Below are 72,089 nucleotides of genomic sequence, written 5' to 3'. Positions count from 1 at the left end.
AAGCACACAACCACCTGTAATATCGACAATTGCTATCTCCATTTCAAGAAAGACCCCCCCACACACACAATCCCTCTTTCCCGCTGCATACATCTTGACTAATGAGGCTGGAGGGGCAGTAATGGAGCAGCATCTAATCAATGTGCCCCAGTGCTGGAAGATGTACGAATTACCGATCGCAAAATATTAGTCACAATTTGTGACCAGTATTTTTTTACCCACTAAATAATTTAACGAACCAACCTATGTACTAACATGTCAGTTTGTAAAATTCTTAATTGTATTGGGTCTCAACTACCTCAAGAATATTATCAATTGGAGGGTTTTACAAGGATGGTGGCCAGCTGGGGCTCAGCAGACCACCAATCAACCTTTTATTGCTAAATGCAGCCCATTTACCTTAAAGTGAAAAGGGCTGCCTTTTTAAAAACAAACGGTTGTTTGAGAGTTAGCAGTGGTCTCCTGGACCACTGCCCATTCAGAAACCTTTTTTTAAAATAAAAAAGGGAAAGGTGTGCCCCTTTTATGAATGGGGTGCCACCTCCTATGAGGTATTGGTAATTTCTCAATGTTTTCCAGTCAGATTTCAGTGAGACTTCAAGCGAAGACACTCAAATATAAATTTATTATTTCAAATCGTTTTTATTTCAAATCAGGAACAAAACAAGTACAAGACAATACAGTACAATAAGGATCAAAGAGGTAAAAAAGGATATTACAACGATTCCACATATTCAAGGCCTGAACAGGCAAAGTATAAAAGAAGGAAAGTGGTGGGTGAATCATTTACTCATAAGTGACGTGGACAAACCTAAATAAACAAAAAAGAGACATCAGCAGTGGACATATTTTGACATACTAATCATACATACATGAATACAATTGGAGTTGCGAGACCATCAGGAAGCGCGTTTACGGTACAATCATTAATTCGGGGGATTGCTGTTTGGGACAGGATGATTAGAGGATAGGTCATTACTCTAAGGGGGATCAAACGAAAAGGAGGAAGCATCCAGGGCCCTCCAAAGCTTTTTATGGGAGAAGCGGTTCGTTGAGGTGTGTAGCACAGGGTTATCTGCGCCTCTTAGGAAGGACAGCCAATCTTGCCACATTTTGAATGTCACCTCCGAGGGGTTCTTCCATTTACACAAAACCACCTTGCATGCCAAGGTGAGGAGGAGATCAAGGAGTTGACGATCGACTGGATTGGCCAGACGTGGCTCTTGCACCCCCAATAGAACATACGCAAACTCTCTTGGTGGATTGAAGCCAAAGATGTGCGTAATACATTCAAATATTCTGTTCCAGTAGCCCTTCAGTAAGATGCAGTTAAATAACATGTGAGCCAAGTCCCCCACCCCTGCATCACAGTTCCAGCAAGTTGGCGATTCCCTCAGATTCGTCTTAAAGAGTCTTTCAGGAGTCCAATACGCTCTGTTAATTAACATGAATTTAGTCTGTGAGAGGATAGGGGAAATCTTGTTTCTAAATGCAGTGGTGTGTATTATCTCCCAATCAAATGTCATACCTGTCGTGTTCGATTCTGTTTCCCATTTCATCTCATTTTTCCTGTTAGTTTTCTGCGGAAGTGGGAGGAGCATTTTATAGACCTTTGAGACGAAATGCCCAGATTTATAGATGCGTGGAGCAGAGTCCCACAACCATGGCACAGATGAGGACAAGGAGCGTGCAGAGAGTATTGCCTTTAGCTTCAGAAAGTCGTAAAAATCTAAAGGTGTAAGGGCATGTTTGGCTTGTAGGGACGAGAATGGGAGGGGCTCAGACCCTTCAAAGAGATCACTTGCTAAGTTGATACCCTTCGTGGACCAGTGTGCCCACCGCAGCGGTGTACCGTTGATTTTCAGTAGTGGGTTGTACCAGAGAGCCATTGATGTGGATTTTTTGATCTTTAGGCCTTTGTGGTTTACATGGTCAAGTTTCAGGAGAGCCCTCCTTGTATTCAACAGAATATATTTGGAATGGGGTATATGTGTAAGGTCCATGGTGAGCAGGGCCACGAGAGGGATGCTGTCCAATATCGCTGTTTCAATGTCTATCCACAACGGAGTATATTCTGAATCTTTGATTAACCATAAGGCACCTTGTTTACATAAGAACGCTGTTTGGTAGTGTCTGAAGTTCGGGAGGCCCAGGCCGCCTTTCTCTTTAGCTAGTTGTAGCTTCTTCATTGATATCCTTGGCTTCTTCCCTTGCCACAGAAACGTGCCAAACAGCTTCTCCACCTTGTTGACAAAGTCATCAGAAAAAGTCATTGGGAGCATGCATGCTATATAATTAACTAAGGGGGTTACCATCATCTTCAGGGTTTCAGCCCTGCCCCACCAGGAAAGATATTTTGGGGACCACCCATCTAGAAGCTTATGTATTTTGTTTAACACTGATTTTTCATTAGTGCGGATTGTGGAGATTAGATCGCTATCAAAATCTAACCCCAGGTATTTAAAGCAGCCCGGCTGCCATGTGAGTCCCGAATCTCCTATCATGTCCTTAGTCCCCAGATTATTGAGCGATTTGACTTCTGTCTTGTCTTTGTTTAGTTTGTATCCGGATACTTTAGAGAATTCATCAATCGTCTTGAGTAGGGCCGGTATTGCTTCGTTCGCTTTCTCTGAAACTACCAATACATCGTCTGCATATGCTGTTAACTTTATGACACAGTCATTGAAGGGGATCCCAGCTATATTTTCGTTATGTCTAATCTGATATAGGAAAGGCTCGATCGCCAACACGAATAGTGACGGGGAGAGGGGACAACCTTGTCTTGTGCCTTGGTGTAGTCGAAAAGGTGACGAGAGCGACCCACCCGCCCTGACCTTCGCTACTGGACAGTGATAAAGGGACATGATCATCTTTATGAGTAATGGGCCTAGGTTAAATTTATGGAGCACAGCCTCCAGAAACCTCCAGTCTACCTTATCGAATGCTTTTTCAGCATCTAGTGTTACTGCTGCTGTGGGGGTAGATAGTAGTTTCGCTTTCTCTAATACATGTGCTAGTGTCCTGGTGTTGTCACTAGACAACCTGTTTTTCATGAATCCCGCCTGGGAAGAATGTATGAGTTTTGGTAGTATTTTCTGGAGACGTGCCGCCAGGATGGATGCAAATAATTTACAGTCAAGGTTTATGAGAGAAATGGGCCTATAGTTTTTAGTTAGGGTGGGGTCTTTCCCTTCTTTCGGGATAACTGCAATTGTGGCCTCTGAGAGGGTGCCCTTAGCTTCGCCTGTTTCGCTTATTTCCTCGAACATGTTGAGCAGGGGCTGTGCGACTGACATGGAAAAGCATTTATAAAATTTTGCGGAAAAGCCGTCCGGACCCGGGGCTTTACCACACTTTAGAGATTTAATGGCAGACTGGACTTCCGCTAGCAAGATCGGGCCGTTTATGTCTGTTTGTTCTTCCTCAGACAAGGAAGGGAGATTGCAGTTATTCAAATATTCATTAATCTTTTGGTTTTCCACTTCTGCATTCTCGGAGTAGAGTTTCTCGTAAAATTCCTTAAAGAGGTCTGTAATTTTGGCTGGGTCAGAGTGGGAAACACCCAAGTTATCAGCTATGGAGTTTATAGTGTTTTTTTGTATTTTAAATTTGAGATATGCAGCCAGACTTTTACCTGCTTTGTTTGATTCGCACAGTTTGAACCGTTTTCTCCTATCGAGCCAGACCCCTGCCCTTTCACTTACAATTTTATTATATTCGTATTTTTTATTGGCTAGCTTATTTAGTAACTCAGTTTTTCTGCTCTGCAAGTACTTAGCCTCCAGATTTGAAATTTCTTTTTCTAGCTCCTCTAATTTCCCATTATGATTCTTGTTCATGGCAGATTTAATTTTGATAATTACACCCCTCAGAGTACTTTTAAGCGCCTCCCACCTAGTTAAGTCGGAGGTATCCCCTCTAGCGTTGTGTACCAGATATTCATTGATAGCGGATTGAATAGTCGCTCGGTGTTGTTCGTGTTCAAGAACCTCATCATTGAGCCGCCATGTTGACTGACGGGTAGACGGTTTTATGTCTGAGATGGTGAGAGTAATGCATGAGTGATCGGACACAAGTCTTGGTTCTATTGTGGTTTCTAGTATTCTGGGTGTAGCGTTCTGTGTGATAAACAGATAGTCAATCCGTGAGAATGAGTCATGGGGCGAGGAGTAAAATGAGTAGTCCCTGTCAACCGGGTTTTGTAGGCGCCAGGAATCTACCAGGTGAAATTGCTGACATAAATTTTTGAAGGCCCTATGAGATTTATTACTACGAAAGGGACAACGCGAATCTCTGTCCAGTGTTGGGTCAAGTGGCAGATTAAAATCCCCCGCCAGGATGTGGACTGCCAAGTCCGGGATTTTTTCGATTTCTTTTGTAAGGTCCGACCAAAACTTTAAGTCACATGTGTTCGGTGCGTATATGTTTGTAATATAGAATTCCGTCCCATCCTTCAGAAGTTTTGCTGAGACCCATCTCCCCTTCGTGTCAGATGTAGATGAAAGAAGGTCAATGTTAGATTTTTTGGAGATCAGAGTAGCTACACCATTCTTCTTCCCAGTCGGGTCTGAGCCCGTGACTTCCCTGAAAAATCTATTCCTAAGAGTATATAACTGTTTAGCCTCCAATTTCGTTTCTTGGAGCAATGCTATATCTGCCTTTTGCCTGCGTAGGTAGTCTAAGATCTTTTGGCGTTTTACTGGATTGTTAAGACCTTTGACATTAAGGGAGATTATCTTCAGTTTCCCCATCTGATGCACCCCCAGAGGTGTGTTAATCACTGACGAGGATGTAGTCATTATTAGAGTGTATTACCGTCAGTATCCCAGGGTTGTAAATTTACACCCTGTGCTTTGTTCCCATCCTCCTTTGTGTACCTGTTCCCTATAATGGCAGTTCGAGTATCAAGTATTCTGGCTGTGGGCATAACCTCCAGCGCAAGACATGCTAGTGTACAATCCCTCTTTGTAACATTGTAAGAGAAGTGCGCATTGACTGACGACGAAATGCAACCACTGCTGAAAATTATAACATTAATGAAAACATTAATTAAAACCAAAATATACACAACCCCACATACACCCCAGCCCCAAACCCTAGGCCCCCCACCCCCCCCTCCCCAAAAGCAACTTGTAGGTATGGCGACTCGAGAAAAATAACAACAGCATTATCTTCCCGTGGGTAATAATACACTTACAGGAGTTGGAACTGGAATTCTATACCATAACAAATTATCACGAATTATCACAGCAGGTGTGACCATGACAGAACATGAACAAGCTAATACTAGCCCTTCTAGCAGTTACATGGCTAGTCTAACGTAATTAGAGGCTAACTCGGTTTTGGAGAACATGTAATGTAACATCATGTAGCGTAATCAGAGTTTTTGCATTAGACTCTGTGTAATAGAAGGCAATGGATGTCTAAACATACCTGATCTGCATGCAAGGTGTTGTTATTGACATGCCTGTAGCCATGACAACAGCAATAGCATAACCGTGACGATGACATCAGTATACAAATTCAAGGATTCTGGAGGAAGAATAACAATATTATAACAATATTTAGCCCCTCCATCATGTATACATCCGAGACTGTTCCTCAGTGTAATAGTGTCTAGTAGTATGTGGATCTTAGGACCCAAGCAGATATTCGATGGGGACCTGATCAGCTCAGCTTTAGAGTCTGTTACTTGCAGGTTCCCTTAAATCGTGTATGTCGCAGATGGAGGCAGCCAAAACTGGCAAACAGTCGATAATGAACGCAGCTTTAGGCAAAAAGATTGTCAGAGATATGCGTACATGGAGCATGGTTATAATAAAACAAAGGATACTCAGCGTTGGGCCGGAGGTGAAGCAGAGGCCGAGGCAGACGCAGATGCCGTCGCAGGAGTAGTCGTTGAAGCTGTAGCTGTTGCGGAGGCAGACGCTGAAGAGGGAGGCTGGGTATTACCATCATTTGTATTCTCATCAGTTGGGCCATTCGTGTCCATGTCTTGGATATCTTGGTTGCCCAGGAGTCTTTTGAGTTTTAGTGGGTCTGTGAAGATCTGTGTGGATCCATGCAGAGACACTCGGTATTTGGAAGGGCCAACGAATCCATATTGGTAACCTCTCGTTTGAAGCTGTGGACGAAGGGCCAGGAACGCCTTCCGTAGTTCGACTGTCTCCTTACTATAATCTTGCGAGATGTAGATTTTTGAGTTCTTCCACAGGATGTGGTTACACTTCCGGATAAATGACAGTATCAGCTCCACGTGCTGATATCTCAACGGTTTGCAAACGATAGGTCTAGGGCCCCTCTGGTTTTTCATTATTCTGCCTGGGACCCGGTGGGCTCTATCAAACTCTAGCGGTTGATGGAAGGTGATGTTCGTGGCCTGTGTGAACCAGTTTTCTAAAAACTGTACGCAGGAGGTGTAGGCCTCTTCCGATCCCTCCGGAATTCCGAAAATTCGGAGGTTCCCCCTTCGGTTCCTATCCTCCAACTCAGACAGTCTTCTCGTGGTTTGATCTGAGACTAAAGACAATCGTTTGAGGGCACCGCATGTTGTGGTCTGAGCATCCTCTATTTGGCTAATCCTTGACTCGGCTTCAGCCAACCGTATGTTTGTGTCTCTTATGTCCTGTCTGATGGCTACGACCTCATCTCTGGTTGATCTTGCTAGATCTCTCACCTCGTCTAATCTGCTCAGTATCATATCAATTGCGTCCCCTTTTTCTTGTCTGCCTTTAAGAGGACTTGATTGTTCAGCCTTGAGTCGCTTGAGACTCTTCGAGTGTTCCTTGTCCCCCATGGCGCAGCTGAAGATGGGACCGTCTGATTAAAGGATAATACTGCCAGTTGTAGTTGTAGTTAGTACGTTAGCATGTTTTCCACTGCTAGTGCATTCACTATGTCTCTCTTTTAAGCCATCTAGTTTCAGTTACAGCTGATTTAGATGCGATGCCTTTCTTCGAAACAGGTTTCACTGCGCGACCAATCTCTTCTTTATCTAGACGCTGCTGGCTGCACTGGTTGCATTAACGCGGTAGTAGTAAGGAATTGCTTTTTAGCTGCATTACCTGCGTTATCTGCATTGGTAGTTATTCTCACAAATGTAGTTATTCCCACTGTGATTCTTACTTCACTTTAGTGCCAAATGCATAATGTGTCCATTGCATAAACGTTTACCACTGCAGAAACGTCCTCCACATCACTCAAGGACAGACCTGCACTAGTTGGAAGTTTAGAGAGGAAAAGGAAAGGCAAATAGGAGTATTGGTTGGCCGGGAGGCAGGATTAGCGAACTGTGTGCTAAAAAACAGTAAATTATACAGAGAGGATGAGATGTTGAAAAGTGGGGAAGATGAAAGTTTAGGTTATTGGAATAAAATGTTTTACTATGCAAAGCCTTGCCTAGATCTGCTATTGACCTGGATGTAGTTTGCACAGTTGCCTGGTTTTCTATGCTTACATTCTGGCTGAATTTTCATCTGCAAACTGCTCTCCATTTTGGTTCTGATTGTTCTTCTGCTCCACTACAGTCTCCTTCAAACCTGACTCGCAATCCACAAAGTCTGAAACAGCTTTTGCCTTTTTAGGCAACATGACAGAGCGGTTTTTTAAGCAATGTTCTGGGAGAAGTCCTTTTGAAACAATTGTAGGTACCATTCTGTTATATTCTAAGTATTACATTTATATGTAATCAGCCTAGGTCCTCTTAACTGTTCAGCCAGAGTGAGAGATGGTAACTGAATGTTGGTGTGACTATGATGAATGGAATGCCAGGGTGCCTGTGTGGATGAGTGGAGACAGTTGGAAATGGGCTGAACAGCTAGGCAGACTGCTCCTGGCGGGGCAATGAACATGGCAAGTACCTAACTAGAGCTGGATGGACAGAGATTGATACTACCCTGACATGGAACCAATAAAGAAGACTTGAAATATACAACATGGTTTCCAGTGTCTCTATGTGCAGGGCACAACACATCCAGTAAAAGTGTATATGGCATTTTCTTGTGAGTTAGCATTAAAACCCTTTTTCTCTAACTCTGAGATTAGTTGGTTGCTGACTTTTTTAAATGTGACAACTTAAAAGTGGTGCAAAATCCTGATTTTCACTTGAAAGTCTACATGCAAAAAAAGTACCAGGTTGTGTTCGTAGTATTTGTGGAAACTGTGTGAAATGCACAAGAGAAGTATTTGCAACTTTGCCCACCCCTGGTTTAAAGGAGTTGTGTAGTGGTACAAAAAGAGTGAATGGGTGGAGATGCAGGATTGGTTCTAGACTGAAGTGTTGCAAAGTCAACCTGTGTGCCCCTTGCACCCCCATTTGCTGCTGACTGGTACTGGTGGTAACTGACTCCGACTGTCACTGGGCTCTGTCTAAACAGGTCCAGGGCCAATAATTTGTTGAAAACACACACATACATTAGGGTACACTATATCTTAGGGTACACTTACAATTGGCATGACCTACCCTATACGTCCCTAGTAGATAATAGGGTAGGGGGATAAAAACTCCCTGTAAGCCTCCTAGCATTTAACAGGGCTTGGCAGTTTAGAGGCCAGCAGCCGTTTTTGCACTTGCATGTGTGCACTGCTGAGAGCCTAAGGTCATTTTAAATGCAGCCCTGTGTTGCAGCACTGCCCAAACTTGATTTTTTGTGGTAGGGGGACTTACAAAGTGATACACTGCAATATATCGACATTTCAGGACCCCTAAGGTTCCCCTAAGTGTCCCAGGGGGTGGGGGTCATGTAACTATAAGCAGGGCCTTCTTAAAATATGTTTTATAAACCCTAGTGATGGAGAAATTGCCCATTTATTTTTCCCCATTGTAAATTGCTAGCCCCATAAGATAACATTGCAATAGTTTATGAGCACATACCTATCGCTAGGAATTAAACACAAATACAATTCAAGGACTTAGAAGAATTATATTGATAAATCCAATAATATGCCATTGTTGTATTTATCCTAAAGTACAAAGAAAAGAAGTTATAAGACTTTCTTTTCTGTAAGCCAAAATTCAGAATTTCTGCCTTCTTCCCTGATAGGTCAGAGTAAACATGATTAGCCAGGCTGCTTTGATGCAGTGATAAGTGGCTCACCCAAGGAGAGGCTATCTGGTGGAGAGAGCTCTGTTACACAGGAATGCCAAAGCAAGAGGAGGGGACATAAAGCATGAAGCTTCAAAGGGGGATGAGAGAGGCAGTGAGTGCCACGTCCATCTGCCCACCAGCCCCTCTGACCCAGCCAGCAGGAATTTGCAGATGGCAGGGGGAGGTGAGCTGTGGAAATGAGCCATACTGGAAGTTGGTTTAACTGGTTTTTGCTCCCCTGCTTAGATTTCAGTCATACTGGATTTTGGTGGAATAGTGCTTTCTGGCAGAAGATTAAGCTACCCTTTGAAGGAAGTGGTACTGCCAAGAGATGTTGCCCTGCACCTCATTGAACAGGAGTGCTCTCCTGCTTGACCCCAGAGAACACTGAATATATCTGTGAGATTAGAAGAGCCTCTCAGATTTGCTGCAAGAAACTAAGAGAAAAGGCTTGCCAAGCTGGAACCTTGATTTGTACCATCAGGTCCTGCATTCAGACTGACTTTGCCTGCTGTATTATCTGGAATTACAGCCCTTTGGATTTACCTTGCTTGTAGAGGAATAAAGAAAGGACTCCATAAGGGAACCGACTAAGCATGGGCGGAAAATCCGTTCCGCTCGCGGATTTCGCAGATTTTCGGTAAATTCGCAATCCACCAGATTCGCGAATTTCCCGCAAAATCCGCAAACGGAAATCCGCGAACGGGGATTGGGTCAAAAGTTCAAGCTGACTTTCGTAACTCTTTTAGAATGGCGCGAGCAAGCTGCCAGAGCCATTCTAAAATAGTTACAAAAGTCAGCTTCAACAGGATGCTCTAATAGATAAAGTAAAGCAGGTGCTGCTCAAATTCAGTTACACAATCATTAATCACCCCCAAACTTGGGGTGATTAATGATTGTGTAACTTAATTTGACCTTTAACTGGAGCACCTGCTTTACTTTATCTATTAGTGCTTCCTGTTGAAGCTATTTCTAGCTACTTTAGAATGGCGCTGGCAGCTTGCCGGCGCCATTCTAAGTGGGGCTGAGGACAGAAGGGGACAAAAGTGGGACAGAGGGCAGATAGGGACAAAAAATGAGTGGGGCAGAGGGCAGAAGGGCACAGAAACAAGTGGTACAGAGGGCAGATGGGCATAAAAAACAAGAGGCTGGCAGTGATTAATCAGGCAAAAAAAAAACCCCGCGAAAATGCAAAGCGCCTCACGAACACCCGCGAACACGCAAAGCGCCTCACGAACACCCGCGAACACACAAAAATAAAAAAATCTGCAAATTCACGCGAAGTCACAAATTTTGCAGATTGCCAATTTGCAAATCCGCAAATTCGCGAATTGCCAATTCGCAAAATTCGCCCATGCTTAGAACCGACTCAACCAAAAGCCAAGCCAGCCACCCTCAACCGCAAGCCAGCCTGACCTGCTGGTTCGTTCCTTTGAAAAACTCCGGAGGTCCGACTTCCAGAGTCGAGGGCCGAGAATCATTCCGGAGGGCATCTTACCTGCGGGCGGACGCTGGTTCCTGTAGCTCCTGGGCTCCTGACGCTGTAGTCTCGCCGCTGACGCCTTCCACCTTGCGGCTTGAGACTACAGCTCCCAGGGTGCTTTGCGGCCACTTCCGGCTTCCGGCCACAGCGCGCCCGGAGGCGCTATTTGAACTGGACACTTCCTCTGTGGAGCGGGGGCCGAGAATCATTCCGGAGGGCATCTTACCTGCGGGCGGACGCTGGTTCCTGTAGCTCCTGGGCTCCTGACGCTGTAGTCTCGCCGCTGACGCCTTCCACCTTGCGGCTTGAGACTACAGCTCCCAGGGTGCTTTGCGGCCACTTCCGGCTTCCGGCCACAGCGCGCCCGGAGGCGCTATTTGAACTGGACACTTCCTCTGTGGAGCGGGGGCCGAGAATCATTCCGGAGGGCATCTTACCTGCGGGCGGACGCTGGTTCCTGTAGCTCCTGGGCTCCTGACGCTGTAGTCTCGCCGCAGACGCCTTCCACCTTGCGGCTTGAGACTACAGCTCCCAGGGTGCTTTGCGGCCACTTCCGGCTTCCGGCCACAGCGCGCCCGGAGGCGCTATTTGAACTAGACACTCCCTCCGCGTCGCGGGACACGCGCGGGTAGCGCCGGGCGAAGGGCGGGCCCTCTGTGGCCCTCAGAGGCCTGAGGAGTCTGGTCTGGGCCAGAAACGCTGCTCGGACCGGGTAGGCCCCATTTGTGCGTTGATTCATGGTAGTAACTGTGACAATTTTATTAATGTGCCTATAATTTGTATGGTTCTGCATTTGTATTGTTTTATCTTTTTATAGTGCGTTTATCTTTTTCTAGAAGCTCAATGTCAAAGGCTAAATCAGGCAACATGCCACTGGGACAGAGTGCCATTGAAAACTATATGGTGAAAAAGGTTGCCCAGATAAATAGCGATCGTCGTGCCTCATTAGGGAAAGGAGATACCACAGTATGTATACAGGATGATCCCCTGGTTGTTGCACAAGACACAGAGGCTATTAATAGGGCTACTTTGTCTAATTCGGAAATGCCCTCTCTGAGGGCACCTGACCCGCCACCAGCCAGCCCATCAACCTGCATGCTGACACTAACACCAACACCCAACTCTATAAATGTTGTGGCGATGGTACATTCTGGAGAGAGGGAGCATCCCGATATAAATAGTGAAGCGAGTGAGGGGGTATCCCCTAAGAAGCGGCCATTTAGGCAGTGTAGAAAGACGGCACTACGTAAAGGGGGCCAACCAACTAGCAATTTAGCGGAAGCAAACCCTACCCACACCATTGATAACAACTGGGCAGCAGCTAACAATCCCTTTGTGTTTACGGGAGCTGATTTGGGCCCCCCCAAGCAGAATGCCAGTGTTAATATTAACATTGAGCAGTTTACTGCCTTAATCACTAATATGGAGACCAGCCTGGGGAGGAAGATAGAGGAGGCTCTCAAACCACTAGTGGAAAAAATTGATTCCCTTGTAAAGGAAGTAGACAGGCTTGGGGGGCTTGTCTCCGCACAGCAAAAGGCTGCTGGAGACACCAGTACTATACTAAAAGGAACAAGGTCCACCCAAGCTGAGCAAGGGGAAAGTGTGCCTGCAGCAGTCTATCCGGCAGGAGCACAGACTACCCTAGGGAATAGACCACACCGGCCAACACCTGTCAGTCCCCCCCAACCTCAAGCAGGAAACCCGCAGCCATGTGTAGGCTCACTTCCAACTACAGGTAACATGATAGACCCTAGACCTGACAGAAGAAATCGCTATTTAAATCTTCCCCCGGATTGTGCGCCTTTTGTGGTGGTCCTAACAAATGTCCCTGCAGTTGGCACCCATCCTGCATCTCCATATGGTGAGACACATGACTCACTAAAAAACAAGACAGTCTCATGGCTAAATAAGAACTGCGGTTTCCCTGTCGGTTATTCAGATCAGATAACGCTAGTTAGAAGGGTAAACTGGGTGGGGCCCTCTAAGAAAGTGGGTAATGGGGATTGCATTGTGGCTAATTTTAGACACCCCCAACATGTGGCAACCGTACTCCTGAGAGCTGCATCCTTGGTATACAATGAGGGTAGTATCTGTGTACGTCCACTAGGCTATTTTTATGCTCACCTTTGCACGGCTCCCCCACATTTGACCAGGCCAACACCTCGGTTTGAGACCCTGACCCCGAATACTGGGAATAATGGGATGCAATTTACATATAATGTAGTTAATTCTGGCGGGCCAGGCTTCCCAACTAACCGAGGGAACAGATTTGATCTCGGAGGGCAATGCCAGGGGGCTTATAACGTCAACACACATAACAGATACGAACTTCTGTCCGGTCTTGATATGTGTGACTGACATAAAGTACCTGTGGGTAAGGATGGATTAAATGTAGCTGATCCAACATGCAATATTGACTCTACCAACCCACAGGAGCCCAATAAACGTGTGAATATTGTATCTTGGAACGTTGCGGGTCTAGTAACAAAAATGGCAGATGAAAAATGGGTCTCCTTTATTAAACAATTTAAGGTTATCTGCCTTCAAGAGACATGGGATGTGGAGTGTGAAACGTTTTTAGAAGGCTACAAAGCGTTTTCTGTGCCAGCCACTCCATCCAATAGAGGAAGACCAAAGGGAGGATTGGTGATCTTTGTCTCTGTTTTGATAACCGCAAGTATCCTCAATATTAATGTACAACGCTCATGTGCCCAGGGTATTGTTTTGTCTGCCAAAAGCAATAGGGTTGGACTGGTCAATTTTTACAATGCTACTAATACCACCCCAGCTTTTAATGATCTAACTGTCCTAGATGAATATATTAATGTCTCCATGAAGAAACACAGCCTTAATCTAATGGTCATGGGAGATTTCAACGTGCACCTCTGTGGTGATCCCCTTAGGAAGTGTATAAGGGATTTATACTGCGATAGAGCAGATGGGCTACACTTTGCACATACAGCAGAGGGTGAATTATGTAATTCCATGATGAACGACGTAGTTTTAACAATGGGCATGGAAATTAGAGATCCCAGTAAAAGCTTTGACACTCCGACTTTTAAGGGGCATGGTAGAGGCACCTTTATAGACCACATGCTATTTTCGGAGGCTCTGTTGCCTTTCTTAGAATCCTTTGATATTACCAAAAGTGAGTTCAGTGATCACAACCCCCTTGTGGTCTGTCTCAGGGGTTTTGGACTCTCAGATGTTATGCCCTCACGTCTTGAAGGCAATCTGACAACCACTGAGGGGAGGCGGCGTTTAAAGTGGTCAACCATTACCCCAGACCTTCTGTATAAAACAATAGAGGAATCCTGTACAGATGAAATTGTTAATTGTACAGGGACAGATCCAGTGGGGGTGCTTAATGCCTTTCAAGCTTTGGCGGGGAAAGTGTCAGGGTTACTCACAAAACCATTTAAGGGAAATTTAGAGAAGTGCGGGCCAAGGTGGTTTAACAAAGAGTGTTCAAAAGCTGCACGTAATTTGAAGGCAGCATTGGCAGTTGTACCGCGGAACCAGGAGGAAATCCGACTCTGCCGCAAAGTATATAAATCCTCCCTTAAAACTCATAAGGAGACTTTGCGGGTGGAGGCCTGGAATGACCTCTTAGATCCCGAGACCTTAAATAGTAGCACGAAATTCTGGCAGTTAGTAAAAAAACCATTTCTGTCAGAACAACCGGGGGATGGGCTGGAATGTTGTATAATGAAAGAGGATTGGTACCGTCACTTTGAATCATTGTACTTTACAGCCGATCCTGGCAGTGGTGTGAGTTCTCCTAGTGAATCTAATGGAGTACTCAGGTTTGAGTGTGGCGAAGTGTTTGAAGCCATAGAAGGTCTAACATCTAATAAAGCCCCCGGCCCAGATGGCATCCCCCCTGATTTATTTAAGTCTAGACCACACTTCTGGGCTCCTATCTTGCAGGCGGTTTTCAATGCTGCTGCAGTGATAGGATGTCCAGTGACTTGGGGGGTGTCAACCATTGTTCCGGTTTTCAAAAAGGGTGACAGGGGCAGCCCAATGTGCTACCGCCCAATCTCCCTAATTGATTCGAAGGTTAAAGTCATCGGGAGAGTTCTGTTGAGAAGAATCACCAGCTGGGCAACCGCAAACAATGTCATGTCCGCATCTCAATATGGATTTTGTGAGGGCAGATCCACGATAACTCAGTGTCTTAATTTATTCCTCATACTCAGCAAGTACACGGTGGCCCAGAAGGGTACGATCCACCTCGCCTTCATGGACCTGTCGTCAGCCTTCGACTGTGTTAACAGGGGGAGGCTGTGGCAGTACATGAGGGCGAGGGGAGTCGACACTGGGATTGTTGACTTCCTGGTGGATATGCATCATCAAACTAGTGCCAATGTAAGATATTCATCTAATGGGGACACCACTGACAAGTTTTTGATAAATAAAGGAGTACGCCAGGGATGTATCCTTGCCCCTTTTCTTTTTAATTTTTATATTAACGATTTGGATGCAGCTCTACAATCCATACAGGCTGACTGCCCTAGAGTAGGCAGAAGGGGCATACCGGTGCTGTTATACGCGGATGACGCGGTTTTAATCTCGCGCACGGAGAAGGGGCTTCAGGCTCTTTTAACTGCTTTTAATGTTTTTATGTCTGATAGGGACCTAATGGTCAATAATTCCAAGTCCTATATAATGCAGGTTGGCCAACGCCCAAGAAAGAACTATGTATTCAAGCTTGATGACAGTCCCATTCCGGTCACAGAGACTTTTTCCTATCTGGGTGTGCTTTTTGACTCGAAGTTAAGTTGGGCCCCTCATCTGGTGAAGAAGAAGAATGATATGCTGAGGGTTAATGGAACTATCCTAAATCTCGCTAAAAAAATAGGTAAGAAACCGTTAACTGCAATGATCAAGTTATATAATGCCAAGTCTGTAGCAACGGCGGTATATGGCAGTGAGCTGTGGGGTTATGTGTCCAATACCCAATTACAGGTGATCGAAAACACCTTCTTTAAACGGTTACTATGTGTCCCTGCGAGCACCCCGAACCTTGTTGTGCATGAGGAGCTAGGGACTCCGTTTTTATGCGATAACCTAGCATTGAAGCCACTGATCTGCTGGGTTTCACTGTGGCTTAACAAGGAGATACCACTCACTCATCAGATTGTACGGGATGTAACATCTCAGGATAACTGTATGCGCATCCCATGGCTAAAATATTTGAAATCTTGTTTTGAAATGCTGGGGTGCCCCAAACTGTTCTCCCATACGAGTGGCATTGTGAAAGGGGACATAACAGCGGTCAAAAGAGCCTATCTAAAGTTTAAATTGGCGGATAGAGAAAGTGTGGAAATGCTGAAACCAAGTGTCAGAAAGTTTATCATGCTAAAGTCGTGTGGGGGAATGGAGCCCTACCTGGCCTGTGCCTTTAGCTCACATGAAAAGTTCCTGCTGACTAGGTTCAGATTTAACACTTTTCAGCAGTTATTAATAAGACCCAAATCAGACATTTTTAGCAAACATGTAGCTCCCTGTGGCTGCGACGGGAAGTCTCCTCAGGATATGCTACATTTTATATTTTTATGCAGGTTTTATGATTATCCCAGACGCTACTTTCTTGTTGACTTGCTGAGAACATTGGATTTTAAACAAATTAGACCTGCCCTTATTTATTTGCAGCTTTTGCACCAGGATTGTGTACTCCATATTCTGTCGTTTTTAAAGCTTGCACTGAGAATAAGAACCTGCTTAGACCTATGATCTTTGTTAAGCAATATTGCACTATATCAGGACCAGATGGGCACTTTTTTTCTTAACTAACATTTATGATGATTTTTAATGATATCTGTGAAGAACGTTTTAACAATGTATTGATGTGAAATCTGATAATGTAATCATTGTATGTACTTTTTATGGTTTGAAATATTAACCGAAATAAAGTCTCATTTGATTTGATTTGATTTGACTAAGCATGGGCGGAAAATCCGTTCCGCTCGCGGATTTCGCAGATTTTCGGTAAATTCGCAATCCACCAGATTCGCGAATTTCCCGCAAAATCCGCAAACGGAAATCCGCGAACGGGGATTGGGTCAAAAGTTCAAGCTGACTTTCGTAACTCTTTTAGAATGGCGCGAGCAAGCTGCCAGAGCCATTCTAAAATAGTTACAAAAGTCAGCTTCAACAGGATGCTCTAATAGATAAAGTAAAGCAGGTGCTGCTCAAATTCAGTTACACAATCATTAATCACCCCCAAACTTGGGGTGATTAATGATTGTGTAACTTAATTTGACCTTTAACTGGAGCACCTGCTTTACTTTATCTATTAGTGCTTCCTGTTGAAGCTATTTCTAGCTACTTTAGAATGGCGCTGGCAGCTTGCCGGCGCCATTCTAAGTGGGGCTGAGGACAGAAGGGGACAAAAGTGGGACAGAGGGCAGATAGGGACAAAAAATGAGTGGGGCAGAGGGCAGAAGGGCACAGAAACAAGTGGTACAGAGGGCAGATGGGCATAAAAAACAAGAGGCTGGCAGTGATTAATCAGGCAAAAAAAAAACCCCGCGAAAATGCAAAGCGCCTCACGAACACCCGCGAACACGCAAAGCGCCTCACGAACACCCGCGAACACACAAAAATAAAAAAATCTGCAAATTCACGCGAAGTCACAAATTTTGCAGATTGCCAATTTGCAAATCCGCAAATTTGCGAATTGCCAATTCGCAAAATTCGCCCATGCTTAGAACCGACTCAACCAAAAGCCAAGCCAGCCACCCTCAACCGCAAGCCAGCCTGACCTGCTGGTTCGTTCCTTTGAAAAACTCCGGAGGTCCGACTTCCAGAGTTTGACCGAGAGCTGTCTGAAAGGCAAACTGGCGAACCCTCACTGAATACGTACTTGTGATGAGCATCGAGGGACCCCAGCAGAAAAAGTTCCAGAAAAGTTTCTAAGTCCAAAGGTAACATTTTGACCAAGGCCTACAACAGCGGAATCTGAGCAGGGCTCTATCGTGGTTGGCCTGAACTTTGTTCGATCAAGCGTAACTAGATGTCCCAGAGTGGTGCTATAGGTTTCTAAGTGTTGTATAGTGTTAAATCTTAAAAATCCATATCTCAGTTTCCCTACAATTGGGCATTTGTTATTTTGGTTTCATTTTAAAGGTATAAATTAGTTCCTCTTTGTATAAATTGTGGTGGTAAGTTTATTGTGTGTTGTGTCTATTTACTGAATTGGTGGTTTTAAATGCTTTACATACCTGTCTCCTAAGTTAAGCCTGCCTGCTTGCAGCCAGGCTACCCAGGGATGAGCATGGGAATAATTCATTGGGACCTGTACTGAGCCCTAGACTGTGTTAGTTGCCTTATTGCCAGTGGTAGATGCATATATATCATTACTAATAACCCACTTTACAACATGAAGGCTGTTCAGACTCTGTGATGCTTTAAAATGAGTCAGAAGTATAAACTAAATGGTAAGATAAGACTGGGAAAATGCAAGAGATGCGTAAAAGGTAAAGTGGTAGCTTTGTTGAAGAGAAAGCAAAAAGTTGTGTTTTAGAGGCGAAGAAGATAGGGTAACCCCAGGCGGCAAAGCAAGCAAGGAATGTGTGCAAACATATTTTCTTACATCACTGAAGAACTGTGTGAAGGCTGCATGATAGAGAGGAATGTTAGTTTAGGAGGAGACTAGGATTTTTATCTGATACTTGTTCTTTGTGGAGATAGGCTGGGCATTAATACAGGGGAAATGAAAGGAGAAGTTTGGTCTGATAGAAACCCAAACAGAAATTATGTTTGAAACAAAATGTAAAGGGGAGGTAGCAGCAGCAGCTGCCACTTGGAGGCGCCAGTCCTATGCATCTGTTTAGATTTAGATATTTAATAAGTTAGTGTGTTAGAAAATGGGATCAGATATGGTCAATAAACAATGGGAACACATATTACAATAAACACATGAAGCAGAAATCCTAGCTTTAAATATATGAAACTCAGTTTTGTACATTGCACATACTTGTCCCTGACCAGATTAGACAAATGACCCCCCTCGATATACCCTGGCTTGATGCCAGACCGAAATGGTTGTCTTTTTCCACCCGGTGTGGGATTGCCCCCACATTAATGCATACTGGGCAGCAATACTAGGCATACTGACATAAAAATATTAAAAGAATTCCAATACAAATAAGCTAATTTCTAAAGAAAAAGACTGTGAAAAACAGCTAAATTAGCAGTGCTAAAATTAACATTTACATTCCTAGTGATTGACAACACACAGAAGAACTCAAAATAATTTGATAACCATAAAACAGTGAAAACACTGGCCTTTTTTTAACTGGCATTGTACTAATCGGTATTCAGACAGACTATCGAGTTGAGAACATAGACATATGCAAATATCGAGTTGGGAATAAGGTGATACAGAAATAACAACAGCAGGAATATTGTTGTCAAAAATATCAAATTGAAGGTGAGAAACATCGTTTTTTTAAATATAAAAATAATTAATATTGTTTGCAAAAATATAGTTGTCTAAAATAATGATTTTTTAATTAGTGTTATGCATTTTAGTTTATATTTTAAATGTATGTGATGTATGTTTTTTGTATAAGTATTTTTTAAGTTTCTTAATATATGTGTTCCATTTTTAGTAGTTAGCAATTTTATTTTAATTAAAGTTTGCGCTTTTTAGTTCATTAGTGGGTTGTGGGTTTATAGAGGAAGAGGGTGAAAAGTAATTTATTTATAATAAATTAATGATTATTTTTTATTTATTACTATTTATTTAATTGAGATTTTATAGTGCTAATTGTGGGAAGTAATGTATTTGTAATTAATTATTAATTGGTTGTTAATTAATATTAGTTAATTGATAATTAATTATGGTAATTGTGTAATTTTGTTTAGGTGCAAGTACTGGGGTTTTTAGGGGTAAAGGTTGAGAAGTCATTTGTTTTATTAATTAATAATTAGTTGTTAATTTATATTAATTCATTGATTGAATATTAATTATGAAATTTACGTAATTAATTTTAGGTGCAGGTTGTGGGTTTATAGGGGTAAAGGGTGGGAAGTCATTTATGTTTCATTAATTAATAATTAGTTGTTAATTTAAATTGATTAATTGATTGTAAATTAATTATGGAAATTGCGTAATCAATTTTAGCTGCAGGTTGTGGGGTTTATACGGGTAAAGGGTGGGAAGTAATTTATGTTTATTTAGTTAATAATTAGTTGATCATTAATATTAATGAATTCATTTATATTTAATTAGGGTAACCGTTTATCTGGCACATGCATCAACGTAGGCTTTTGCGATTCCTAAGTAGGGTTTTTTAGGGAATCGCTATTTAGGAATCGCAAAAGCCTATGCATGTAGGAATCGCTATAAAAATAGCGATTCCTAAACATTCCTTAATTGCTAGTCGCAATTAAGGAATGCTGTCCCATTCATTCCTATGAGCCTGTAGGCCCATAGGAATGAAGTGGAGATTACATGAGCAATTTGCGAGTACCAGTAGGTACTCGCAAATTGCTCATGCAATTTCAAGGGTGCAAGGGTGTCAACATGACACCCTGTTGCACCGTTGAAATTGATCTCTGCACATATGTTGCACACACATATGCCCTAAGGGCATGTGTGTGTGCAACATGAAACTTTGAAAAATGCACAAAAGTGCATTTTTCAAACTTTTAGCAAATTACCATGAAGTTCCACTTCATGGTAATTTGCTACTCCTATTAGCGAAATCGCTAGTTTTTTAACTTTCATGCATTGCATTTAAGGAATCTCAATTTGGGATTCCTTTAATGCAATCGCAATTTAAGGAATCGCAATTTAGAGATTCCTTAAATTGCGATTTTTACATTTGGGATGATGCATTCCAAATGCAAAAATACCGGTGGCAAAGGGGCGGATTCTTTGAATCGGCCCGTTTGCGACCGGTATTTGGTTTGATGCATGGGGCCCTATATGTTTTTGTGTATGGGTTTTACTTTGATAGGGGTAAAGGGTGGGGAGTAAATACATTTTACTAACTTTATAATTAGTTGTTTAATAGGAATAATGTTTTCATTGAAAATAATTTTTAATTGTGTAATTCAATTTTTTTACAGTTTTAGTTAGATGTGGGTTGTTGGGTTTATAGGGTTAATGTGTGGGTAGTTAATTCATTATTATTTGTTTTGTTTATTAATAATATTTCTTTAATTGGTAATTAATTATGTTAATTATGGAAGTCATTTTTTAAAAACAATTTAGATGTGGGTTGTGAATTATGTGGTGTTATAGGATCGGAAATATAAAAAAGTAAATGTTTGCGATAATTAATGTTTTAGTTTCCAAATAATTTCTAATTAAAATATTTATTTGTTTGAACATTATTTTTAATTTGAATAATATAATATGTGTAGGTATTTGTCACATGTAGTTAACATTATAAAATGTTGTCTTAAAAAGTATTACATATTTAAACACATTATATATATATATTTTGGACAAAAAAATTGTTGTTAATGTTTTGTTTGTTTTTAGTTTTGAACTGACTGGAGTGTGAATGTTAATTATTACCCCTTCGGAATCCAACAGTTTCCCTACTGTTGCACTGATTGTAGTGAGAAAAGTAAATGTTATCCCCCTGCTATCCAACGCTTTCCCCACAATTTCCCTACTTTTGCACTCACTGGAGTGGGAATAGTATTTTTTACCCCTCCGCTATCCAACACTTTCCCTATTGTTGCACTCCCTGGAGTGGGAATAGTAATTTGTACCCCTCCGCTATCCAACAGTTTTCCTACTGTTGCACTGACTGGAGTGGTACATTTAAGTTTAAAGATTTTTAAAGAGTTTAATGTTTTAATTTATAATATACCACCTTTCTTCGCTGCAAGCGCACCGCCGCGCGACGCACGAAAGAGTGCCCGAGTACCCATACCACAGAAGCGGGCATACTAATCAGAAAGGAGAGAAATGAAGCCGTTAGACACTGCACACATATGTTTTACAACAATTCAGGCCGTACATATCGCTTATAGCAGTCAGAGGTCCAGCGACCTACGCTTTTCACCATGTTGGGGGCGAGACCGGCCCATGCCGCCAAGGTTGCGGTGCCAATCCTAAAGGAATGAGAAGAATAGCCCACCGCTCCCAGGCCCAGGTTCCCCAGAGCCAACCCAAAAACTGCCTTAAACTGATATTGGGACAGGCAATCCCCATTCTCATGGACGAAAAGAGCTGACCCCCCCCTGCTCGGCGTCGGGCCAGGTACACCTGCATGCGGGATACGGGGCAAGCAGCTATCCCCGGGGCTGGCAGCAAATGGATGGCGACCCCCTTTCCTGTTTGGTCTGTCTTGGACCGTCCCAACTGCACTACTAGGCCCCCCGGGGAAATGGAGATATCCTTGAACTGCAAGCCCCCCCCCCATGGTCTACCCTGGAGGCCCCAACTATCTCACCCAGGCGAAAGGCCCCGTAGAAGGCCAGGCAGAAGGCCGCCCCCAGCATGGTTCCCCCGAACGGTGACTGTCAAATAACAGGCAGTACCCCCAAAATATCAATCAAGGTCGGGAGATCCAAAGGCCTACGACAGTCCCGCCGTGGCCCGTCTAATCGGGCCCATCCTGCTAAGGCCTTCCTGATCAAGAATGAAGCCCCAGGGTCCCGTTCTCCCGCCAGTTTAGCAAAGAAGCCTATCGCTGCCAGGGAGGCCCTCGCATAGGACACTGTTTTGCCCTGATCCCGCAGAACCTGTAAAAAGTCATACATCGTTTCGGTAGAAAAGATCCTCGCATTTCCTATCTGCTCCACAAATGATCTATACACATTAAACATTGACTGATAGGCACGTTTGGCGCGATCACACAGAGCGGCACCTACCAGCCCCTCTAAAGCAGGGCTCCAATTTTCCACAGTGACGTAGGGAACGTCGTCATGCGCTCTTCCGCCTGCGGGTGGAACCTCCGGAAGTCCTGCAACTTGGAACAAGACAAAGCGTCAGCAGCATGGTTATCAACACCGGGTATATGCGCAGCTTTAAAAGTCAAATTCAATTTCAAGCATGCCAACACCAACAGCTTCAGCAACCTCAGCACATGCGGGCACGTCGCCCCTTGCCGATTGATAACCTGAACCACCGGCATGTTATCCGACCAGAAGGTCAGTGGCCTGTCCCTGAAGAGCTCCGCCCAGACCGTAACTGCCACCCAAATGGGAAAAAGCTCTAAGAAAGCTAAATTATTTGTCAAGCCTGCTAAGTGGCACTCTGCTGGCCAGACCGCCCCACTCCAGGAAGGGCCCAAGATCGCCCCAAAACCAACGCTCCCGGCTGAGTCGGTGTATAGGCCTAATTCAACACTGGACACTGGCGGCGTGGGCCAAACTACCCGCCCATTGAAATCTGTCAGGAAGTCTCTCCACACCTTGAGGTCCTCCTTAACCCCTGCCTTTAATCGCACTCGATGGTGCTTCTGGGTAAGACCAACCATCGCTCTGGCTATAGACCTCGAGAAAGGGCGCCCCATGGGAATGATGCGCAAAGCAAAATTTAGCTGACCCACCAGAACTTACAACTGATGCAACGTCACCTTCGGACAGGCCAGGGCTACCTCAATGGCTAGGGAAAAGGCTCTTACTTTATCCATTGGCAATCTACATTCTCCCGCTACCGTGTCAATTTCGATGCCCAAGAAGGACATGCACGTGTCAGGGCCGACTGTCTTGCTCGGTGCCAGCGGCACTCCAAATTCCTTCAACATAGCCACCAGCTGACTCAGGGCCAAAGCGCAGGCCTCTGAAAACGCGGGGCCCATCACCATGAAGTCGTCCAAGTAATGCACCACATCTGTACAACCTGACTTTTGCGAAAACACCCATTGCAGCATGGAGCTAAAGGTCTCAAAGTACTTGCAGGAGACGGCGCAACCCATAGGCATACATCTGTCATAATAAAATTGCTGTTGGACCTGAAAGCCTAGCAAATGGTAATCCTCGGGGTGCACCGGCAACAAGCGGAATGCTGACTCAATATCGGTTTTCGCTAGCAACGCCCCCCGGCCAAGCTCCCTCACTTTCTGAACCGCGGCATCAAAGGACGAGTACGTCACTGAGCATACTGCCGGGTCAATGGCATCGTTTACCGATGCACCCTTTGGTGCAGATAGGTTATGAATCATCCTGAATTGTCCCGGCTCCTTCTTGGGCACGACTCCCAGAGGACAGCACACATAGTTCTCCCAGGGAGGAGCCGGGAAGGGGCCTGCCGCTCGGCCCAAGGCCCGCTCTTTTTCCACCTTTGTGTCCACTACTGAGGAATGGATTCTGGCTGAAACTTGATTCCTACACTGACTAATAGGGGGGACATGAGACGCTGGGATACGAAATCCCCTGGAAAAACCCTCGAACAACACCCTAGCAGCTGCCTTGTCTGGGTACCTGTTCAACCAAAAAAAACATCTTCTCAATATCCACTGGAGTAGGTAGTTTAGACTTGGGGAGGCTTGATATCCTTAGGGGCTGTACCCCCCCCTTCTTTGGTTTACTTGTTGCACTTGGATTCAGGGTGGGACGGGTGACCGCAATAGGGGCATGCGTGCTTAAACTTGCACTGCCCAGGGGGCCATGTGCACCCTTTGCCATTGAATGCCCAGCATGTACCTTTCTTCTCGCCCGGCCCTCCCTGGGAAGTCCGAAAAGGCTGCCTAGCTGGGTGTTCCCTATTGCTCACGCTCTCTAACCAGGCATTGACCTCAACCTGATCCCAACAAATGGAGGGGTTTTCTTCCTTCGCCCAGCGAAACTCCCTATCATAAGTCAGCCAAGCTGAACCCCCATGAGTGGAGTGAGCCTTCATGATCTTATTGGTATAAAACACCAGCGGAATTGCCAACTCTGGCCTCTTTTCCAACAACACTGTCACATACACGTGAAAGCCGAACAACCAATTGGTTATTGTTTCCTTAATCCTAGGTCTCCGATCTCGGAAGGAGTGCTCTTTCCCCTCACTGTCCTTGTAATCCTCCTCTCTTCTCTTCGGCCTGATAAGGGAGAATATATCTACGTAGGCACCCTTCCAAATCTTCTCTCGCAATTTCATACTCACATGCGTAGCTAACATCCCTGACTGAGACAACACGTTCCCCTGACAAGCCCCCACCTCGCTGCTCCTTGCTGTAGCGTCACCAGGCATACCTCCTGTAGATGTTACAGCTATCGCTGTCGCGGGGGGATGGGCTCCACTCGCTACACTGGGCAACGCCTTGCGCGACTCGACTAAGTGCGCCAACTGCCTCTGAATGTCCTGCAATGCGCCCTGTTCTGTGGCCCGCGGGGGCACCCATGGTGCCGCCGCTCCAGCGCTCACTCTCTCCAATACTTTTTCCGGAGCTGATAATTGGCCCACTAATGTGGAAACTGAGGCCAGCAAGCCATCTAATGGATCACCCGCGGCTGCCACTGCGGCCACCGGCTGCGGTGGGAGTGGGGCCGGAGGGACCGTAACCATTGGTACCGTGCCTCCCGGGGCCAACGCCTTCAGTGCCACCCTAATCTCAGATAAAACTGAACCCACTGGGTCTACTGGCGCGGGCACATTCGGGATGGGATCAGAAGGGTAAACCTGCTCCGCATCTACAGGAGGTGTGGGGACGGGACCTACTGATCCCTCGTCCCACTTCCCCCTGGCAGGGCTAGGCCTACTCTTCTCCTGCCTGGCTCCCCCTTTTCTTTTAGGCTGTGCCTTGGCTTTCTTCTTTAATGGCGGACAAGCGGCCTTCGGTGGCACCCCCCTGCGCGGCCGCTCTACTACCTCGGGCTGCTCTCCCCGGGAAGAATCGCTCTCATCCCCGCTATCGGGAACCTCCTTGCTCAACTTCTTCAGCAGTAATTTCATAATCTGTGCCAATTCAGGCTCAGAATCTTTACGCTTTTGTCCTCCCTTTTTTGGCGCCATGCTATCTATAACGTGCCTCGCACTGCCTTGCTATAGCACCTAACGTGCCCCGAGTTCCCTGCTCCCGCACCCCTAAGCACCGTTCACGCCGCCCAGCAGGAGCCCGTACCACGAGGATCCCCGCACACAGCCGTAAGCCCCGTAAGGCAGCGACACTCCTATCCCCTCCCAGCACCCACCGTGACTCACTGCTGCCCATGAGGCCCCCCGAGGCACTCGACCCCTTACCTGGCTACACGAACAATGCTCGATCCTTCTGCTTCTAGAGTTTCGGAAAGCCGGCCAGGATCACGAGAATGGCCAGGTGCCGGCGTGAGCAGTCAGGTATCCTGGAGTGATAGCGGGAACAGAGACCCCTGTCACAGGGAGTTGACCCTAAATAGGCCCAGAGTCTCCACCCCCTGACCCCCAGGTCACGCGATATCGCCGGAGCGGAAATGGGTCGGCCGGACACCGATTGGGCAAACCGCCCGACCAACCACCAGAGACCAGGGGCTGGCAGGGTCCAAAGAGGCCGGGTCCTAAGTGCGCGCGGCGTGATTCTCCGCGCTTGTCATTAGGGAGAGTTGAACAAAAACATACACACCACATGTCAGGATATCTGAGACACCGAGATAGGTGGATGCACTTGGCTAGAAAGGAAGGGGCAACCCCTAATTGTATGGAAATGGCAACCCCTAATTGTATGGAAATTAGACTATCGCCGTTCCACTCAGAACAATCAGAAATCAGCTGCTCGTGCCCCAGGGCTCCTCCCTGAGCCCCACCTTCTTCAACGTTTACATGGCCCAGTTTTGCAGCCATAGTCAGGAATCACGAACTTAACATCTTTTACTATGCCGATGACACCTAGCTGATCATCTCCCTCACCAACGAACCCACATTCGCCAGGAGCAACTTCAACTATGGTATGAAGGCAGTCGTCACCTGGATGAGAGACAGCTGCCTCAAGCTTAAATCTGACAAAACCGAAGTCCTCATCCCAGGCCCCACCCCCTCCATTTAGAATGACTTCCGGTGGCACATCACACTAGGAACACACCTACACCCACAGACCATGCACGAAACCTCAGCATCATATTGGACTCCTCCCTCACCATGAACCACCCAACCAAAACCCTTTTTTCATCCTGCTTTCACACACTTTGCCTGCTTCAAAAGATTTTCTGATGGATCCCCACTGCGTCCAGAAAGACAGTCTCATGCGTTCATTTATCAGCAGACTCGACTGCGCAGCACACTCTAAGCCAGCATCACCCAGAAACTCTTCAAAACTTCAGAACATTCAAAACGCCGCAGACAGAATTCTCCTCAACACCCCCACACAGCCACATCACCGAACACCTGAGAGAACTTCACTGGCTCCCAGTCAACAAAAGGGTCACCTTCAAACTCCTCACACATGCCTGCAAAGCCCTCCATCTTCCTGGACCTGCGTACCTCAACCCTGTCTCTCATTCCACGCACCCACCAGACACTTCCGCCCTGCCCAACAGGCCCTGGTGACTGTCCCTCAGATCTGTAAGCCCAGGTCTACAGGAAGATCCTTCTCCTACCTCACTGCCAAGACCTGGAACACCCTGCCTCTCCACCTCAGTCAATCACTATTACTGTCCCAATTAAGGAAAGACCTCAAGACCTGGCTCATCAACGGAACCATAGTGCCTGGACGGATCAGCAGCCCCCCCCCCCCCCCCCAGCCTTCTCACCCTTACGGAAGAGTAGCCATGCTTAACACGCACTTTATTGATTGATTGATTGAAAAGAAATATCAAATTTGTACCAGCACCTGGTAAGGGAAATACCAAACTTGCTGCATCAGGACCCTGAAAAATGAAATGCATAATATTTTGGCTGGGCTCAGTACAAGGACATTCCAGAAGAATTCAGACTGTTCTCGGTATAAACAAATATCGGCAGGAGGGTCCATACCCTTCTTCGCTGTGCAAATGAATGCTAATACCTGCTGGCTACAAATAACCAGGTGGGAAATGCTTAAAATGATGAACAACACTGAGCTTGGCCTTAATTCCATCAAGAAAAAACTGACAGCAATTCGCCTCATAGTGATGTAGCATCGGTATATATTAGACTTAATGACCGCGATGGAGGGAGGGGTGTGTGCCAAGATTTGTGCTTCCTGCTGTACGTTTATCCCAGAGAATGACATGGATAATGGGACATTGGCTCTTGCCATTAAAGTGCTGCACTGTGTACAAACAAACATGCATGAGAAAGGAGGTGCCCTTGAGCAGAAGTGATTCTAGAATTGGTTATTCTGGCTCCCCTGGTGACTTTCTGGTCTGTGCTTCTCATTGTTGCCAGTTTTCATTGTGCTCTTGTTTTGTGTTGTTCCATGCAATTGGGGATTTCCTGCTGTAAAAATGCAGTCCTCAAACAGGGTTGAATGAAAGTAACTAGGAAACTAGTAATTGTCAAAACCGGAGAACAGGCCCCCAATAAAGTAACTGTCATGAAGTGTGGATTGGATAGAGTAGTTGAAAATTCAACCAGAGGGGGAATGTTAATATTGAGAAAGTTGATGTCAATATGAATAATGATACATTCATGTTTAAAAACAAAAATTGCATCTTTAGTGACAAATTCCCTTCTTATGAAATCCACGACAACCACGTCCCAGAAATACCTAGTCAGGCAGGCGCTGACACTGAGCCCAAGGCCACTGATTGACAGGTCACAGGTTGGATGGCATGTAGTCGGCAGACAAATACACAAACAGAAAACCCTAGATCAATCCCAGAGATGGAGGCATCAACACCACAATATTCCAAGGAAATTAGCCCAAATAAAACAAACATGAACGAAGGGGAACACACATTATCAAAACACCATCAAGTCAAATGTCACATGAAGTTAGGAACACATAGCTAATCAGTACACAGCATGCACAGTACATGCAGTGATCCAGTGCTCCCCATGCTGGACATCTGGACAAGTTACCCACGTGCCTCATTGTGTCCATGCAAGATCGAGGCCCTACTGGATTCCTCATTAAATCCATTACTTTCTGGCTCCAAATACAGCGGTTCAAATTCCTTACCGAAAAAGGATTGTCAGAACTATTTTATGGCATTCAATAAATTGTATGAGAATCCATGTCAGATCGATTGAAAGTTGTGACTGTCCTCAGACCCTACGCCTGTAACTGTTTTCCTGGTTGCACTGTTTTATTAAACAAACTGTTCCTGTTTTGCCAAATGCCTCTTGTCTCTTGTTTTTTCAAAGTATTACATGTTCAGCCCACACCAGGGAGGACTTGGCTTGGTGGGCCAGGCTGGACTGTTCCTGTTGGAGCAGTATCAAGACTAATTTGCACATAGCTCGGCCCAAACTGAGGTGGCATGGTGTGCAAAATAACAATAGATTGGGATGCGTCCCTAAGTGATTACCAGTGGTTGAGATTTATTCAAGCATTCTGCCCATCACTATTTTGTATACTTTTAGTGTCACCATATGTGGGACAGGTTTACCCAGATGTAGGTCTCGTACACTCTGTGTCACTGGAATCAAGCTGTACCCTGCAGATAACCCCATAACATTGGCAAAACTAGTCCTGAGTTGCTTGTGTTCCGGATCAACCAGGCTGGGCTGACTGTTCCTATTGGAACAGGGTCTTGACTGATTTGCATATCGCTGGACCCAAACTGAAGTGGCATGGTGTGAAAAATAATGATAGATTGGGATGTATCCCGAGGTTATCAGTGGCTGAGATTAATTTAAGCATTCTGTCCCTCACTGTTTTGTTTACTTTTTTGTGTTACTCTAAGTGGGACGAGTATGACCAGACATGGGTCCCGTGCACACTGTGTCACTGGAACCAAGCTGTACCTGTCTGATGAGCCTATAACTAGGGAAAAACCTGTCCTGGGTTGCATGTGATCCGGTTAAGTGAGGACTTGACTTGGCAGTTAGGGCTGGACTGTTCTTATTGGAGCAGATTAGAGACTAATTTGCATATAGCTAGGACCTAATTGAGGTGGCATGGTGTGCTAAATAACTATGGGCTGGGATGCATCCTGAATGATTTCCAATGGCTGAGATTAATTTAATCAAAAACCAAAAGGGAGGTACCCTATAAGCCAATCCAGGACAGGGTGAAAGACAGTAATCAAGAACCTCCTGATTATAAGATCTACTGTATCTCTATTCTGGTGTAACTGTCTGCTATAGTAACCATATAGGAGGCAGAAACAACCATCACCTATAGATAGGTAATACAACAAAAATGAGGACACACATGAGGGAACTCTGTGGTTGATACTACACACGGAGTCACAGTAAATATCGGAGGAGAACCCGTTACCCAATGATTATTCAAAAGAAACAGTCATAACTTTAGAAACATCAAGTATTTATTAAAAAGCAAGGCATAGCCCTGTACATAGTACAATAATGACAAAATTCACACTTCATTAAAATATTTCAATACATCATATGCAATTCAATTTATTTTTTTTAAAAACAAAAAGTCGGCGCGGCGTTTCGGTGCTTGAATGGATATGACACCTTCTTCAGGACGGTTTTTGTATGTAAAACAAATACATGAAATTACCACTATATATTAGAATAGGTTCTCTACTACTCCTCACAAAAGCACACTAATTACTAATCCATTTAAAAAGGCATTGTTAGACTTGGCTGTCTCTAGTTGGCAGAGGTATACACTTCTGACAAATAGGGATTCGCCTCCTCTAGTCAGGGCAAGGGGATCACACACTTAGATAACCCCTGCTCACCCCCTTGGTAGCTTGGCAAAGCAGACAGGCTTATCTCAGAGCAGTGCGTTAAGCATTTATGACCACATACAGTAATAAAGTGAATACACTACAAATGGACACGACACAGTAGTATTATAAAAACAAGGATTTTTAAATAAGGCTTAGCACAAGACCAAATAACGACAAAAATATACCACAATCTTAAAAAATACTCTTGGAAGGAAAAATAATAGTTCAAGCGTAGTTTCTTCTTAGCACAAAGTCTTTAGTATCAAAAGCAACTCTTCTTAGTTAAATTACAGTTCTTGGCAACAATGTAACCCACAATAGAGTCACACGACGTCGAGGCAAAGTTAATCCAAAGGTTCGGCGTCGACCGCAATGAGCGCTATGTCGAGCCCGGAGTCGCACAGACCCCCACAACATAGTACCTTGGAAAAGCGAAGCACACGATGATCAGCGGCGTCGAGATGTCCGGCGTTGCGTCTTCGGCGTCAATCCGGCCTCGGAGTCGGGGCGACCTGCAGCGGCGTCGACAGATGTCAGGCAGGAGCAGCGCTCACGAGGTGAAGCAGGATACGGCGTCGTCGTCGATGTCGATGATGATGTTGCAAGAGTGAGCAGCGCTCACGGCGTCGAGAGGGCTCGAAGTCGATGCGATCAGCAGCGGTGCAGACACAGGGTCACTTGGAGCTGGAGCTGAACTCGCTACTCACTGGCATTGCTGCTGGCGTCGATCGGGCCCGGCGGCCGGCGTCGAGGAAGCGGGACACTGGAGCCGTTACTCACGATGTCGAGCTGGATTCGGCGGCGTCCGTCGGCGTCGAGATTGCTGGTTTCTTTCAGAGGTGCTGGGTTCTCAAGTTCCAGCAACAAGCACTTTTTGCAGATGAAGTCCTTTAGCCCTGTGACTTCAACAAGAGGCTGGCACTCTTCCAGCCCTTGGAGAATTTCTTTAGCAAAGCTTGAGAGTACACACTCAGTTCCTCTCTCCTGGTTCCTTGGCAAAAATAAAGAAGCACTTGCAGGATTCCCCCCAGCAAACAACACACTGGCAGAAGGGGTAGGCAAGTCCTTGGATCAGCAGGCTTCTTGTCATTGGTTCAGGGTTCCTTGTCAGAAGTGATCTAAATTCTGGGTTCTGGGGTCCTTCTCTTATACCCCTTTTTGGCTTTGATCCCTTTGCCCATGCAGTTGAATTCCCCTCATCCTGGGCCTGTTGTGGGTGTAGCCAGGCAGAGGCAGCTGGCCTATTCACTGTGCAGGGCTGGGTCCTCAGACGCCCAGCAGGAGGTGGAGCCAGTATTGTCACTGGCAGGAGCAAAGCTATCAGTCGCCCGACAGGAGGTGGAGCCAGCATCGTCCTTGGCAGGCACAGAGCCATCAGTCGCCTGGCAGGAGGTGGAGCCAGCATTGTGTCAGGCAGGACAGGCTATCAGGAGCTACTCTTCCCCTACTCTCAATGCAAATGTCCCACTCATCCCACACTGACTCATTCAGACCACTGGAGCCACCCAGCTCCTGTCATACACACACCAAACCAGCAGAAACCAGAAATAGTTAGACAAGAAAATAGCCACTTTCTAAAAGTGCTATTTTCAAACCCAGAGTCCAAAAACCATCCACTCAAACGGGTGCGTGATTAAACCCCGAGTTCAGGGATACCAAATTCGACATTGCACCATGCTCCCCGAGCCAGCTAGGATTATAGCATTAATAATCCTGGCAGCCCATTCTAACTAATGGAGAGCAGGTTACCTTGCAATAGTGAAAAACAAATATGGCTGAAATTCACTATTAGGACATGCCAACTTGGTCAGGCTTGTCCTACCTTATGCTTACAATGCACCCTGCCCGTGGGCCTACCATAGGGGTGACTAACATGCAGTTAAGGGAAGGTTTAGGGACTGGCAAGTAGGTGTACAGCATGACAGTACCAGACTGCACATAGGTCCAACAATGGCAGACCTTTAGACATACTTTTACTAGGCCGCTCTTGTGGGTGGCACAACATGTGCTGCAAGCCCACGAGCAGCATTTGTATTTACAAGCCCTGGCACTCCTGGTGCACTAGACTAGGGACTGACAGTAAACCAAATAGGCCAAACATGGAATTCAATCAATACAGCAATTTTACATAGGGAGCACTTGCACTGTGGCACTGATCAGCAGTGGCACAGTGCCCAAAGCGATATACCAGCAAAAACATCGTAAACAGAGGAGGCATACAGAAAATAATGGAGGAGAGACTCAAGCCAATGATTTCAGGTCTAACAGGCATCAAGAGACATTTTAGCCAAACAGATTAACAATGAACATCAGTTGGTCTTTCTTATTAAATTGGAGGGCCAACTTTATACACACTGATTGCATATGAAACATAAATATGACAAAAGCACATACCTCTAATCCCTAAGGATTAGTCTCAATCTTTGTTAAAAAACAGGAAAGACCAAGCTGCTATGATAATTTGCACTGTAGTCTGGTGTCTGTAATCACCCTTTAGGACATCGCCCTGTATTGTAGAAAGAGCATTCATGGTTGTAAAACTTAATCAATACTCTTATTCTTAAATGTCCAACTAGGGCTATATATCCCATTGTAGTCATATCTGTGTATTGGGGTTTTTCAGTAAAAATAAGATGAAGCTGTGCCATGGCTGACCACCATGTCTGTGGTTCGTGCTGCTTCAAAGGAGACAAGGCTAGGTAGACAGAAATACATGGTATGTCTTAAATCCATTGATAGAATAGTTATAGAATCAAACTGCAGTTTTCTTTAAAGTATTAGTGGCCGGCCAGTTCTTTACTTTAGCACTGGGTCCAGAGATCTAAAAACATAAATTTTGGTTGTAATTCATTTAACCTATTTCTTTACCTGCTTACAGGCATCTAATTATTATTACCGCCTTGCATTTATGATATTCGTAGATTTAGGCATTCATTCTAAGTATAGTTGCAAAACATGCATATGGCGCGTCTATGGTGCTAACATACCGCCCGTTTCTCCTAATTTGTAAAAGTGCAGTCAAATATAAAAATATATGAGCCTGCCTTGTCGCTTTACGAGCAACGAAAACAGTTGAAAATTGGTGTACCAGTTCTAAATTCCAAAGCTACACCCATCGTCTGTTCGTTTAGGGCTATTAGAGTGTATCTTCGTCGGGCCAAATATCACAACCTTAGAGTTGGTCCCAATCACTCTACTTCAACTACTTTACAAAGTAATGGTAAACCCATTTTCAGATTCCCCCCGAAATACGGGCACAAATGTATAAGAGTATCAAAGGTTCCCCAGGCGTCTCCTATTCGATCTAGTATATTGCCTCTACCACACGACATCCACCCGAACCACCGCCTAAAATACCTGGCAATTGGTGAAAACGGCCTCCTTGTCGTTCCTCCTCGGCACAGCTTCCGCACTACGGATGTTGTTTGCCGAGGGCATGTTTTTATCTTCCGGCGTAGAGGTCAGGGGTCAATTGCCGAAAGTTTAAATAACTTAATCTACTTTAACCTTTTAAATATGAATGAGCAATCATTGTATTATCTAACCAAAACTACAAAAACGCGTTTTCATGTAGATACAATTTTTTAAAACGTAATGTTCTTGTTACATGCAGTCCGATCACGTGGTGGTCACAGTCGTGTCAGCCATCTTACAGTGGTGTGCTCGCGTCATAACATGTTCTTGGGGCTAGATGTAAAATATAATATATGACCATTCTTCGATTATATTAGGCCATAAATCATATGCATGGCGATCACATGGTCGTAAACAGTGTTGGCCATCTTATAGTGGCAAACGCGCTAAATATCGATAAACTTCTATAACTATGGCCTATGTGTAGCGGGAATATTTGATAACCCTCGTGACTATATATTTTTTATTACTAGGTTATTTTCCATAATCTCTAATCCAAAACAGATTGGCCATAAATACATAAACTGAACCCTAATTACATGAGTTCCTCCCTTATATCTATTATGATTTCTTTTGTTGTCTACGGAAGATCAGATATTGAGGTATCTGGTGATAGACAAATATCTTCCAGTAGGTGTACATAAATGGAAAAGCTTTATATATGTGCAAATGGTACTAAAGTTGTCACCTGTTAATACTACAGATGTCAAACTGCCGATAGACATAATTATATGGAAAAAATTCGAAAATAGTGATTTACCCACGGTATATATGGGATAAGAACACCATGGCCCAACCATCACACATATAGTGACAATTCAGAGCCCTATGTTTTTCATACTGTTATATTCCTCCTTACTTATTTTTCTTGTTCTATCCGACAAAAGGTCTCCCTTAACAAAAGCTATTAGCCCAGTACCCTCTCCCAGTCTTCTTTATTATTCAATCCTTTTCTCACTGTGTTAAATTTGGACATAAAGAATTGTTCTCTCCTTTTGCGTTTAAGGGTGGCATCTCCTCCCCTAAAGCTCATTTTTACATTCTCCACAACACACCATCTCAGGTCGTCCACTGTATGTTTGGCGGTTAACCAATGCTCCACTAAGGGGGCAGACTTTTCAGAGGTGCTAATTGTGGAATGGTGTTCATTGATTCTTAGTCTAATTTTTCTTGCTGTCTCGCCTATGTATCCTAAATCACATGGGCATGTGATCAGATGTATAAGATTTTTTTATCTACAATTAAAAAAATCTTTAGGTTTATGTGTATTATGATTGTAATTTCTGAGCCCTTCCTAATATATTTACAAATGCCGCAGCCGCTGCATGCGAAGGTTCCTTTGGGGAGAGGAGCACTATTAATACTGGGTTGATTATATGGCTCCTTTTCTCTATATGTTTTCACAAGGCTATTTCTGATTGTTTTATTACATAATAAGGGCTCAGAAATTACAATCAATCATAACACACACAAACCTAAAGATTGTTTTAATTGTAGATCAAAAAATCTTATATATCTGATCACATACAGACTCCAGACCATCCAGAAAACCGATTCAAGACTCATACTAAATCTCCCATGCCACACCCACATCTCACCTCACCTCAGAGAGCACCACTGACTCCTCATCCACAAATGTTGTCCTGTTGGGTGACTTTTAGCACCCCTTCTAAGTGCCTAGGACTGGGTGGGTACCCCTTGGAGGGTATGACTCGCTTCAAGAAGGGTTCAGGTGCAGGGTTCCAGTTGTTGGAGTGTTGGTTTCCCTGTAGCTGAGAACAAGAGGCTACCAACTAGCCCTTGTAGTCACTCTAGTAGTCCTGGGTTCAAGCACCAAGGCAGACCTCCAGCTGGAAAGAAGTACTCTGGGCATTCAAGGCAGGCTTCAAGCAGCAGGGAAATTCTCTGAAATACAAAGCAGGCATCCAAGAGCAGGCAGTCCTCTAAAGTGTAGGGTAGGCATTCTGAGTGTCCTCTGCAGGTGCAGAAGTGAACTGAAGAGTGGGTCTGGGGATTCTATTTTTTATACATGGTGCCATTTTTGAAGTAGGAGAAGCTTGTAGAGTTTCCCTCTCATTGATGGTGCTGGAATTTCCTTCTTCCCTGCGCAGGCTTTGTGGTGTGGGGTGACAAAAGGCTAGTGTGAAATCATTTGCGATTGTGCTGAGGCAGCTTCTTTTTAATGTAACAGGGCATGGAACAGCTCCACTCCACTCATCCTAGCAGAATGGGCCATCCTGTAAAGTACTTCGACCTGTTTTGTGTCACTGTCTAGGAGCAATACACAACGGCCAACTGCCATGCTAATCAGAATCATGTAACACAGGATACAGGCTGCATTAACCAAATTCAACTTTCAAAAAGTGGTCTTTTCAGAATTGTGCCTTGCATAATCTGACTTTAACATTAAAGAGGATTTTGAATTACAATACTTTTGTGGCCAAACATTGCATTTCTACCTGTACCCAAACAAACGTTGTAACTTATTAATGATGTAGAACCTTTTTAGGAAATGGAAAATCAACCCAGAAAAAGGGTTTTGGTATGAACAAACCCAATTATGCGAGTCAGTAACCTTTTACCGACTTGCAAAATAGGGTTGGCGTGCCAAGGGCGTCCCTTCCTAGTAGCAAGTTGCACTGGTATGTATGATTGTTTTTCAGCCGTAAATGCTGTTGTAAAATAATCACAGGTACCACCTACTTAAAGTAGGTGGTGGGCCAAACGGAAGGGGTTCCCAGAGGACCCTTTTTCTTTGTTACAAATGGGGGTGGAGTCGCACACTACTCACACACCGGCGGTGCCGCTCCTAAGGACTCTGGTCAATGTAGTAACGTGTTCGCGATGCATCATCTTTCGATCTTCTGCTATCTTCGCTGTCTTCGCCATTCCGCGTCACGTGTTTCGGGGTATCACCCCCTCGTCAGCAGGGATAGGCAGTGTTCTGGGGTTGCCGATGGCTGCCAATATCTGCCAGGTATAGTACCAAACAGGCGCGTAGCTGCGGGATCCCAGGCTCGTCAGCCCGCTGCTAAAGGGAGCTATAAAGTTACCTTTTCCTTTGTGCTGGGCAGCTAAAATATTTTTTAAGAGCAGGCTAGCTGTCCCACTCTTAAAAAATGAAACAGAAATGTTTAATTGTTTCTTTTTAAATGCCTCCAGTATTTCTTTTACAAAAAACAGGCTGCATTTAAAATAATTTAAAAAAAGCTGTATTTAAAAAGGAGTCACAGACATAATGGTCTACTGAGACCAGCAGGCCATCATCTCTGTGAGTGCTGGCCATTCCCAATGGGTCGCAAATTGCCACCTGCCTCATGAATATTGATGAGGCAGGTAATTTGCGACCCTGTTGGGAATCACTATATGTGTCTGCGTTGTGAGTCACAAAAAATTGCAACCTACAAAGCGGAATGGGTATATATCTAGTAAGGTAAACCAATGTCATCCTATGAGAGAGGTAGGCCTCACAATAGAGAAAAACTAATTAAGCAGTTTTTCGCTACCAAGACATGAAAAATGTTGAAGTACATGTCCAACTCTTTAAATACAATGTACTCCGCCCTATGGATTAAGGGCCTACCTTAGGGGTGATTTATATTAATTAAATAGGTATAGGCGTGGCAAAGGGGTGATTTTGCCAGGCCGTATTGGAGGTTTAAAACTGCACAAAGGCTGCAGGCCGGGATATGTTTTAAAAGGCTATTGAGGTGGGCCGCACAGTAAGTGTTGCAGGCCAGACCCACTAGTAGCATTTGATTTACAGGTCCTGGGTACATGTTGCACCAGTTTTCAAGGGACTTATAAGTAAATTAAATTGGCCAATCACATAGACCAATGTTGCCACGTTTTAATGGTAACAAGACAAAATATCGAATTCAAAATATAGAATTACCAAAATATCGAAGTCAAAATATAGAATAGACAAAATATCGAATGGACAGAATATAGTGGTGAAAAATATCGAATTGAAGGTAAGTAATTTAATATTGAATAGTAATTTTTACCCCTACGCTATCCAACGCTTTCCCTACTGTTGCACTCTGGAGTGGGAATAGTAATTTTTACCCCTACGCTATCCAACGCTTTCCCTCCTGTTGCACTCACTGGAGTGGTAATAGTAAATGTTATATTTATTATTTCATTAAATATATATATATATTTTTTAAAATATTTTTTTATTGTTTTTTTCTTACATAGACAGGGTACACATAAACATACACGGGTACATATGCTCTTTCTGGCGCATAGATCACTGCGCCCGTACACTATACATCATCGACAACTGAGTAATCTATGCGTTAAATTACTTTAAAGACATTTTAAAAAATTCGATATTTTGACTAACTATATTTTTTTAAACTATATTTTTGATTCAATATTTTTGTACTTACCTGTTTGTAGATAAGAATTCGATATTTTTGCATTCTATATTTTTTCTTCGATATTTTGGTAATTCTATATTTGTGATTTCGATATTATGTCAGTGATCCGTTTTAAGACATGACCACAAGCTCTTTAGCACTAGTTAGCTGTGGTAAAGTGCACTGAGTCCTAGGCCAACTGTTGGACCTGCGATGGGCAAGCCCAGCACAAAGGGGGTAGCTTGGCTCAAGTGTCAAGGCAAGTGAAGGCTATCGTGTTAAGCCGGCTTTGACCCAATAATATCTCCTTGTACAACCACCAAAAAGAAGGACACCACACCACTGTGGTAGAAAAATATGATTCCTTTATGTAAAAATTCTCTGTTGTGAATGGGGATCAATTAGGAAAGCACATTTACATTTCTTTTGGCCACAATTTGCTGGGTTTCGATTTTGGAATAAATACAATAAATAAGCTCAGGATTACAGTTCGTCAATAAATAGAATAAATATTAGGAATAAATATCTTCAATAAATAGAATAAATATCACTTTCTGTTTAGCAGAATAAATACTGGCTCATTTAAATAAACAACCACATGTTCATTCTGGTATCGCTGCCACCAACTAAATACTTCAGGAACACTACATTTGCAAATACATTTCAGGTTGGAAAGATAACTCTTACAGTTTATGACGATTTCACCATTAATGTACACAGGCTTCTCTGGGCACAAAAGGAGTGTTGGGACTCTTTAAGAATCACACGGGGATTATGCGCGTGTATCTAAAAGGCAAAGAAAGACAGTGAACACTTCATTTACACTCAGCTGCCACCGGGTTAAGATCTCTGTTTGCCGGTGGGGTCTAAGCGCGCCTAGGAGCTTTACCACTGCTAGCACTCAGGCGGCACCAGTTCAAAGTCTTTAGACTGACGAACGGGGCCGCCGAAGAGGTCACACAATCTTTGCGCTCAGTCAAATAAATGCCGGTTCACAGTTCCTTTATATCACCGCTTCCCACCTGAAGAAACGGGCCCACCTCACATCGGCTGCAATCGAAAAGTGATTCAGTCGGGTTCAGCACTTCTCTCGCCAGCGACGGGTTCTCAGGGGCTCCACGGACCTCCCTCCGACTTCCTCAAACAGGGATGGTTCCCGCCCACAGCTACAGCCGCCGATTCACTGGGGAGGGGCAGAGACAGTAGTCCCGCCCAACGAAGGTCGGCCTTCCCCCGCCCCGGCGCACCACCTCACCTCAGTCTGCGCATGAAGCACTCTACGCCGGTGGAGCTCGGAGACGTCCGAGCTCCTCGCTGGAGGCGCATGTCACAAAAGGGGCACAGAAGACGCTCGCGGTCGCGGCGAACTTGCTCTCGCCTCGCGACCCGAGTCAGTCGTAATTCACCCCCGGGGGGCGTGGAGGCACACGAAAACGGCCACAGTCTCTTGGGGGTGACGAGGCACTCGCTGGGCAGGCGCTGTAGGCGCGAGGTCACCGCACATACAGCTGACTGGAACGCCAGTCAGGATCCACGCCAGTGACCCTTGCTTGCTCTACTGCCCGCACTACCAGCCGCCTCAGGGGTCAACAGGGCAGGTGTCAATCTGGTGTCAAGTCTGGAATCTCCTTCTTCACCTAGATCTGGAACATCATTATCCTATCTAGTCTTCTGGTCATCTAAAATGGCCGCCAGGGACTGGACCTTATATAGCCAGTGCCCTGAGGTGCTGGCTCGCGCCAGTAGGTTCTAGAACCTTCTTTGGGCCAGGCCAATGACATGGCACTTCTGAAAGGTATTTGGGACCCTACCTAGGTTCCTTGTAAATAGGTGCCACAAACCTTGTGAACAACTGGGCGTCAAGGAACATCCAGCCCCATGAAACAGCACACAAAAGGTCCTGGTAGACAAAGAAAAGCGACAAATTTTGGGAGGTACAGGGGAACAAAAGAAATCATACTGGTGAGGGGACTCTCAGAAGCAGACGGGTCTAACACCAACAAAAACGAATTTCAGTAAACAGGAGGGGAGCAAACAAAAGATTAGAAAGCTAATATGTTTGAGGGGAAGACCACCCTAAGGCTGACAGGTCTAACAGTATTCATTAGACCTACTCTTTGCCTACACTGAATATAGTGCGCAGCCCACAGTGGCTAGGTGACGAAAACAAATAAGGTGAGTACGAGGTCAAACCCTAGGAGACAATATAGACAGGCTTTAAAGAATAGTCTTGGTTGGGGGAAACAACGTTTTGACCATAATCGAAGGAATCAGCAGGTCTCATCAGAAAAAAGCTGCCTGTCTGATGCAGAAAAGGAGGACAGGAATAACGCCTCTGCAAATAGGGTTGAGGCACGTAGTCAGATTGTTGACAACTTTGCCCCATATCTAGGTGCAAGGTTCAGCGGGCTCAGTCCAACACCAGTCATTACCCCAGACTCCAAGGGGCAGATTTTCAAGCCCCTTGCGCCACTTTTGCGTCACTTTTCCCATGTTAAAAGTGAAGCAAAAGTGGCGCTAGTGGCTTGTAAATCTGCCCCAAATTAGTAAACATGTCAAGGGAGGTAGTAAGAGGTCCAATGTCCCTGGTGCAATTATGGGCTCGGAGCTTCCAGTCATCCCTGTGCAATGTGCCATTTGCACTTCGGGACTGATTCACAAAGGAAAACTTGCACGTTTTTGTAAGTTTCCGACTGTTTGCTACTCTCAAAGGCGTTTTACTAGTGGTATCTTTACGACTCCGGAGACTCCGCACATAAAAGATAGGACTATCATCGTTTTATGAGCGTAGACTATGAAGTCCTACAGAGTCAGATACTACTATTAAAGCGCCTCTGTGAACATCAAACAATCGGAAATTTACACCAAAAGCGTACATTAACCGTTGTGAATCGGGCCCTATATTCAGCCATATTACACCGGGCACGTAAAGACAGAACAATGTCTCTCCACGTGTTGACATTTGTTTGACGCTTGCAATTCTTGGGACCTGCTCATGGGTCACCCGTGGAGCTTCCATACACCCCCTGACACCGGAACCAGATGCTGTTCGTTATCTCTGCAGCTAATCAGTCTGCAGGCAGCTGGCGTCCTTGTTCCAGAGTATAATACTGTTTGTGATGTGAAGGAAACAGGGCAGGCAGAGCATTAGTCATTCTTCAAACCTATATTTGGTGATGAACCAGATATTATATAACTGCAGTGCCCCTCGCCCTCCTCTGCTCAGCAGTGAGAAATATGCTTTGGCAGATCGGTTGTGTTGAGCATATACGTTTCATTTCACGCAGGAAAAATCAGGCACACTCGCAACGGAAAGAAAAGGCTCGGTTTTAGGGACAAAAGCGTCTGATTGTAGATATAATTCACTACCCACATAAATATAGTCTTAATGTGCTTAATTGAAGTCTGGTAAGAATAGGAGACAATTTCTGGAAGAAATGCGGATGGCAATGTGTGACTTGATTACAGTAATTAGGATCTCGCATTGAGAAACTCCCATTTGCAGCTGCTCAGAAATCCCTGGGGCTCTTCTCTGCTGGTGAGGTTATGCTGAGCATCTTGAATGTTTTCAAAATTAACGGTTCAAATTCATTATTACTTTGTTGAAGCAACAAGAAAAGGAAATCGTTTGAAGATGCTTGAAAACAAGATGCTCAAAAAGAGAAACTAGAGAACAGATGACCCTTAATCGCCAATAAAACCAAACCTTTTTATTTCATTCCAGATTATAAGAAGCATTTGCAATGCAAAAGGTCTCGCAATTGCGAGTTATAGCTACTGGCATTGTAAATGACAATGCCTTTTATTTATCTCTTTTGATAATTAACACATAAATGAAAGGGAGTGTCATTTACAATGTCAATAGCTCAAACTCTTGTAAATGCGAGACCTATTTCACTTCAAACAAGTGCCCGGCATTGTCCCGGGCTGCTTGGAAACTGAAAGCTCGCATGGCGCGCTGAATGTTGCAGGAACACATGTGGTGCCTGCAGTAGTAGAAACTCATTAAAGAAAATAGTGTTTAAGCCATACTGTGTAACACAGAAGTTAAAGGGCCAGTCCTCATGGGTGGTTATAAATGCAGACAAGGCGGTACTAAGGAGGGACTAACAAGCCTATTAATGAATCAGAAGCCAGCATTTACAAAGGACAATGACACAAGCCAATGAAAAATATGGGTGGAGAGTGGGCAGAGCTTCAAGTCCATACTTGAATACAGCATGCCTCGCAGCGCAAGCGATGCCCAAGCTCGACCTTGAAAGATAAATGCCATGGGACTCAGATTAGAAGGCTGCTCACCAGATGCTGGTTCTGAAGGTTTGAGCGACGATAGAACACTTTGATGGTTTCACTGTGGATACTACCGCAGTGTGCCTCTTCGGTTCCAATGTATCATCTGAGAGTTTAAAGTGTGCACTGTAGATTTTCATGGCCTAATATATAAAAGACCCATTAGCAAACAAGTATTTGCAATTTGCGCAATGGTTTATGATGGGTCTAATTCTTGGTGTGACCTGTGTACTAATAGCTTGCACAGCAAATTATGCACAGGGGTTTGTAATTTGCGTCCGACGTCTGTGACATGCTGCAAGTGGAGGGACGGTGGCCTGTATGGATGGCGGGCGTGGACAAGAGTGAATGAGCTAAAAGTGAAGTAACATATCTAGTTGTATTACATTACAGCATTTGTGTATAGCTCCTACTATCCAAATGTGGAGCTCTGAAGCACTTACATACACACAATTTCCATGAGCGAGTACACTTTTCCACACCATTATCTCAGTCTCCTCCAACGCTGTCATACTTTCAGCCAGGAAATCACAGGGTTTGCTGTTTTGTATTCACTGCACACTATTGTGAATCCTGGCGGTTCACACAACATGCTAATTTTCTCAGGCCTTTGCAGTCATCCGCAACTTTTATTAATGATATTCTGAGGTTTTTTTTTCAGAAGCGCACGTGGGGATTCAGGAACCAGGGACTTAGTCTGAGAGAGGCCCCATGTAACTCAAAAATCATGTTACCACAAGGGATATCTGTACGAAGGTGTCTGCCTAGGTTACCTGAAATAACACTATTCTGTTCTTTACCTGAATTTCTATCCCCACAACCATTCCTGTCTCACCCCTTCTTTCCCATGTCTCTTCTCTCAAATGTCTCCTTCTCTTCACCAGCAGCCTATTGATGACATTACATTTGCTCAGCGCCAGCTGTCTCCAGGATAACTCTGCCCAATAGCACTCAAACATACGTGTCATACAGGCAAGCACACAAAAGAAATAGAGGAAAACCCATAGAGAAATATGCTTGTTTGAAAAAGTTAGCCCTGGAAAAAATTTTCAAACCTGCACTGGTCCCTTCACCTTCTTTCTTCTTTCATTTTCCTCTTTTTCTCCTCTTGTTTCTTTATCTTTTCTCTCTTTCCTCGCACTTCTTAAAACATCCGTTGTGCCTACTGTAATTGACCTGGGGAAGATCGGGAAATTAGCAAAGGTAATCTAGTTTAAGTGGGCACTCGCACAGCGTGGGTAAACTTGAGTTGATACGGTTGTAATGGATTGTAGCGTGCAATCGGATAAACACTGTCTGACCAAACAGTGAAAGCACAAGAGCTAAGAAGTCTGAAGGTTCCCCTACTCGGAGGGGAACAAACCGATGCACAGCATGTAGACCTTGGTCTTATTCACTAAACATTTTTGATGAAAAACAGTCTGATTGTTGAATTATCAAGTGTTTTATTCTTCACGTAGTATGTTTGTATTCATCTGTGTATTATACATCAAAGGCATGTTACTGGGTGATCCATAATTCAATCATTATAATCCAAAACACAAATTCCCGATGCATTTCGGGCAGACGCCCTTTCTCAAGGGAAATGCTCTACAAAAAAGAAACATATTGAACCAAAATCAATAATATGCAGGCGATTAAATATTCGACCGAATAGCAGCATGTTGAAGCCGGATTTAAGGTGACTAGACAGCAAGTGACGAAGGTTAAAAATGAAATGTGACTAGAAAATACACCGGAGAAGCCAAGTAAAATATGGTAACCAGAAAGGTGCATGCCAACAAGAAACAAAAAATGATAGCAGAAAGTTACACAAAAATAAACAGAGTTGCTAGACCCTAAAACGGTTAAGAACAAACATCAACCTGCTTAGTAGCGCTCAAGTGAACTTACTTGAAGTTGTTAGTAAAGTGCCTCGCGGCGTAACAGCGGTGTGATGATACCAATGTAAGAGGTTCAAACGTGTGTTTAAATAGTGTGTAAAACATAAAGGTAGGACCCAAGATGTGCAATTAGTGAACAGTGAAGAAGGACATCGAACAGAGGAAATCGGTCGCCATGTTGGAACGGGTGTAAGAACAAAAAATCAGTGCCATGAGGTACATTATATAAACAATAGTGATAGACATGAAGTTCTTAATGAATCATAAGTAGCACAAAAATTCAATTCGGTCGTTCAGCCCATTTGGTACCATCGTGGAAAGGAAACGGATCCAAAAGTTCTCACGTTTTAGTAAAGTGTTCTTGTTGTTGTAAGTGACTGGTACTTGTTCCAAGATCAAAAATTTCAGTTGTGCAACTGTATGTCTGGATTCAGCAAAGTGAGAAGCAACTGTGGATTTCAGATTGTTGGTACGTATATTGCTTTTGTGTTCTAAAATCCTTGTGCGGATTTTTCGTTCTGTATGACCCACATAGCATTTTCCGCATGGACACTTCAATAGGTATATGACATTGTTTGAGTTGCAAGTGGCGTTTACTTTCAATTTGATTTGATGCCCTTTCATGGGGTGACAGATAACATTACCAGAGATGCAATTGTTGCAATTCGAGCAGTTGTAGCAAGGTCTCAGTCCTTTGTAGATCCTGGGTGTGTCATCAAGATTAGGTTTGGATATAATTTCCTTCAAATTTCTACCTCTTGTGAATGCGAAAATGGGTGGTTGGTTGAACAAACCCTTAAAATCAGGTTCAAGGGTGAGAATAGACCAGTGTTTACGAATGATGGCTTGAAAACGGTTGGATGTTTTTGAATATTTGGATACAACCACGATGCGTTCTGATTGTTCTTTGTGCTTGGGTTGCAACAAGGCGAGCCTACTTTTCTTGTCAGTTCTTGCCATGGCAAGATCCAGTATGGGTGTGGGATATCCTCGTGCTTTGAGTCTATCCAATGTGTGTTTCATCTGTGTTTTGCATTCATTCTCATCAGAAACTATTCGTTTGATCCGTAACAGTTGTGCGTAGGGTAGATTATTCTTGAGACCAGAACGGTGAAAACTGCTGTAGTGGAGGGTTGAGTTTCTGTCTGTAGGTTTACGGTATACCGTGGTGAACCAGTTGCCTTGACTCCTGTGAATTTCCACGTCTAGATAATGTATGAGACTATCACTGTGTTCCCATGTAAATTGGATTCTTTGATTAAACTGATTCCATGTTTCCAAAAAAGCATTCAAAGTATCTGTGTTGCCCTCCCATAGGAGAAAAATGTCATCAATGAAGCGTAGGTAAAGACGTCCATGTTTTTGCCAACTACTCTGAGTCATGATGTGAGATTCCTCGAATTGCTTCATATAAATGTTAGCATAGCAGGGAGCTGCCGAATTTCCCATGGCAGTGCCATTGAGTTGGAGCATCCACTTGTCTTTAATAGAAAAATAACTGTGATACAGTGTAAAGATAGTCAGTTGCATGAGGAATAGTTTGAAATCTGCATCAAGATCGGACGAGGATAAAACCTGTTCCACAGCTTCAATACCTCCATCATGTGGAATGGAGGTATACAGTGAACAGACGTCCACCGTACACATGATGAGTTGAGTATTCTTGTGCTGGTTCATGATGGATTCAATCTTGAGCAGGAAGTCAGTTGTGTCTTTGACATGTGATCTGGTGGCTAAGATAAATGGTTGCAAATATTTATCCAAGAATTTGCCGGTGTTTTCATGCAAGCTTCCTCTTGTCGACACGATAGGCCGAAAAGGGGGATGAGTGGGGTGCTTGTGCATCTTAGGCAACATGTAGAGAACCGGTGGTCTGGGGTTGGATGGTGTTAAAAATCTGCGGGTCTTGTCATCGATTGTACCTTGATCAAATGCAGCCTTAACAATGAGTGTAAGTTCTTGTGCGTACTCCTTGGTTGGATCTCCTGGTAGAGAATCATAGGTGTTTCTGTCATTGATATGTATTTCCACTTGTTGGTCATAAAAGGTGGTGTCCATAACGACTAGGGCACCACCTTTGTCTGCGTTCTGGCAGGTAATGGACGGGTCATCAGCCAATCTCTGGAGGATATTTCTTTCCTTCCGGGTTAAGTTCCCACGTTTTATGTTAGATTGAAAGGGCAAGTTCAAGATTTCCTGCTTGATCAAATTTTCAAAAGAGTCAATGATCTTATGACTCTGTGGTGGCATAAATGTGCTATGAGGTCTCAGTCCTCTAAGCATGTCTTCTTCCTGTGTAGTAACAGGGTTGATGTTGGTGAAAAAATGTCTTAAACGTAAGTTGCGGGTCAATTTAAAAGCACTGACTTATGCTTTTAAATTGACCCGCAACTCACGTTTAAGACATTTTTTCACCAACATCAACCCTGTTACTACACAGGAAGAAGACATGCTTAGAGGACTGAGACCTCATAGCACATTTATGCCACCACAGAGTCATAAGATCATTGACGCTTTTGAAAATTTGATCAAGCAGGAAATCTTGAACTTGCCCTTTCAATCTAACATAAAACGTGGGAACTTAACCCGGAAGGAAAGAAATATCCTCCAGAGATTGGCTGATGACCAGTCCATTACCTGCCAGAACGCAGACAAAGGTGGTGCCCTAGTCGTTATGGACACCACCTTTTATGACCAACAAGTGGAAATACATATCAATGACAGAAACACCTATGATTCTCTACCAGGAGATCCAACCAAGGAGTACGCACAAGAACTTACACTCATTGTTAAGGCTGCATTTGATCAAGGTACAATCAATGACAAGACCCGCAGATTTTTAACACCATCCAACCCCAGACCACCGGTTCTCTACATGTTGCCTAAGATGCACAAGCACCCCACTCATCCCCCTTTTCGGCCTATCGTGTCGACAAGAGGAAGCTTGCATGAAAACACCGGCAAATTCTTGGATAAATATTTGCAACCATTTATCTTAGCCACCAGATCACATGTCAAAGACACAACTGACTTCCTGCTCAAGATTGAATCCATCATGAACCAGCACAAGAATACTCAACTCATCATGTGTACGGTGGACGTCTGTTCACTGTATACCTCCATTCCACATGATGGAGGTATTGAAGCTGTGGAACAGGTTTTATCCTCGTCCGATCTTGATGCAGATTTCAAACTATTCCTCATGCAACTGACTATCTTTACACTGTATCACAGTTATTTTTCTATTAAAGACAAGTGGATGCTCCAACTCAATGGCACTGCCATGGGAAATTCGGCAGCTCCCTGCTATGCTAACATTTATATGAAGCAATTCGAGGAATCTCACATCATGACTCAGAGCAGTTGGCAAAAACATGGACGTCTTTACCTACGCTTCATTGATGACATTTTTCTCCTATGGGAGGGCAACACAGATACTTTGAATGCTTTTTTGGAAACATGGAATCAGTTTAATCAAAGAATCCAATTTACATGGGAACACAGTGATAGTCTCATACATTATCTAGACGTGGAAATTCACAGGAGTCAAGGCAACTGGTTCACCACGGTATACCGTAAACCTACAGACAGAAACTCAACCCTCCACTACAGCAGTTTTCACCGTTCTGGTCTCAAGAATAATCTACCCTACGCACAACTGTTACGGATCAAACGAATAGTTTCTGATGAGAATGAATGCAAAACACAGATGAAACACACATTGGATAGACTCAAAGCACGAGGATATCCCACACCCATACTGGATCTTGCCATGGCAAGAACTGACAAGAAAAGTAGGCTCGCCTTGTTGCAACCCAAGCACAAAGAACAATCAGAACGCATCGTGGTTGTATCCAAATATTCAAAAACATCCAACCGTTTTCAAGCCATCATTCGTAAACACTGGTCTATTCTCACCCTTGAACCTGATTTTAAGGGTTTGTTCAACCAACCACCCATTTTCGCATTCACAAGAGGTAGAAATTTGAAGGAAATTATATCCAAACCTAATCTTGATGACACACCCAGGATCTACAAAGGACTGAGACCTTGCTACAACTGCTCGAATTGCAACAATTGCATCTCTGGTAATGTTATCTGTCACCCCATGAAAGGGCATCAAATCAAATTGAAAGTAAACGCCACTTGCAACTCAAACAATGTCATATACCTATTGAAGTGTCCATGCGGAAAATGCTATGTGGGTCATACAGAACGAAAAATCCGCACAAGGATTTTAGAACACAAAAGCAATATACGTACCAACAATCTGAAATCCACAGTTGCTTCTCACTTTGCTGAATCCAGACATACAGTTGCACAACTGAAATTTTTGATCTTGGAACAAGTACCAGTCACTTACAACAACAAGAACACTTTACTAAAACGTGAGAACTTTTGGATCCGTTTCCTTTCCACGATGGTACCAAATGGGCTGAACGACCGAATTGAATTTTTGTGCTACTTATGATTCATTAAGAACTTCATGTCTATCACTATTGTTTATATAATGTACCTCATGGCACTGATTTTTTGTTCTTACACCCGTTCCAACATGGCGGCCGATTTCCTCTGTTCGATGTCCTTCTTCACTGTTCACTAATTGCACATCTTGGGTCCTACCTTTATGTTTTACACACTATTTAAACACACGTTTGAACCTCTTACATTGGTATCATCACACCGCTGTTACGCCGCGAGGCACTTTACTAACAACTTCAAGTAAGTTCACTTGAGCGCTACCAAGCAGGTTGATGTTTGTTCTTAACCGTTTTAGGGTCTAGCAACTCTGTTTATTTTTGTGTAACTTTCTGCTATCATTTTTTGTTTCTTGTTGGCATGCACCTTTCTGGTTACCATATTTTACTTGGCTTCTCCGGTGTATTTTCTAGTCACATTTCATTTTTAACCTTCGTCACTTGCTGTCTAGTCACCTTAAATCCGGCTTCAACATGCTGCTATTCGGTCGAATATTTAATCGCCTGCATATTATTGATTTTGGTTCAATTTGTTTCTTTTTTGTAGAGCATTTCCCTTGAGAAAGGGCGTCTGCCCGAAATGCATCGGGAATTTGTGTTTTGGATTATAATGATTGAATTATGGATCACCCAGTAACATGCCTTTGATGTATAATACACAGATGAATACAAACATACTACGTGAAGAATAAAACACTTGATAATTCAACAATCAGACTGTTTTTCATCAAAAATGTTTAGTGAATAAGACCAAGGTCTACATGCTGTGCATCGGTTTGTTCCCCTCCGAGTAGGGGAACCTTCAGACTTCTTAAATTAGCAAAGGTGTCAGCAGCAGCGCCCTGCCTTAAAATACAGCCTCCAATGCCCAGTGGAGTAAACCTGTAGCCTGGGCCAGCCTCCTTGGCAAACAATTCAGAAGTACTTTTAGGCTATACAGACTGAATAAAACTGATGCTCTCTGTGAATGAATATTTCCTCCTCATCTCCGTCCTCCTCGCCCCAGTGATAACATAATGATGTGTGACATTCTCCCGAAAGATAGATTAACCCCACCCATGTTAGAAGAGTTTGCATATACCAAAATATCTATGTCTATTTACCTAATATATGGCCCACCCTCCATGCACACTTCCCTGTTATAAGCCATGCATTGTCATTTTCATATTGTTTTCTTTACACCGTTGTCAGTTATCTGCATTTTAGTTTACTGGTGTTGCTGGGCACAGCAGTTACCAAATAACCATAAAGCAGGAACAACGTTGCACTAGCTCATTGTTGTCCTGTATTCCCTAGTGGAGGGAGGAAAAGAATCAGAGATACGGCACAAAATACAAATGCAGGCGGACCAAGAGAATAAGGCTTCTCCATATTTCCAGATCAGATTTACCATCCATGCTAAAGGATGCAGTAGACTCTGCTTTAGCAGTGCCAGGTAATAAGCAACCCAAAGATTTGGAAGAGCCTGAGGATGACCAAAGGGGGAAATACGTACAAGACTCAAGCTTTGCGACCTACTCATACATATCAGTAATGTATATCATTCGGTCTACAAAGCCTACACCTCAATGTGGCTCGTAAAAAAATAGAGGTGATAACATATAGTACATGGTAATTAGGGAGCAACTTCAAATACATAAGAGCAGGAAGTACATGGATACAAGTCAAGGTGCTTAGCAGAAAAACAATAAACTGCCTTCTTGGTACCTTTAGAATCCTCAGGATTAGGAAAAATAGGAAGCAAATAACATGTTAAGTGTCCTTCGGGTACCTATTGTCCCAACAGCAAGGCAAAATGGAGCAAGAGTGAGCCCACCCACTCGGTGATGCCAAGAGATGGTTCAGCAAGTTATTGAACCTAGCCAAGACAAATCTGTCCCTCATATCATATACCTGAGCAAGGTACGGCTCCATGTCATGTAAGGCCCAGTACTGTTTTCAAGAGCTAATGTCCCCTCGCCTGTTCTCTGTCCAACGATACACACTAAAAAAGCTTTAAGTGGGATAAAAAAAACTGGAGGGTCTGCAAGGGGGCGTAGCCAATGTAATTAAGTGCGCGGCTTAAAACACCTACGCTAAAAATCTGTGCCACCTGACTTGTATTTTGCTGTTTCTGTCACTGCATTCAGATATAAGATACAACAAGTAACCTCATACCTACAACAAATCAGGACTATTGGCTTTGTCAAGGGTTGTTAGTTGCATAAGATAAATTAGGAGCAACTATGGCTTGTATATAATATTGAAAAAGCTTCCACTTAAAGCCCTGGTGACACCACGACAATGTTGCTGCTGCTGAGTTTCAAAAAGAGAAGGGAAATCCTGAGAGAAAACGACTCACTTTATAGGATTCCCCTACAACGCTCACCTGGCATGACGTCATGCCGTAACTTCTCTAAAAGTTTAAAGTCAGCAGTGTGAGCAGTGTGAGCATCCATGTGCCTCTCAAGCATTGGTATAGCCAATAGGTCTCGCCTTTGGGACCTTATAAGTGTTTAGCCATGCAACAGTTGATGTTGTTGCACCAAGGATATTGTGCTGCATAACTAAATACTTATAAAGTCCCAAAAGCGAGACCTATTGGCTATGCCAATGCTTGTTTATATTTGTTGTAGTTAGTGCTTAAGCCCCTCTACCTTTTTGTCCGCATAAGGTATCCATCCTAATTTTGCTTCCTATTTTTCCTAATCCTGAGGATTCTAAAGGTACCCAGGGTTTGTGAATATCCCTGGAGGGGCCCAAGGAATTAGCCAAAATACAGCAACATTTTAAAAAAAAAGGGAACAAAGTGCTGCAGAAGGAAGCACCTGTTTTTTTTCCTGCAAAGGGTATCAATGAAGGGTTTGCGGTGCTAAAATCAACCTTTGCCCAGTTTTCAAGAACATGCACACTTTTGTCAGAAAACAAACATTTTCTACACAGTTTTGGCATTTTACTGGTAAATTGCCTATTTTTCCTATTTTTTTAGATGTCGATTTTGGACTCTAGCACAGCCGACACCTAGGGCAACCTAGCAACCTGTACATTTCTGAAAACTAGATATTCAGGGAAATCCAGGATGGGGTGACTTGTGTGGGTATCACCAAGTTCTGTTACCCAGAATCCCTTGCAAACCTTAAAATTTGTCAAAACCCCCCACATATTCTTCACATTTCTGTGATGGAAAGTTCTGGAATCTGGGAGGAGCAACAAACTTCCACCCACCCAGCATTTCCCCAAGTCTCTCAATTAAAATGGTACCTCACTTGTATGGGTAGGCCTAGTGCCCACAAGCGCCAAAACGCAACATGGACACATCACATGACATCACATTTTTCAAGTGAAAACTGACCCTTTTTTCGCAGTATGCCTAGCTGTGTATTTTGTGCCCTAGCTCAGCCGACACCTAGGGAAACCTAGCAGACCGGTAAATTTTTAAAAACGTGACACCCTGGGAAATCTAGGATGGTGTGACTTGTGTGCCTCTCACTATGTTTTATTACCCAGAATCCCTTGCAAACCTCAATCTTTGTCAAAGAAAACACATTTTCTGTACATTTCTGTGATGGAAAGTTCTGGAATCTGCGGATAGCCACAAACTTCCACCCACCCACCGTTCCCCCGAATCTCCCAATAAAAATGGTTCCTCACCTGTGTGGATAGGCTGACTACCCACCACAGTAAAGGGCCAATTACGTATTGTGGAGAAATCAAAATTATCTATCACAAAATGACCTGGATTTGGATGTGGGTTACCTCGGCGGTAGTCTGGGAAAACCTACCAATCAGAGATATTTCTGAAAACTAGACACCCTGGGAGTCCAGAGATGTGTGGCTTGTGTGGATCCCCTAATGTTTTGTAACCCAGAATCCCCTGCAAACCTCAAATTTAGCTACAAAAATCAAATGTTCTCTAATTTCTTTGTGAGATCACTGTGTCAACCTGAATTTCCTACCACCCAGAATTCCTCTCGGGCTCCTTAGTAAAATGATACCACAACCACTTTACAGGCCATTCATACACCTGTCGTACGTGATACACACAAGACCATTTACACCGCCAGTCGCGAAACCAACACACTGTAATTGTAATTGTAATGGGATTTCTAAAGCGCATGGCTGCCCGTGAGCGTCCCAGCGCTAACAGATGGTCCGGATGGATCAGGCGAGTGCAGGAAAAGATGGTTACGGGAACAGCCAAGTCTTTAGAAGCTTTCGGAAGGGCAGAAGGTTGTGTTGGGCACGGAGGTCAAGCGGGAGGGCGTTCCACAACTTGGACGCGTGATAGGAAAAGCACCGGCCTCCGGAGCGTGCTTTCTTGATCCTGGGTATCTGGGTTAGATGGGCATTAGAGGATCGGAGAGTTCTAGACGTGGTATGCGGGACAACAAGGTCCTTGATGATCGGCGGGGCTTTTCCATGAAGGATTTTGTGGGTTAGGCACAGGGCCTTGAACTGCACCCTTTGCACCACGGGCAGCCAATGTAATGCTCTAATCGCTGGTTTAGCCGTACAGCGGTTCTTGGTGTCAGTAAGAATCCGGGCAGCAGCGTTTTGCACAACCAGTAGCCTGGCTGTAACTTTCTTTGGTGCGCCGAGATGCAGGGCATTTCGTAGTCCAGTCTGGACAGGATAAGGCCCTGTAAGAGGAGCTTTCTTGACTGGAAAGGGAGCAGGGGGAGGATCTTGCGGGTAGTGCGTAGTAGACCAAAGCAGGTTCCTGCCGTTTTCCTTCCCTGGGTGTTTAGGGTGAGGTTATGATTGAGCCAAATCCCCAAGCTTTTGATGTCAGCTTTGGGGGTTGGGGGAGGATCCATGCACGGGGACTCCGGGCGAAAGTGGGACTGGTTGCCCATCACCATTATCTCTGTTTTGTCGCCGTTGAGTTTTAGGTGGGATGAGATCACCCAGCTGACTATGTCCCCCAGGCAGGAGTACAGATCGACGGTGAGATTATCTTGCCGGCTGAGGGAGACAACCAGCTGGGTGTCATCCGCGTAGGTCAGGAGTTTGATACCGTACGGGATGACAATTTTTTCAAGGGGCGACATATACACGTTGAAGAGCGTTGGGCTCAATGACGAGCCCTGAGGCACTCCGCAACGTATAGGGGTCTCCCTGGAAATGAAGTCGCCTTCCGCCACCTGGAAAGAGAGGTTGTGGAGATAGGATTTTAGCCAAGACAGGGCCGACCCTGAGATGCCAAGGTCTCTGAGCCGCTGAGCCAGGATGAGGTGGTTGACGATGTCGAATGCCGCGCTGAGGTCCAGAATGATCACTGCCACTGATCCTCCTGCGTCGATGATCTTCCTAGCCTCTTCGACAACCGCTACCATTGCTGTTTCCGTACCCTGGCCCGGGCGGAAACCTGTCTGTAACGGCTTTAACAGTTCGTTGGTTTCCAGGTAGTTCGACAGCTGACCGTTGATGAATTTTTCAGCCATCTTGCTAATGCAAGGAAGGAGGGAGATCGGCCTGAAGTTGGCCAGATTGCTGGGGTCAAGGTTGAGTTTTTTGATTAAGGCTTTGACTACCGCCTTCTTCCAGCTCAGAGGAACCGTTCCGCTTTCTATAGAGGTATTTATCAGGTTCACCATTGGTGCAAGAATGGTAGGAGCGACCTGTTTTAGATGTTTGACTGGTGCTGGATCATGCGGGGACCCACTTTTGAGAGATTGAAGGATGGGCCCTAGGGTGTCCTCACTGATGGGAGAGAACATATCAAGTTCTGTGTTCAGGTTCTGGAACTGCAACGAGTGGGGAGGTGGGGGATCCACAGGGGGAAGAGGGGGGAGATGTTGGAGGATGTTTTGTATTTTTTGGTCAAAAAACGTGGCTAACTCATTACAGTGATTGTCCGAGAGATTATACGTGCATGTTGGTTCTGGGGTTTTAAAAGTTTTTTCATGATTTGGAAAGTTTCTCTGGACAAGCAGGATGCCGTGCTTATTTTTTCATTGAAGAAGGCTGTTTGTGCATTTTTGAGGGCTTTTTTGTAGTTGAGAATAGCCCGTTTATACTCACTTTTGCTGTTGAGATCAAAATCTTTCCTCCATACTCTTTCCGCTCTCTTGCAGTTTTTCTTTAGGAGGCGGACCTCGTGTGTAAACCACGGAGAGGTGGCTTTTTTCCTAGGTTTCAAATACGTTTTTTTGGGAAGAACGGTGTCTAGGGAGTTTTCAATCCAAGACGTGAATTCCGCGTTTGCTGAATAAGGGTTTTTTTCAAGATGTGGCCTGGTATGCTCTAGTGCTTGTTTCCAATTGTCAAGGTCAAGTTTGGCCCATGGACGGGAGAGTCTACCCGGAGCTTGGATGGAAGGAGGAATAGTCTGAATCCGCCAGCTGAAAGGGATAAGTAGGTGGTCGGTCCAGGGCACTGGGATCGGTGTTCCCACCATGAGGTCAGGGAAATTGCAGAAAATGGGATCAAGCAAGTGCCCAAGATTGTGCGTGGGAAGATTGTTTTGTAAGTGAAGTTGGTGAGCTGCCAGGTCTAGGATCAGTTCTGTGGTAGTGTCATTTTTACTATTATCGAAGTGGACATTGAGGTCCCCTAAAATTAGGAAATTGGGCCGGATGCTGGCCATGGCCAAGGAGCATTCCAAAAGTGAATTATGGAACTGCCCCATGGCTTCTGGTGGACGGTAAATGAGAACTCCTGATAGGGAGTTACGGGGGGAAATTTGGATAGTGAAGTGCGTATTTTCACAGTCCGTCAGAGGGCTGTCAAAAAATCTGCATGGAAAAGACTCTTTAAAGATGACAGCTATTCCTCCTCCCCTACCCTTTGGACGGTTCAAGTGTTGTATAAGGAAGCCGTGGGGCAGTGCCTGTACAATATCGGCGTCTGAGTCTGGAGCGAGCCATGTTTCTGTAAGAAACAGGATCTCCAGTTGGTGCTCCTCAATAAGTATGTGTATTTCATGGGCGTGTTTGGGCAAAGACCTGCAGTTGATCAGGGCCATGTTAATGACCGTCTGAGGGTGGTGCTCGTTTATAGCGGGGGTGAGTTTGAATGGACAATGGGGACAGTAGGTGCAATGGGACTCGCCTCTAAATGATTGAGAGCATAGAGGTAGGAGAGGCTGATTGAGTTGGCATAAGGATTCTCTGGAGTATGAAAGCCTCAACTGATCCCCAGTGCCTGGCTCTTGGCTCGGTCTGGCGGGGACGGGCGCAGACGGGCTTACCTCTGGCGCACCTCCGGCATGCCAACGACGCACCCGCTGCACTCGTCCGCTGCGCGTCCACGGGGAGGGGTCATTTTGTAGTGTGGGGGCCTAAATCGCCCGCAACGCTAGAGCGCCGACCGCCCTTCCCAAGATGGCGGCTGTGAAGAGCGCTGTTTTTTCAGCCTACAACGCGGTCCAGGAGACCCTTAATCGGCCACCAGTGGAGCGCGCGGGGACGGAGGATTACAAGGAGGTTGTCGGTAAGCTTTTTAGTTTGTTTGCAACTGTGTCTTGCTCACACAGCGTTAAGGGTGGGTATAGACTGTGTCTCGATCACACAGCGTTCAGGGAGAGCGTGAGTGCCTAATCAAGTCCAACAGGTTGAGACAGCAGGTTAAAATCACACACGACAAATCAAATTACAATTTTAAAATGAAGACCTTGGCTCCCGGCTTCCGCCTCAGGAGTCGACAATTCTGTTACATTACAACATTCAAAAACAGAGACAATTTACACCTTGCCAAAGAAAGACAGAAAAGACAATTATTAATGCACAGCCTTCTATTCCTCAAGTACACACAAATACTGTTTGGAACTGGCACAAGGGTGAGGGATGGTTCAATTTGTAAAATTTTATTAACAAGACATTTTACAAAAATGAAATGCACTGTTAATAATTGAAAGGACAAAAAAACAGAACTAGAAACTCACAGATCATGAGCTGAAAAGCTGGACAAGGCACCAACCTCTTTACAAGCCATTCATACACCTTTCATACGCGTGACACTCACAAAACTATTCAAACATCCAGCCCTGGCCCAGCACATTACACTAACATCAACAGACAGCGTCATTTAAGAGCACCATTTAAGGGCCTATCATTTTCATATTCCCACATGCCTACCTCACAATCCACACTGGGTGACGGATTGTGTGGGCTAGTGTTTAGCTACCAGTGAGTGAAGTGACAAGCAGCAAATCACAACTCACACACCACCAGCCAGGTGCCAATCCACGCGAACTGCCAGCAAGCACCAGCCCACACACCTCCAGCCAAGCACCAGTCCACGCACACCCTCAGCCTAATGCCAGTCCATGCACACCACCAGGCAAGTGCCAGTCCACTCATACTGCCAACTAAGTGCCAGTCCATACATACCACAAGCCAAGTGAGGTAATATGAATTTTTATGGTCAATTGTGTCCCCTATCGTAGACCCCAACGGCTCCATGTACGTGCTTCAAGTACATGTAAGTTCCCTCCACAACCAGCTATGAAGACGCAAATACATTTGCGTCCAACGTTAACATGTCCTCTTTCAGATCCACCATGAATGGGTCGGATATTCAGTTCCTAAGTGTGCCTTGCCAACGTCTTTACATGGTGCACTTTCATGTTTCACTAGCTCTGGCGAGTTAGGCCCTGATTCTTGCCATCAAGCCCTTTCTGCCTCCTGTTTCCGAAAACTACAGTCTGCTGCTTCCATGACCTTTTACTTACTCCCTGCGCGGCTAGCGGTGCCTGGCTCGGCCTGCTTGCCTGCCAAGACTGTATTTTGCCTTCAAGTTATCTGCTCCGCTCCTCGAAAATACATTCCTGTCTAGTAGTTTAGGTAAACATCCTTCCCAGCTGCAGAGCAAAGGGCCCGGCCTTTCTGTCTCCATGCAAGTCATTCATAGCTCCTGTTACCATGGTAGGCCCATGGCCCCCTTGCTTTACACGTTGACACGTAGTCACATATGCACGCACTAACAGTCAGTATAGAATAGCCTCTGCCCAAGAGACCTTTCCTTCTAGATAATATAGTTCCTCAAACACTAGATACCAGATATGATTTGGGATTAGGTTGTTCTGACATCCCAGACTTCTGTCTCCTCATGTAGGGCTAAATGTCAAGTCCCCTTCACCCTCCAGTTACACGTCAATCACACGTCATGCTGCTGCGCGCGCATCTCTGCCACATGTTTCTGCTGACTCTGCAGGATTCTTCTAAGGATCCACCCACTTGTGACACCTCTATGTGACGTTTCTAGCACACACCTCCGTGTACGCCCTCGTGCACGCCTTCTGTTACGCATTTGTGTTCTTATCTCGTTTCTCTCAGCTGTTACGCCTTCTGCATTCAATACTACTGTATACATTGACTATATATATGATATCCTGTTAATAAAACATTGTACATGTCCATTGCAATTCCCTTCCTGAACCCTCGTGGTGATGGAACATGATAGCTGGTTCGAACCAATTCCTTTTTAAGGAATAAAACCCATACAAAACTCAGATGCCACGGACTCTGCCTCTTCTTTTTGACTGAGTTATTCTTATTGAACTTTACCGCATAAATTAAGAATAGGTAATTTAAATTTACCACATAATTGGCGCCCGAATAGGGACCCCTCCCCCACCTTACGCGCCGGCGGTGCGTTGCAGGCCCGGTCCCCTGCCACAGCGCTGACGGACAACTACGCGTACCCGCAGGATTTCCTGTATCTCCCTCAGGCCAACGGAGGTGACTGAGACTGCGATCGACACCCAGACGAGGCGGTGAGGAGTGCGGAGGATCCCGACCAGAGCCTAGCTGAGAGAGCAAAGTCCGAGGTTTTCAGAGGCCCACCAGTTCCGAAGTTCCGAAGTATCTACGTCGCGAATCCAGTCCAGTCGAGTCCGGTCCAGTCCAGTGTCGAGTTTCCGAGGCCTTCTGTTCCGTGCTTCCCAGTGAGTACCGTTGCTGGGGACGCATCTAGACGGGTGCATTAATTTGTGCCCGGTAAAGACGGGTTTGGGTACACAGACCCGGTCTGCACTGTTTAGCGGTGTATCTGTACTGTTTAGCAGTATATCGAGTATGCAGGTAGTTAGTTTTATTCTAGTTATTATTGTTCGTTTCTCAAAATGTTTAAATGTGTTTTAATGTCGTGGTATGAGTGATTGTTCGATATATATTATCGTGTGTACTGTATTAGTCGTGTTCAAGTCCAAGTAAGTATCAAGTCCCAAGTAGTACGGCTGAAACATGCCGCTGTTTTCCAAATTGAAACAGAGCGGAACTAGAAAAGGGATCCTAGAAGAGGCAGTGCCTGTTCCACCTAGGGACACTCCAGGGCACTTTATGTACCACAAGCATGGCTTAGATGCTGTATTATATCTCGACTTGTGGGTTGACTATACCAAAGATTTAGCAGAGAATCAAAGATGGCCCGCTGCAGGGACATGGGATGCCGAGTGCATCATGAGAGTAGAAGAAGCATTATGGAAAAAGAAAGCCAGACAGTCACAGAAAGATGCCATTGAACTATGGCGTAAAGAATCACACAGACGGACAGAGAAAGCGCTCAGAAAAGCAGAAAAACATAGAGAGGATTCAGACAAAGCCCGAGAAAACGTATTAGTTGAAGAGGGGATACGAGTAAAAGCAATACAAGTAGACCGACACCGAAACACTCTCATGAATGGTATGTATCCTCTTCTGGCCGAGGGTTTACCTAAGGCCACTCCGGAAATACCGAAGGATCTGCCCCCTCCATTGGTTCCGACTAAATTACGCCACAAGACCTCAGCAGATATTTTCCTTTCTTCCTATCTAGACGATGTAGCTCCCTCATATTCTTCTGCACCTGCTCATGTACCCGTACCACCTGCTCCTGCTGACATCTCCCTACCCCTACAACATCCGCTCCCAGGTCCGCTGCCCCCACCTGCTCCCGTTGTTCCTCCCGGTACTCAACAACTGCATCCATCAAATCCTTTTGGGACTGGCGTGACCCAGGACCCAACCCAGCTACAGCAAGTACATTCAGGTTATGCTCAAGCCTCCGGTTCAGGAGGTGCTACGGGAGGTTTTCAAACACCCCCACAGATACACCGAATTACGATGAGAGATTTAGCAAAGGCACGGACACCGAAAGGCGTCCCGGCCGAACTACTTAGAAGAGAGCTCACAGACTGCAGATATGACCCAGTGCCTGGTACGTCAGGCCCCATGTTACTTGCGTCCCTACATTTGAGACGCGTTACAGACTATTTAATGTTATTACCAGGAATGCCAGAACATCTAGACAAATTGTACGATTTTATTAGAACAGGAGAGGCGCCGGAGTCTGTTGCTGAAGTCATGTCACGTCAGAAAGTTGAGACTAAAGGTATGATAATGCGATTTCTGGTGAATTGCTTAATAAGAGAACACGATCAGGCAGGTTTTCCGCAAAGTGAGATGGATAGACTGATTAGATGGAGCCAGAATATGTCGGAGGGTAAACATGATAAGGAAAACCAAATACATCATATGGTTAGAAAGGTCCGCAAAGAAATAATAGAAATACATGCCCAGCGAGCACCCGACGAGGATCTTGAACTAGACGATCCAACTTCCTTGCAAGAGGAGGAGGAAACAGAGGATCTAGCAGAAACTTCGCAACAGTCAGACAAAACGACAATAGCATATGTAGGTAAGGGAAAATACCTTAAGAAAAGAATACGTCCAGAAAGCAAAAGACTTTTTCTCTCTGCTATATCAAATCCGAAAACTCCTGAACATATGTTTCAGGCTACCGATAAAATACTTCAAGAACGAATGGGGTACCATGTACTAAATTCCATGGATGAACAAGAATTAGCTAGGTCTGCAGTACAATGGGCTGACAATTCTGATAAATATAGTAATGACGCCTTAGCGCAGACCTTTTTGAACCTTTCTCCTGACGAACAGAAATTAGCTGGAATATATATGATTCAGCATCTCATTACGTTGTTCAAAGGCCAACATTCTGACCCAGGTCCCCTACCTGATATTTTAATAGAGCTACTCTCGAATAGATGGAGAGGTCTAGGTACCGACTTAATTAAAGTAATTCTAGAACATCGACACAGGTATAGTGCTTTTCTGAATACACAGTTTGCTCCAGTTCCACCCGTAGAAAGAAAAATGTATTACATAGACAGACAGAATCCCTTGCGAGAAGTGCATCCAGTCAGGAATGATGATAATACCTTTAGACGCGTGTTTGTGTACACGCCCATAACAAAAATGGAACTATTAGAAATGAAGAAATTAGTGCCCAGTCACGATAAAGACCCTGCAGGTTTCCACTGTGAAATCAAAGACATGTTACTCATGGGTTATTATACCTATCCCGACATTATGAAAATATTGAAAGTATTATTGCCTGCCGGTATTTACGAGAAACTCAAGGAAAAAGAATGGGAGGTGGGAGAACAAAAGATTGAATGGGCTGCATTAGAGAATGAAGAAAATACTCGAACCCCAGGCCTAGGGCTTGGGGACAAAATTAAAGCATTACCAGGATTGTTAGTACAAGTATTGCCACTTATCTACTGGGAGGGTTTAAGGTATTCCAGAAATGGCCAGGCGCGCAACCAAGTAACCGCAAAGTATTGTACTGCTATGTGGTATCAGAATCCAGGCAACCTTTGAGCGGTTACGAGGGATTACCGCCCGCCCTTTTGCCTGGATTCTGATACCACATAGCAGTACAATACTTTGCGGTTACTTGGTTGCGCGCCTGGCCAATTCTGGAATACCTTAAACCCTCCCAGTAGATCAATAGCATATTGATTTCCAGTAAAGGCTGCCCCCGCCATTTTATTCTCCAAAAAATCTCAGCTTTCCACCAAGCACATCGACTTAGAATCAACCAACAATATCTCTACACCGACATGGATAGAGATAAAATAGCGGCAGATTTGTTTGAAAATCTAGCCAAAGGCATGCCTGCTCACACTGCCACGGCGAATGCTGGTCCCCCCCGAGTGGAGGGCCTTAAGGATAAATTCAAGAAATTAGAAAGACTCAAGAAACAAGAGAACTCACGCTGGTGGGACTCCACGACTCTTAAATAATATATGCGTCTAAAACAAATACCGAGAGGCTTGCGCTCCAATACCTTCCCGACATACGATGATCTCGATCTAGACCTAGTAAAAAAATGGGAAGATTCTGTAACTAACAACTCTTTTGCCCTTATGGACATTCTGATAGAAAGTGCGGATCGCAAATCCAGTAAACTACTGGGGGAAATTGCGACACTAGAACAAGAAATAAAAGATCTTAACCTACCTGAACCCACTGTAAAAAATGACACCATTCTAGATGAGGTATTATTTAAACATCAGGAAGAGATAAAAAACAGGAAGGCTAGGCAAATTAAAAGAGATGACGCAGATTACCGTAATGGTCGAATTTTTACTTATGATCGCAAATACGACTCTCTAATTCGTCCCAATAACCCCAAAAAAGGTGGCAACATCTCATCTGCCCCTAGCTCTGTCTCATCCAGTAATGCATCCCTAAATTCTGCAGGTGTAAGCGAACCTAAACGAGAAAGGGGGGACTTGCAAGACACCAACAGTACCCCTTTTTTAGTGGAGCTAGAACGTATGCGCAAAGGGAACAAGACCCAACCCCAAAGGGATACAACAGATCAAAGACCCATAGAGGCAGCAGGGGTGGCAAACGAAGATTACCGAAAAAAACTAAGGTCAGAAACAGCAAGGAAATAGGGAACGAACACAATGAAGTCCAAGTAGTTAACCTTTCCTCTTTTCCACTAACTCCCGATATGACCAACCTTCTTTCTAAAGGCCTTAATTTCAACCCCTATTCAACAGGAGACACATGCCAAACGAAAATAGACCTCTTTAAATTTGTACGGAGCCTCAAACTAAAAAAGTATTTTGCTGGAAAAACTACCAACACCAAAAATGTTAAAAACATTCCTGATGTTCTAACTGATAATGTGACAACAATAAAAGATATACAAGCCATTCACCTATTGTTATCCATTACTGAATGCGAAGACAGCCCCCTAGAGATGGGACAACTTTTAGAAGAACTGAACATAGACACAGATCTGGGGGTTGTTAGTGGTCTTAAAAGTAAATCCACTTGGACACCGACACTACCAGGTGGTAACAACATTGACACTTTCTACAAACGAGTTCTTGATGACATCAACAGAATCAACACAAAAAAACTCAATGAAACGTTTATTTTTAAAGACAATCTCACCAAAGAAGAGCGTCTTGCCCTCGTCACACTCACACAGACTTCCACCATTGTGATCCGCGAAGCGGACAAAGGAGGTAACATTGTGATCATGAATGCAGACGACTATAACAACGAAGCACTAAATCAATTAGCAGACACCTCTTGTTATGAACCGATCACACTTAACCCCATGGGTACTTTAACAACGACCATCAACAACCACCTACACAAATGGAAAGAAGATGGCCTCCTAAATGAAGATGAATACCTGTACCTTAAAGTACTCAAACCGACATACCCATGGCTATACACCCTTCCCAAAATCCACAAGGATCTCCCCTTTCCACCAGGCAGACCCATTGTCTCTGGTATAGGGGGTCCCACTGAGAGACTGGCAGAATATGTGGATGTATTTCTAGGCCCACTGGTCAAAAACCTACCCTCTTTCATACAGGACTCCAAACATATATTGAGTGTACTAAACGACCTGGAATGGCAACCGAACACTACCATAGTGACAATGGATGTGGTCGCCCTCTACACGAGCATCAATCCTGTCCTAGGCATAGAGGCAGTTACACGGGTTCTATCCAACAGACCGGCATCCCTGTGGGCCCATACCCAAATGTTAATATCTATGATGACCCTAATTCTTAACAATAACTTCTTTATGTTTCAAAAAAACTGGCATCGACAAAAACGCGGAGTAGCCATGGGCTCCAAGTTTTCGCCATCTTTCGCCAATCTTTTCATGGGTGCTTTCGAAGCTGACCACATCTGGGGCACCAAAGGCATAAAATATACCGACTCCATACTGTTTTGGGGACGTTATATTGACGACTGCATCTTACTCTGGACGGGTTCAGATGAACTACTCCAAAGCTTCTTTGATCACCTTAACCACAACAACTCTCTAAGGCCTCTCTTATGCTGTTGGCCAACCTCAAATCTGGCTCGCCACTCGACCCCTGCCCCGCCAAATTTTTGGCTGGGATGGCGGCAGTGGTGAACCCTTTAGTCAACCCTATCCTCAATGCCTCCCTGAGGGAGGGGCGGGTCCCTAGCTCTTGGAAAAGAGCGATGGTGATCCCCCTCCTAAAAAAACCGGGCCTTGACACCGAAGTCCTGGCGAACTACAGGCCTATCTCGTTGTTACCAGCACTAGCGAAGCTTACGGAAAAACATGCTCATGGCGCTCTCTCTAGTTTTTTGGAAGCCAATAATCTGCTCCATCCATCTCAATCGGGCTTCCGACCTAATTTTAGTACGGAAACAGCTCTGATTGAGGTGACCGAGATCATCAGGGAGACTCTTGATGCCGGCGGCAGGGCCATGTTGGTCATGTTAGATCTCTCGGCGGCTTTCGACACCGTCCCCCACAAGACGCTTCTAACCAGGCTTTATGACATCGGCCTGAGGGGGACGGTGCTGAGGTGGTTTACTTCTTTCCTGGAAGGCCGCCGCCAGACGGTCTGGGTTTCCCAGAGCTCCGCCGAGATGCCGCCATTGGGAGTTGGGGTTCCACAGGGTTCTGTGTTGAGCCCCACATTATTTAACATCTTTATGTCCCCTCTGGCGGCCTTGGTAGAGGCGTATGGGGCCCAGATCGTCTCTTATGCCGACGACACGCAACTCCTCTTCACATGCGGGAAAGATCAAGAGTTTGTGGGAGAGAGAATCCGGGACTGCCTTGCGCTGGTCTTTGACTGGTTCCAGCGGAACGGTCTGAGGGCCAACTCGGGAAAGTCTGAGATTCTATTTTTTGGTTGCGTTGCCGATCCTGAGTGGCAGCATTGGTGGCCGTCCGACATGAGTCCTCCTGTACAGTCCTCAGTGGTGGCCAAAAACCTGGGCGTCAAGCTAGACAATCAGCTGTCGCTCCGCACTCACATCCTTGGCCTGGCCGGCACCTGCTACGGATTATTGAAAATGCTCCGCAAATTTTTGCCTTTGTTATCTGAGGAGCATAGGAGGATTACAGTGCAGGCTCTAGTCGGTTCGAGGCTAGATTATGCCAATGCTCTTTTTCTTGGCCTTCCCGATTATCTGGTCCAGCGCCTTCAGGTGGTGCAGAACTCTGCTGCCCGGGCGATCTTTGGTCTAGGGAGACGAGCTCGAGCGTCTGGGTTGCTCCAGTCGCTCCATTGGCTCCCCATTAGGAAGAGGATCCAGTTTAAATCCTTGACCCTGATGCACAAAGCTCTGCATGGTTCAGGAGCGGGATATCTGCAGAGGAGACTGACTTTTTATCGTCCAGCTCGTTCCCTCCGTTCGGAAGCTCTTTGCAGAGCAGTGGTTCCACGGGTGAGGAAGGCCCGTGCGGGAGGGCGGTCTTTTGGCTGCAGAGCCCCCCAGCTTTGGAATCAGCTTCCATTTTCTCTGCGGAGTACTGTTAATTTACTCCAGTTTAGGAGGGGCCTGAAGACCTGGCTTTTTAACTCTTAGTCCGTTTTTACTGCCCATCGTCTTTTCTGTTCCGTTCTGTTGCTTGTTTTTAGCTGTGTTGTGTTATTTCAATATGAGTTGAGGGTGGAAAGCGTCGGGACACTCCCTGTGAGTAGCTGCACGCTATATAAAAGCTCTATAACATAACATAACATAACATAACTGAACTTCACCATGAAGTCCAGTAAAACTAAAATGGAGTTTCTGGACTTGGAATTCTACGTCCTCGATAACAAACTACACAGTAGATTATACAGGAAGCCCACGTCGTGTAATGCTATTCTTCGAGCTGACAGTTATCATCCGCCACACCAGATTAGATCCATACCTTTTGGTGAATTTCTCAGAGCCAGGAGGAACTGCAGCAAGGAGAGTGACCTGGTAGATACCCTACAGGACATGGAACTGAGATTCGAGAGACGTGGATATCCTCAAACCATCCTGTCCACAGCCAAAAAGAGACTAACCAAAATTACAAGACCAGAGACACTAAAATGCAACAATTCTAACAAGGCGAAAGACTCTACAGTGAGAATGATCACTGAATTCAACAGTCTACACAAATCAATCCGCACCAGTATGACTAAACATTGGAGTCTGCTAAAAAATGATCCAGTACTAAAGGATATGATTCCTCCAACTCCTCAAATAACTTTCCGTAGAGGAAGAACTTTGAGGAATAGACTCAGCCCCACTGTTCCACGAACAGACATGACCCCGGACTGGCTGACACAACACAGTAAGGGGTTTTTCAAATGCGGCTTTTGTGTAATGTGTAAATGGGCTAAACACAAGACAACGAAATTCAATGGACCAAGTGGAGACACATATGATATCAGAGTAAACATCAACTGCACCACAAAATATGTAATATACATAATTGAATGTCAATGTGGGAAACAGTATGTGGGCAGTACAATAAGGTGCCTAAAGGACAGAATCTCTGAACACATGAGAGCAATACAAAAACAAGACCCTAAATATCCTGTTGCCCTACATATAGCCAAATGCCAACCTACCATTGAAGACTTCCGTATCTGTTTCTATGGCATTGAAACAGTACCCATCCACATAAGGGGTGGAAATCGGGAGCTGACTCTAAGACGCAAAGAAGCAACTTGGATTATGCGTCTTCGCAGTATAGAATTCGGTCTAAACTACGACCCTGAGATGCAATATTTCTTGGGTAACTAAACTGAACATCACATTGTGACAAGATATCATATACATTTACAATGCTCCATACCCATCACCACATTTCAGCAAGAGCAATAATAAATTCATAAATGCATACCTTCACCAACAGGTTTTAAACCTATACGCAAAGAGTATCACAATGCCATTTGAGAGTATGCCAATACAACAGAATTAATATGTTGACCACAAAAAATGCAAACGTCTGTCTTTTTGTTGTTTCTTTGAACTGTGTGTCTATCTAATTGTATATTTTCACTTGATATTTTAGTTGACAATCATGTACTTTATTGTTATGTCGTCTGCCGATTGACACACCAGATAAACTCTAGAGATAATCATCCATGGGACCAAGAATCACCTTAATTAACTTCTGTCTCACCGTCTCTTTCTGATTCTTGGTAGTCCTTAAAAAGTGCAAACTTTTTCGGAACACCGACTTTTTGATAAATTAGTATTTCTTTTAAAACTCCACCACCAGTCTTCCCCTTACTCCACACAATGGAGTGTTATAGTATTTCTTCTAAATGTAGTCAAGTTTTAACTAGAAGTAAAATACACCGCCGGTCTAGTTCTTTAAGAGCGCAAAAACGGAACTACACCATAAAAGACGTCCCAACTTCCTGTCAGGTGACCGTCTTTGAAAAACGGCGCCGGGAACTACAGGAGGGGGAACACATCGAGTCAGGTAAATGATCTCGCGTTTCGAACCGATCAATTCTCTTCTCCGACAAGCACCAAAATAGAAAGGAGGAGGAATCCACTATACACCTTTGTTTGTTCTTTACTCCCTTTACAGGTGCATCCGCCTGTCTACCTTAATTTGAGCGCTACTGCTTCAATATCTTCTCCTCCCGGTTATGGCCTCCTTACCACTACATTAAGGTATGAGTATTGATCCATGGGTTCTTTTAAAGAAACCACCCCCCGCCCCGTTTTTGGTGCGATATACATAACCGTCTCTGTTTATTACCCTATATGACACGCATTATGTATACCCATAGGAACCATCAAACTACGCGAGTAAAGTCCATCACCCATATTTCGCCCTTTCGGGCGTTGGCCACAACACCATTTCCGGTTCTTTCTTTCAAGAGGGTGAGTCCTGTAGTTCTGTTTTCATTCATTGTCTGGTAAAACAACTCGGATTTGTCTTTACCCCCATAGTACAACCTGCATTCACAATGATACGGGTTATAATTACCGCTATAGCACGTAATACGTGTTTTGACACACACGAGATATTCTACAGTTGGTGTTCCGATCTGATGCACAGGTGTTGACTTACAGCACCTTTTTACAGATATCCTCCTTTTCCGTGTTGCACACACAGTGACCAGTGGCGTGCGGAATAATTATCGTCTCCACAGCAATTGTTGATACTACCCCTTGGCTCTACAACAATTCACTAATTGGAGCATGTTTTTGTCTTTAACATTACATGATGAGCGTTGGGGTTCTATTTATTTATTATTTTTTGTCTAGAGAAAATGTAATATAACAAGTCGCTTCTATACCGAAAAGGATACTTTGAAACACATTAAATTCTATAAATAGTACAATCTATCCAATAAATTAACACCCCCTTTCTTCTTTTATTAACCAGTGCTATCCACTTCTCCCTTGTTTACTGTAATTAGTTCCAAATCGCTTTTACACTGCAAAATTTATCGTTATATTCAACAAAGCATATGTAATGTGTTGGACAGCATGGTTCATATGGACTTACCAAACAGTCACTACGAGTCACAATGGGGTGTGTACCCGATAACAAACACAGACACTTATGTTCAACTTCGCCACTCTTCATATCTTCTCGCACTGGTCAGTGTGTTTTTATATAAGAATTAATAATGCTCTAGATTGCTAAAGTGTGGTCTATATCCACGCAATCTGTAGACTCACTACAGAAACATTATCACTTTTCACTCTCACCAAAGTCACCTGTATAACAAAATCCATGTCACTTTTTTGACACAATGTCACTCCATGGCATGCCAAGTTTTTCACCAAGGGTTCACCAACCACTTTTCACTTAATTCGTGTAGAACAGCCATACAAATGCGTCTTTTGTATCTATATCCAGCCCTGAAGATTCGCAGTCTGTTTCCCTGCGATGAAACACGTGTTGGCCAGTACAAGAGGAACAATAAACCGGTGTTTTATACCAAGAACTTTACTTCATTGAAATTCCTTTCTCAGCACTTTGCAATCTATTGACTTTGAAAACTTTCGATGTGCACATTTTACTTATGCTACTGAAACTCGAAGTCACCCAGACATTATTGTTGTTCATCCAGTGCAGGGGTTTTGTTGTTTTTGTACAAGTATTGCCACGTTTATTAGCTACGAAAAAGGAGGACTGGGATGCAATCTCAGCCTGTAAACAGAAACCTGATGAAGACACTAGTGATTTTTATTCCCGATTTGAGAAATGATTTGGTATTAATAGTGGCCTGAAAGCAAGTAGCGAGTCATATCCACATCTTTTTGTAACCAAGTTAGTAGAAAATTCCCTGCCCCAAGTTAAGAATCGTGTACAGAAAGTCGAGAGCACATGGCAAGCAAATACGCCTTCACAAATGTTACAGATGTTACAGTATCACCAGAACAGAATTAGAGAAGAACATGATCACGAACAAAGACGCATGAAAGATACGAAAATGAAAATGTTAGTTGCTCAGTCAGTTCCAGCTGACGGTCAGAAAAAGGGCACGACACAGTCAAATAATTCAGCAGCTCCTGTTAAAGGGACATGCAACTATTGTAAACAGCCAGGTCACTATATAAACGATTGTGCAGTTTTGAAACATAATATACTTACGGGTAAAACTAAAGAGAGACCACGTCAACCTAGACCAGATCAGGTCCAACAACAAGTACCACAGAATATCCAGCCTATGCAGGCTTCACATCAGACAGTACAGACAGTAGCGGTACCACAGCCACAACCGATTGCCGCAACACAACATGCAACTCAGCAGATGTACCAGTATGCCCAAACTGATTATCCCGATTATCAGCGATACACATGAAACAGCCTAGAGAGGGAGGTTGGCTTGCCTCTTATTGAGGTTCCTGTAGATCAAGAGGGTCCTTATGTACATAGTCAAGTATTAGGGAAAGACAGAAAGTTTTTAATTGATACAGGGGCAAGCAGAACAACGATAAGTCACGACGAGGTTCCAGGGGCACCCCTCTCAGGCTCACAGAATGTTTCCCTTGGTTTTTCAGGAAAGCCTATTATTAATGAAGTATCGCAACCACTTCCCCTTGCAGTTGGTCCATTGACACGTACTACAGATTTGTTGCTCACAAAGTCATGCCCAGAAAACTTGTTAGGTATCAAGACACTGAAAGCTCTAGGAGCTGTTATTTGCTGTTCTCCGGAAGGAGTAAGATTGTTTTTACGTGACTTTAAAGGTCACTATGTGTTGAGAGATATTGATCCCAGATTACAGAATGTACCTGCACATTTATGGGCACAAGGCCCCACTGATGTAGGTTGTATGCACATTACACCATATCGAGTCACACTTAAACCAGGAGTTGTCTTACCACGAATTCGACAATACAAGTTACCCCCAGATGCTGTAGTGGCTTTACTGAAAATCATTGACGAGCTCATCGCACAAGGAGTGGTTGTAGAAACCGACTCGAATTTATGTAATTCTCCTATCATTCCAATTCTTAAACGCACTGATCCAAATGCACCACCAGTTTATCGATTAGTTATCGATTTGCGCGAATTGAATAAATGCATTGTACCGCAGTACCCTGTGGTCCCAGATATCTCATCTCTATTGACAGCTATTGATTCTGAGGCAACATTCTTTACCGTAATTGATCTGAAGAACGCCTTCTTTAGTGTCCCAATTGATCCAGAAAGCCAATACCTTTTCGGATTCTGTTTAAATGGTCGAAGCTTCAAATTTGCACGCGCACCTCAAGGATTCACAGAAAGCCCCAGCATCTATAGCCAAGCACTGAAAAGACAACTCGACAGTATTCTCATGCCTGTCAACACTGCCCTACTTCAGTATGTCGATGATCTACTGATCACCGCCCGAAGTGAACCTGAATGTGAACTAGCATCACTGACGGTTTTGCATTTCCTGGCTGACAAGGGGCACAAGGTGTCCCCTTCGAAGCTGCAATTCTGTGTTCAGCAAGTGGTGTACCTTGGGCACTTGCTGTCCAAATGGGGGAGACAGCTAACACCTGACCGCATCCAGTTAATTGCAAACATGTTACCACCCAGGACACAAAAGGAGGTGCGGGCTTTTATAGGCCTCACTTCTTACTGCAGACAATGGATCCCTCAGTATGCATTTCTAGCAAAGCCACTCATACAGTTGACAACGCAGGAGGCAGCGACATCGACTGTCCTCCCTTGGACTCAGGAACATACACAAGCTTTTGACGACTTAAAGAAAGCCTTATGTCAAGCACCAGTTTTAGCGACACCATGTTACAGCAAGCCTTTTACACTTTTTGTCACAGAACGTGAAGGTACTGCATTGTCGGTACTCACTCAGGATCAAGCAGGTTCACATAAACCGTGTGCTTACTTTTCTAGTACATTGGATCCAGTAGCCCAGGCTTTGCCTGCGTGCTTGAAATCAGTTGCAGCAACAGCTCTAGCAATTAGACAAAGTGATTCCATAGTGTTAGGACACCAATTGACAGTTCAAGTTCCACACTCCGTGGAAGTTCTTTTAAACCGAACACAGACTCAACACTTGACTATAGCACGACTGACAGGTTATGAATTGACATTATTTCAGCCACACATAGAAATTAGACGTTGTAATACATTGAACCCTGCTACACTTCTGCCATTAACTGAAACAGACCCTTTGGCACATGATTGCATTGAAGTCATTACCATCACAACGAAACCCAGACAAGACTTGACAGACACTGCATTACCAGATCCAGACCTGACACATTATGTGGATGGTTCATGCATGAGAATAAATAAAGGAGAGTTAGTGGCCGCCTACGCAGTCACAACAGAAACTGAAGTCATAGAAACGAATTGTATTGATACCCTGTCAGCCCAAGCAGCAGAGCTCATCGCTCTGACACAAGCCTGTATTCAAGCCAAGAACAAGAGAGTTAACATATACACAGATTCACGTTATGCATTCGGAGTTGTACACGACTTCGGAGTACTCTGGCGAGAGAGAGGTTTTTTGACTTCTCACGGTGCCAAAATTCAGCACGGTCCCCTCATTCAAGCTCTGTTAGAAGCAATACATCTGCCTACAGCCATATCCATCATGAAGTGCAAGGCACATACGAAAGTCACAGATACTATTTCCCAGGGTAACGACCTGGCAGACCGAACCGCCAAGCATACAGCTCAGAATCAGACTCACACCACTGACCTGACAAAGACAATAGTCGCGACACCGACACATTGCATGACAGTTAAGGATCCCGCCCTAGATGTAATTGACATACAGACACATGCTACACCAGACGAAATAAGGAAATGGACTGAACTAGGAGGGATCCAGACAGAACAGGGATGGATGACGAAGGGAAAATCTACATGGTTTCTCCCCGACTCTATGGTTCAAGTTATCATCAACACAGTACACAGTCCAGCACATTTAGGAG

The sequence above is a fragment of the Lissotriton vulgaris genome, chromosome 9, assembly GCF_964263255.1.
Source record: "Lissotriton vulgaris chromosome 9, aLisVul1.2, whole genome shotgun sequence".
Classification (NCBI taxonomy): Eukaryota; Metazoa; Chordata; class Amphibia; order Caudata; family Salamandridae; genus Lissotriton; species Lissotriton vulgaris.
The sequence above is the reverse complement of the archived record's forward strand: the minus strand, read 5'-3'. Positions refer to the sequence as shown.